Below are 69,199 nucleotides of genomic sequence, written 5' to 3' on the forward strand. Positions count from 1 at the left end.
TGTGAGTCGAGGTGGGTGGTGGTGGCGGCTGGACCGGGGTGATGCACCCTGTTTCTCTGCAGGCCCCTGGAAGTGTTTTGTTTGTTTATTTCTTTGGTTGTTTTTGAGACACAGGGTCTCGGCCCAGCACAGTGGCTTGCTCCTGTAATGCCAGCACTTTGGGAGGCAGAGGCATGTGGATCACCTAAGGTCAGAAGTTCGAGACTAGCCCAGCCAAAATGTCGAAATCCGGTCTTTACAAAAAAAAAAAAAAAATAGCTGGGTGTGGTGGTGTGCGTCTGTGGTCCCAGCTACTGGGGAGGCTGAGATGAGAGGATTGCTTGAGCCCAGGAGATGGAGGTTGCAGTGAGCTGAGATTGCGCCACTGGGCGATACAGCCAGACCTTGTCTTAGAGAGACAGAGAGACAGAGACAGACAGAGACAGAGAGAGAGAGAGAGAAGGTCTCACTGGGTCACCCAGGCTGGAGTGCAGTGGTGCAATCACAGCTCACTAAAGCCTCGAACTCCTGGGCTCAAAAGATCCTCCTGCCACAGCCTCCTGAGTAGGTGCATACCACCTCGCCTGGCTAATTTTTATTGTTTTATTTTTATTTTTGTAGAGACAGGGGTCTCACTGGCCTATAGCAGTCCTCCCGCATCAGCCTCCCAAAGTGGTGGGATTACAGGCATGAGCCATGGCAATGGGCCCCCTGGGGTTGTGTGTGGGTGGGAAACTGATATCTGGGGTCTCAGAGGGATGGACCATCCCCTTTCCTAGCTCTGGAACTACTCCCTCCACGTGTGAAATAAAGCACTATAGGAAAACAGCTGTTTTTTAAAAAAATAATAATAATTTGGCCGGGCAGGGTGGCTCACGCCTGTAATCCCAGCACTTTGGGAGGCTGAGGCAGGCGGATCACGAGGTCAGGAGATCAAGACCATCCTGGCTAACACGGTGAAACCCCGTCTCTACTAAAAATACAAAAAAATTAGCCGGGCATGGTGGCGGGCGCCTGTAGTCCCAGCTACTCAGGAGGCTGAGGCAGGAGAATGGCGTGAACCCGGGAGGCGGAGCTTGCAGTGAGCCGAGATCCCACCACTGCACTCCAGCCTGGACGACAGAGTGAGACTCCATCTCAAAAAAAAAAAAAAAAAAAATAGAAAATAAATAAATAAATAAATTTTTTTTGAGATGGAGTCTCGCTCTGTTGCCCAGGCTATAGTGCAGTGGCACAATCTTGGCTCACTGCAACCTCCTCCTCCTGGGTTCAAGCCATTCTCCTGCCTCAGCCTCCCAAGTAGCTGGAATTACAGGCATGTGCCACCATGCCTGGCTAATTTTTTTGTATTTTTGGTAGAGACAGGGTTTCACCATATTGCCCAGGCTGGTCTTGAACTCCTGGGCTCAAGCGATCCACCCTCCTCGGCCTCCCAAAGTGTTGGGATTTCAAGTGTGAGCCACTGCGCCCGGCCTAAATGGCTGTTTCTTAACATCCTTGGATCACAAAACTCTCAGAGAGACTCTCCTGAAAGACCCCTCCTGATTACTCACAAGGACTCGCCCACAATTTCCACGGGCTCCAGGACTCAGTTCTGGAAGTCTGACTGCCTGCAGGCAGAGCAGAAGAACAGCAGTGACTAACCTTTACTAAACAGGGAACCACGTGGGTTAGCGTATTTGGTCCTCACAGCAGCCCCAGCATGGGAACTAATAGGCCCAGCTTGCGGGTGAGGAAACTGAGGCCCCAAAGATGTAGTACATGGCAGACTGGGCTGTGAGCCAACCTGCCTCAATGCATTCATTAGAGAGAGCTGGCTGTGGGGCCAGTGAGCGATGAGTGCTGGGTGCGGTGGCTGATGCCTGTAATCCTGGCACTTTGGGAGGCCAAGGCGGGTGAATTGCCTGAGCTCAGGAGTTCGAGACTAGCCTGGGCAACATGGTGAAACCTATTCTCTACTAAAAAATACAAAAAATTAGCCAGGCCTGGTGGTGGGCACCTTTGGTCCCTGCTACTGGGGAGGCTGAGGCATGAGAATCGCTTGAACCTGGGAGGCAGAGGTTGCAGGGAGCTGAGATCGCACCACTACACTCCAGCCTAGGAAAGAGTGTGAGACTCTGTTTCCAAAAAAAAAGAAAACAGAAAAAAAAATCCACAACTGCAAACCGATGAACGCATCAGTGATTCCTCTGGGTGGCAGGGACCCAGGTCCTGCTGATGACACTGTGCTTTGCTGCTAACATTTGTGGTTGACAGAAACTCTGAATTTCAGTGAAAACTCCAGCTGTCTTTTTTCCCCCCGCATCTAAGTTCACAGATCCTCCGGAATTTTTTTTTTTTTTTTTTTTTTTTTGAGATGGAGTCTCGCTCTGTCACCCAGGCTGGAGTGCAGTGGCGCGATCTCGGCTCACTGCCAGCTCCGCCTCCTGGGTTCACGCCATTCTCCTGCCTCAGCCTCCCAAGTAGCTGGGACTATAGGCACCTGCCACCAGGCCCGGCTAATTTTTTTGTATTTTTAGTAGAGACGGGGTTTCACCGTGTTGCCAGGATGGTCTCGATCTCCTGACCTTGTGATCCGCCCACCTCGGCCTCCCAAAGTGCTGGGATTACTGGTGTGAGCCACTGCGCCCAGCCGATCCTCCAGAATGTTTTACAACAGGTTGAGAAGCCCTGGGGTAGAAGCAAAACAAGACTTTCCCATCAGACAACTCTGGCTCAACTCCGAGTTCTTCCACACCTTGGCAGGCCAAACTCTCCTTTTTTTTTTTTTTCTTTTGAGACAGGGTCTTCTTCTGTCACCCAAGCTGGAATGCAGTGGCGCGATCATAGCTCACTGCAGCCTCGGCCTCCTAGGCTCCAGTAATCCTCCCACCTCAGCCTCCCAAGTAGCTGGGACCACAGGTATGCACCACCACACTTGGCGAATTTTTAGATTTTTTTATCTTGCAGAGATGAGGTCTCACTATGTTGCCCAGGCTGGTCTTGAACTCCTAGCCTCAAGCAATCCCCTGCCCCAGCCTCCCAAAGTGCTGGGATTACAGACATGAGCCACTGCACCCAGCTCTGAGTCTCCACTTCCTTGTACTTCAACTTTCCCATCTGAGACATAGCAATAATAATAATAATAACAATAATAACAGGACTTGCCCTCCTGGGGGAAGGGAGATGATTTAGGTGATGTTTTTGGAACAGGGCCTGTCTCCTAGCAGTAACAACATTAACGTAAGTTATCATTGAGCTCCAGACCTTTTATATATTATATATATAATAGTAATATTATAGTAATATGTTATTGGTTGGGCCTGCTGGTGCATGCCTGTAATCCCAGGTACTCGGGAGGCTGAGGCACGAGAATCGCTTGAGCCTGGGAGGCAGAGGTTGCAGTGAGCCGAGATCACACCATGGCACTCCAGCCTGGGTGACAGAGCAAGAGTCTACCTCCAAAAAAAATAGAAAAAAATAGATAAAAATAAATAATATGTTATAACTATATTATAATAATATAATATATAATATCAGTTTTATTGAGATATAATTCAGAAGCCATGCAATTCACCCATTTAAAGCATACAATTCGGTTGGGCATGGTGGCTCATGCCTATAATCCCAGCACTTTGGGAAGCTGAGGTGGGTAAATCACTTGATGTCAGAAGTTCAAGACCAGCCAGGCCAACATGGTGAAACCGCATGTCTGCTAAAAATACAAAATTAGGCCAGGCCCAGTGGCTCACGCCTATAATCCCAGCACTTTGGGAGGCCGAGGTGGGCAGATCACGAGGTCAGGAGATCGAGACCATCTTGACTAACACGGTGAAACCCTGTCTGTACTAAAAATACAAAAAATTAGCCTGGCATGGTGGTGGGCGCCTGTAATCCCAGCTACTCGGGAGGCTGGGGCAGGAGAATGGCGTGAACCTGGGAGGTGGAGCTTGCAGTGAGCCGAGATCGCGCCACTGCACTCCAGCCTGTGCGACAGAGCGAGACTCTGACTCAAAAAAAAAAAAAAAAAAAAAAAAATTAGCCAAGTGTGGTGGCATGCACCTGTAATCCCAGCTACTTGGGAGATTGAGGTAGGAGAACAGTTTGAACCCTGGAAGCGGAGGTTGCAGTGAGCTGAGATCGTGCCACTGCACTCCAGCCTGGGCGATAGAGTGAGACTGTCTCAAAAACAAATCAAAAACAAAAACCCCAAAACTCCTGTTTCTTGGAGATATGATGAGGGTTCGATGAGCTAATACATGCATGCAAAGAGCTCAGAGTGGCACCTGCACATAGGAATGGCTCAGTCAACATTAGGGATTGTTTCTACAAATGTTTACTGAGCACCTGCAGGGAGTTGGGCATTGTGCAAAGCCCTCACGGGGCTCATGTTCTCAGGGCAAAGACAGTCCCTTGGGCAGAGAAATGTGGAATATGCAGAGTGGTTGGAAGGGCTGTAGAGAAAAATAGGGCAGTGATAAGAGGTAGAGAGCGGGTTCTACCTCAGGCAGGGCGATCCTGGAGGACTTCTCTGAGGAGGTGACATTTGAGCAGGGACCTGAAGGAGGGGAGAGAGTGAGGCATTCAGATCCCTATGGGGAAAGTACTCCATGGAGAGGAGTCAGCAAGTGCAAAGGCTGTGAACTTGGAGGGTTGTGGGTGTGTCTGAGGAACGGTGAGGAGGCCACGGTGGCTGGAGCTGCCTGAGGAACGGGGACAGGGGAGATGTAGGTGGATCATGCTAGGCTTTGTGGGCCTTGGTGTGGACTTTGGCTTTTACTCTGAGAGAGAGGAGAGCCGGGAGGGTTGTCAGCCAAGAAGTTTCATGAACTCCGTTAAGTTTTAATATTAATATTATTTTTATTTATTTATTTGCGATGGAGTCTCACTCTGTCGCCCAGGCTGGAGTGCAGTGGCGTGATCTTGGCTCACTGCAACCTCTGCCTCCTGGGTTCCAGTGATTCTCCTGCCTCAGCCTCCCAAGTAGCTAGGACTACAGGCACGTGCCTGCACCCAGCTAATTTTTGTTTATTTATTTATTTTTGAGACAGAGTCTCTCTCTGTCCCCAGGCTGGAGTGCAGTGGCGTGATCTTGGCTCACTGCAAGCTCCGCCTCCCCTGTGTTTAAGTGATTCTCCTGCCTCAGCCTCCCAAGTAGCTGGGACTATAGGCGCCCGCCACCACGCCCAGCTAATTTTTTGTATTTTTAGTAGGGACAGAGTTTCACCGTGTTAGCCAGAATGGTCTCGATCTCCCGACCTCGTAATCCGCCCGCCTCGGCCTTCCACGTATTTTTAGTAGAGATGGTTTTGCACCATGCTGGCCAGGCTGGTCTTGAACTCCTGACCTCAAGTGATCCACCCACCTCAGCCTCCCAAAATGCTGGGATTACAGGCGTGAGCCACCACGCCCGGTCCTATTATTATTATTTTTTTTACAGGTGAGGTCTCGCTCTGTCACCCAGGCTGGAGTGCAGTGGCACAATCATAGATCACTGCAGCCTCCACCTCCTGGGTTCAAGCGATCCTCCCACCTCAGCCTTCCAAGTTGCTGGGATTACAGGTGTGCACCCCTGTGCCTGGCTAAATTATTTTATTATTTTTTATTTTTTTTAATAGACATGAGGTCTCGCTATGTTGCTTAGGCTGGTCTTGGACTCCCGGCCTCAAGCAATCTTCCCAAAGTGTTAGGGTCTTTGGCCTTCCAAAGTGTTAGGGTTACAGGCGTGAGCCAGGGCGCCCGACCTAAGTTATTGTTACTATTATTGCTGCTGCTCTTGTGATTCCCGTGTTAAGAAGAGAGACAGACTGGGGAGCAGCCCAACGCCGGAGGCGGAGGTGGAATTCGAACCCCAGGCTGGACGCTGGAGCTCTCGCCCGCCGTGCTAAGGCGTCTTCCCCACTCCCCACAAGGGGGCGCCAGAGGCCGGGCGCCCGGTTTTGAGGGGGGGCGCCTCGTCCCGCCCCTCCCTCCTGTGCTCCCTGCCGTCCTCCCTGCTCCGGGCCCCACCCGGCTCAGACGGCTCCGGACGGGACCGCGAGCACAGGCCGCTCCGCGGGCGCTTCGGATCCTCGCGGGACCCCACCCCCGCCCAGCCTACCCAGCCCGCTGCAGCCGCCAGCGCGCCCCGTCGGTGAGTGCTCCCAGCACCGCAGCTGTCGCCTCCCGACCCCCGCCCAAGCCTGCCCGGTTCCTCATGTCTGACCCCTGCTCCCCGCCACCCTGTCCCCAGTCTGTAACGGTCTCCCCAGGTGTCCCCCAGTCACCCCCAGTCTTCACCAGTCCCCCCAGTCTGTAAACATGTCCCCCACTTTTCCCACTCTTCCCACTCTTCCTCCAGTCTTTCGAAGCCTCTCCCACTCCCCCAATCTCCTCCATCCTCCCCCAACACGCCTCCCTATCCCCTGGCTAGAGGAGATCCTCTCTGCAGGGTCTCCCTCCACGCCCTCATCCATATCGGCTACCTTGGTCCCTCCAGCCACTCAAGAGCCCCTCTCCTGCCTCACCAGCTCCATCGGCCACCGCTGATGGCATTCTTCCCAGCTCTCTCTCAGGGCCCTCCCTGCCTGGGACACCGCCCAGAGCCCTCTCCCTCTGCCCACATCCCAGATCCTGCCTCTCTTTTCCGTTCCTGCCACTCCTTTACGAACTCCTTTTCCTTTTATCTCCCCTACCCCCGGCCATCCCTTTTAAAAGTCTCATGATTTTATGGATTTTAGCATATTTGATTTGCAGTTATTTTGATGCTCAAATTGCCCCATTTTTGGCCACTGGGCGCCCCTGCAAGCTGGGTCCTCTGTCCCTGTAACATGCCCTATCGGCCTTTGAGCACTTCCTCACCGTCTGACCCAGGCTCACTTGTTCTTCCCTGCCCCAGCCCTGGAATCCACCATTTCTCTAAGGAGTCCCAGGTTCTTTTAGTGGGGAATGGTATTTAGAGACTCCCATCTCACCAAAAGTTGATTCTTTGAAAACATCAGTAAAATCATAAGCATCAACGGGGACCAATCGTTTTTGTTTTTCTTTTTTAAAAAAAGCAAAGACCCACACATATGGCTGATATCGGGAATGAAAGAGGGGACATCACTACAGATCCTACGGTGAATAAAAGGATAGTAAGGGAAGATAGAGAACACAGTCTGGGTGCTGGAGGTGCTCATTGCTCCTGGGTTGGTCATGGTTAACCTCCCTAACTCAGATCTTTAGACCTATAATAGGATTGCAGCCTCTGAGGTCAGGGTTGCCTGCGTTTGAGTCCCAGCTTGAGCATTTTCTAGCTAAGTGATCTTGGGTAATTTGTTGCTGTCTTCCTGAGCCTCCTTTGCCTTGTTAAAAAAGCAGAGATGAGCCAGCATGGCGGCGCACACCTGTAATCCCAACAATTTGGGAGGCTGAGGTGGGTGGATCGCCTGAGCTCAGGAGTTCGAGACCACCCAGGGCAACATGGTGAAACCCGTCTCTACTAAAAATACACACACACAAAAAAATTAACTGGGTGTGGTGGCACATGCCTCTAGTCCCAACTACTTGGGAGGCTGAGGCAGGAGAATCCCTTGAGCCCCAGAGGTGAAGGTTGCAGTGAGCTGAGATTGTATCACTGCACTACAGCTTGGGCTACAGTGTGAGACTCCATCTCCAAAAAAAAAAAAAAGAAAAGAAAAGAAAAGAAAAGCAGGGATGATAATAGACCTACTTTACAGGGTTATAAAGGTTAAGTTAGTACAGTACCTGGCATGCAGTGATCATAAATGTTGCATTATTTTTCTTGTTAACATCCAGCAGCCCTCATGACCTGGGTGCACCCAGGCAACCTTCTCAGCTCCATTTCTCACCCCTCCTCTTTGTGCCCCTGGGTCTGGCCACCTACCTAGATGTTTCATGGCTCCCAACACACCAGGAACTTTCACACCCCCAGACCTTTGCGTGCACCGTCCTCTGCCTAAATCCCCTTGTCTTGCCTGCTCTTCATGGAGCAGCTCAAAAGTCAACCCTGCCCTGAGTCTTACTGGTGCTGTGGTCTGTTTCTCATGCCCTCCTCTGGATGTCTGGCATATGTCTGGGTCCTTACTGGGGGCTGTGGGTGGGTAGGGGATGATCTCTGGCTCATTTCTGGGTCCACAGTGCCTGAAGCATGGAGTGAGTGATTTCAGTGAAAATGTGTCAAATGATGGAAGGGAGAAGTGAGGAAGAAATAAATGAAGCAATTAAGGAATCCGTTTCTTCCAAGCAGCTTCTGCATGCTTTGCCTTGTCCATCTCTTGGTCTTCCACTATCACCATCAATCCCCCTTCTTCAACCATGTTACCATTAATCTTTCTCCTTCAGCTGGTTCGCTATGCTCTCCCTATTTTTTTTCTTTTTTTTTGAGATGGAGTCTCGCTCTGTCGAGTGCAGTGGTGGGATCTCGGCTCACTGCAACCTCTGCCTCTCGGGTTCAAGTGATTCTGTCTCAGCCTCCCGAGTCGCTGGGACTACAGGTGGCCACCACCACGCCTGGCTAATTTTTTGTATGTTTAGTAGAGACAGTTTCACCATATTGGTTAGGCTGGTCTCAAACTCCTGACCTCAGGTGGTCCACCTGCCTCAGCCTCCCAAAGTGCTGGGATTACAGGCATGAGCCACTGCACCTGGCCTTTTTTTTTTTTTTTTTTTTTTTTTTTTGAGATGGGGTCTTGCTCTGTAGCCCAGGCTGGAGTGCAGTGCAGCGGCATGATCATAGCTCACTGCAGCCTTGAACTCCTGAGCTCAAGCAATCCTCCTGCCTCAGCCTGCCAAAGTGCTAGGACTACAGGCATCCACCACCATGCCCAGTTAATTATTTTTTTTGTAGAGATGGGGGTCTCACTATTTTACCTGGGCTGGTCTTCAACTACTGACCTCAAGCAATCCTCCTGCCTCAGCCTCCCAAAATACTAGGATTACAGGTGTGAGCCATCGCACCTGGCCCAATCTTCCTCCTGCCACCCACTATCCATGCTCTGTGACCACACATATCTGTGCTCCTCCTCCTCCTCCACCCATCCTGTCACCCAGACAGTCTGCACTCAGACCCCTTTCGTCCTCCTCGGCCAGGCCACCCGTGCTCATGCCCTCTCTCCCTCCCACAGGCAGCTCTCCATCTGCACGTCTCTCCGTAAACCCAGTGAGCCGTGTGCAGCTACCATGTTCAGCTGGCTGAAGCGGGGCGGGGCACGGGGCCAGCAGCCCGAGGCCATCCGCACGGTGACCTCGGCCCTCAAGGAGCTGTACCGCACGAAGCTGCTGCCACTGGAGGAGCACTACCGCTTTGGGGCCTTCCACTCGCCAGCCCTGGAGGATGCAGACTTCGACGGCAAGCCCATGGTGCTGGTGGCCGGCCAGTACAGCACGGGCAAGACCAGCTTCATCCAGTACCTGCTGGAGCAGGAGGTGCCCGGCTCCCGCGTGGGGCCCGAGCCCACCACCGACTGTTTTGTGGCCGTCATGCACGGGGACACTGAGGGCACCGTGCCCGGCAACGCCCTCGTCGTGGACCCGGACAAGCCCTTCCGCAAACTCAACCCCTTCGGAAACACCTTCCTCAACAGGTGTGCCAGCCGCGAGCCCAGGGCGCATCTTTCTTTTTCTTTTTGTTAAGACGGAGTTTCCTTTCTTTTCGCCCAGGCTAGAGTGCAGTGGTGCGATCTCGGCTCACGGCAACCTCCACCTCCTGGGTTCAAGCGATTCTCCTGCCTCAGCCACCTGAGGAGCTGGGATTACAGACACCCACCACCACCCCCAGCGAGTTTTTGTATTATTAGGTACAGATGGGGTTTCACCATGTTGGTCAGGCTGGTCTTGAACTCCTGGCCTCAAGTGATCCACCTGCCTCAGCCTCCCAAAGTGTTGGGATTACACGCGTGAGCCAACGCGCCCGGCCCTGGGGACGCATCTTTCTGTCCCGGGGGTGCATCTTGTTGTCCCCCTTCTCTGTCCCCTCCCTGACTGTGTTTCCCTCCTTCTCAGCCCCAATTCCCTTCTCTCTACCCAGTTCTTCCCTGCCTGTCTCTGCTCTCTTATCCAGGGGAGCACCTAGGCTAGTGAAGTCAGCATGCCTGGTTCAAATCCCGGCCAGCTGGGTGGCCTCAGGCAAATGACTTGACCTCTCTGCCCTTCTTGTAGCCTCATCTGCAAAATGTGGATCAATCACCTTGGGCTAGGCCCGGTGACTCACGCCTGTAATCCCAGCGCTTTGGGAGGCCGAGGCAGGCGGATCGCTTGAGGCCAGGAGTTGGAGACCAGCCTGGCCAACATGGTGAAACCCCGTCTCTATCAAAAACACAAAAAATTAGCTGGGCGTGGTGGTTCGCGCCTGTAATCCCAGCTACTCGGGAGGCCGAGGCAGAAGAATTGTTTAACCTGGGAGGCGGAAGTTGCAGTAAGCCGAGACCGTGCCACTGCATTCCAGCCTGGGCAACAGAGCGAGACTCTGTCTATTAAAAAAAAAAAAAAAAAAAAAGGGATCAGGATCACCATGGTCTCTGTGCCATGGTTGCTGTGAGGACTTGGAATAGCACCTGGCGGCCAGGTGTGGTGGCTCACACCTGTAATCCCAGCACTTTGGGAGGCTGAGGCGGGCAGATCACTTGAGGCCAGAAGTTTGAGACCAGCGTGGCCAACGTGGTGAAACCCCGTCTCTACTAAAAATACAAAAATTAGCTGGGTGTGGTGGTGCCCACCTGTAATCCCAGCTGCTCAGGAGGCTTAGGCAGGAGAATCACTTGAACTCGGGAGGCGGAGGTTGCAGTGAGCTGAGATAGTGCCATTGCACTCCAGCCTGGGCGACAACAGCAAAACTCTGTCTCAAAAAAAAAAAAAAAAAAGAACAGTACTTGGCACAAATTAAATGCTCACTGAACATGAGCTGTGGCTGGTTATAGCTCTGAGATGGTCCTGGTCGCCCTTTTTCTGTCCGGTGTCTTTCTTTGCCCATACAGGATGCTTTGCCATGTGGTCCTGAGTCCCTCTTCATGTTTTCTTCATGTTTTCCCTCCTTCTGTCCTTCCCTGTTGACCCCTGACCCTCCTTCTGCCCCCAGGTTCATGTGTGCCCAGCTCCCTAATCAGGTCCTGGAGAGCATCAGCATAATCGACACCCCGGGTATCCTGTCGGGTGCCAAGCAGAGAGTGAGCCGCGGTAAGTGGGGCCAGACCCTGGGGTCTGAGCGAGGAGGGGCTGGGGCCTGGACTTCTGGGTCTGAGGGAGGAAGGGCTGGGGGCCTGGACTCCTGGGTCTGAGGGAGGAGGGGCTGGGGCCTGGACTCCTGGGTCTGAGGGAGGAAGGGCTGGGGCCTGGACTCCTGGGTCTGAGGGAGGAGGGGCTGGGGGCCTGGACTCCTGGGTCTGAGGGAGGAGGGGCTGGGGGCCTGGACTCCTGGGTCTGAGGGAGGAGGGGCTGGAACCTGGACTCCTGGGTCTGAGGGAGGAGGAGCTGGGGTCTGGACTCCTGGGTCTGAGGGAGGAGGGGCTGGGGCCTGGACTCCTGGGTCTGAGGGAGAGGGGCTGGGCCTGGACTCCTGGGTCTGAGGGAGGAGGGGCTGGGACCTGGACTCCTGGGTCTGAGGGAGGAGGAGCTGGGGTCTAGACTCCTGGGTCTGAGGGAGGAAGGGCTGGGGCCTGGACTCCTGGGTCTGAGGGAGGAGGAACTGGGGCCTGGACTCCTGGGTCTGAGGGAGGAGGGGCTGGGGCCTGGACTCCTGGGTCTGAGGGAGGAGGAGCTGGGGTCTGGACTCCTGGGTCTGAGGGAGGAGGGGCTGGGGCCTGGACTCCTGGGTCTGAGGGAGGAGGAGCTGGGGTCTGGACTCCTGGGTCTGAGGGAGGAGGGGCTGGGGGCCTGGACTCCTGGGTCTGAGGGAGGAGGGGCTGGGGGCCTGGACTCCTGGGTCTGAGGGAGGAGGAGCTGGGGTCTGGACTCCTGGGTCTGAGGGAGGAGGGGCTGGGGCCTGGACTCCTGGGTCTGAGGGAGAGGGGCTGGGGGTCTGGACTCCTGGGTCTGAGGGAGGAGGGGCTGGGGGTCTGGACTCCTGGGTCTGAGGGAGGAGGGGCTGGGGCCTGGACTCCTGGGTCTGAGGGAGGAGGGGCTGGGGGCCTGGACTCCTGGGTCTGAGGGAGGAGGGGCTGGAACCTGGACTCCTGGGTCTGAGGGAGGAGGAGCTGGGGTCTGGACTCCTGGGTCTGAGGGAGGAGGGGCTGGGGCCTGGACTCCTGGGTCTGAGGGAGAGGGGCTGGGCCTGGACTCCTGGGTCTGAGGGAGGAGGGGCTGGGACCTGGACTCCTGGGTCTGAGGGAGGAGGAGCTGGGGTCTAGACTCCTGGGTCTGAGGGAGGAAGGGCTGGGGCCTGGACTCCTGGGTCTGAGGGAGGAGGAACTGGGGCCTGGACTCCTGGGTCTGAGGGAGGAGGGGCTGGGGCCTGGACTCCTGGGTCTGAGGGAGGAGGAGCTGGGGTCTGGACTCCTGGGTCTGAGGGAGGAGGGGCTGGGGCCTGGACTCCTGGGTCTGAGGGAGAGGGGCTGGGCCTGGACTCCTGGGTCTGAGGGAGGAGGGGCTGGGACCTGGACTCCTGGGTCTGAGGGAGGAGGAGCTGGGGTCTGGACTCCTGGGTCTGAGGGAGGAGGGGCTGGGGCCTGGACTCCTGGGTCTGAGGGAGGAGGGGCTGGGGGTCTGGACTCCTGGGTCTGAGGGAGGAGGGGCTGGGCCTGTACTCCTGGGTCTGAGGTAGGAGGGCCTGGGGTCTGGACTCCTGGGTCTAGAGGAGGAGGGGCAGTGTCTCCGCTGGGACCTGGGCCTGTGTCCTCTGGCCCTGGCTGGCGAGGCAGCTGCAGGGAGCTAGTGGAAGCCATGACTGCTCCATGCTGGCTCGCATTGATGGGTGGGGGAGGTGTGTGGGTGACCACGTGGTGGGAGTGGGCAGGAGCTGCACGTCTGGGCAGGCAGGAAGGATGGGAAGGGAGAGATGAAGAGGGACAGGGATTCCGAGGCAGTGAGACAGCGATGCAGGGAGACACAAGGCCCGGAGATGAGGCAGAGCCCGGGCAGGGGAGGCTGGGCCCTGCGAGCTCCTAGCTCTGCGTCTGGGCCACAGATGGGGCCGAGAAGGGGATGGGAAGGGAATTTGGGTGGGGGCCAAGGCCAGGCCTGGAATTTATAAACAGCTGTGCAAGGAGAGCGGCAGGGGGTGGATTCCAGCTGGGGCCTCTGGGTGTGCTGAGCCCCCACCACCCCTGCTCAGCCCAGCTCAGCATCTGTGATCCTCCAGCCCCACAGATCTGTGTCCCCCACCCCCCATGGCCTTGGAGGCCTGGAACTGGGGCAAAGGAGGCTGCTATGTGGGGCAGAGGGGATGGGAGGCCCTGGCGAGAAGGCTGGGCCTGGGGTGGGGCGGGGACGCCGGGGGTGACCATGTCCCTGGCCGCCGTCCAGAGGCCCCACGGGAGAAAGGCAGGAGGCAGCTGCAGAAACGATTGGGAGGACGCGCTGCCAGCTGAGGGGGAGGAATTCCTGGGGCTCCCACCCCAGGGCCTGGGCCTGGGACAGCGGGAGGGAGCGGCTCTCTCAGCCAGGGCAGGGGTGCCGGCAGGGGGGTCCAAAGGCCGTGGGTGGTGGGGGAGTGGGGAACGGGGTCTGCCTCCCTGGCCTTGAGGATAGAGGAAGAGGAAGAGAGAGTGCCCAGCTGTTGGTGTGTATGTGTGTGTGTGTGTGACTTTGTGTATATCTTGGGAAAGTGTGTCATTATGAGTGTACTCCTGGGTGTGGTGGTTCCACGCATTTGTGTATAGCAGTGGACGTGCCTCATTGTGGCCATGGCTCTGAGGTTGTGTGACTTTGAATTGTGTACATGCCTCTGTGTGTGTGTGTGTGTGTGCATGTGCCTATAATTGTGGCTGTATGACTTTGTTTTGTTTGTTTTCGAGACAGAGTCTCACTCTGTCGCCCAGGCTGGAGTGGAGTGGCGCGATCTCGGCTCACTGCAACCTTTGCCTCCCGAGTTCAAGTGACTCTTCTGCCTCAGCCTCCTGAGTAGCCAGGACTACAGGCACCCGCTGCACCCATGTCCGGCTAATTTTTGTATTTTTTTTTTTAGTAGAGACGGGATTTCACCATGTTGGCCAGGCTGGTCTCGAACTCCTGACCTCAGGTGATCCTCCTGCCTTGACCTCCCAAAGTGCTGGGCTTACAGGTGTGAGCCACCATGCCTGGCCTGCTGGATGACTTTGGGTGACTCTGAAGGGCTGTGTAGGGCTATGAGAAACTTTGTGGGGTAGTGTGCAACTGATTCTGTCCCTATATACTGTTATATTGTGATGTGTGTGTGAGAGAGACAGACATAAAGGGCATCTTTTGTCTATGTGTCATGTGGATTTAGTGTGTATCATTGTAGGTGTGAGTCTGACATTGTGTGCCTGTGTGTGAGATGGTCTAAGCGTATATGTGTATCTGGGCTGTGGGCTGTGCGTGACTTTGTGTGGCTGCATCGGGCAGTCAGGGCTGCGGGGATTTTGTGGGGCTGTGTGTGACTACCTGTGATTGTATCTCCAGATACAGTTGTGTGCTTCTGTTTGGTGTTGTGTATGTGAGAATGTGTGTGTGCAGGAGTGCATCTTTTGTGTAACTGTGTGTGATTACGTCTGTGTGTGTGCCTTTGGGTTTGGGAGGGTATGGGAGGTTATGTGTGTGCGATTGTGTCTGTGTGGGTGTGCATGTGTGCCTCTGTACCTGTGTGTTCGTGCAGGTCTCTGTGTCTATGATGTGTGTGCATCTCACATTATCTTTGTGATTGTGTGACCACAAACACCTGTGCAGATCCCAGATTGTGAACACGGGTGTGTCCGGGAGCCTGCATCTTGTAGTAAATGGCTATGTTTGTGTCTGGATGTACTACTGGGTGTGTGTGTGTGTGTACGCGAGCTCATGTGTTTGGCTGCCTCTGCATGTAAGATGTGTGAACACACGTATGTGTGATTGTAGCATAGTAAAGTCCTCAAATCTGGGCTCTGCTACTTTTATTTATTTATGTTATGCTACTTTTTTTTTTTTTTTAGATGGAGTCTTACTCTGTCTTCCAGGCTGGAGTGCAGTGGTGCGACCTCGGCTCGCTGCAACCTCCACCTCCTGGGTTCAAGCAATTCTCTGCCCCAGCCTCCCGAGTAGCTGGGATTACAGGCGCCCGCCACCGTGCCCGGCTAATTTTTTTGTATTTTTAGTAGAGACAGGGTTTCACCGTCTTAGCCAGGAAGGTCTTGAACTCCTGACCTCGTGATCCACCCACCTCGGCCTCCCAAAGTGCTGGGATTACAGGCGTGAGCCACCGCGCCCAGCCTATTTTCTGCTGCTTTTAAACTGTGGGACCTTAGGCAAGCCACTTAACCTCTCTTTGCCTCAATTTTCTTACCTGCAAAATGGGAATAATGGGCTGGGTGCAGTGGCTCATGCCTGTAATCCCAGCAATTTGAGAGGCCAAGGTGAGCAGATTACCTGAGGTCGGGAGTTCGAGACCAGCCTGGGCAACATGGTGAAACCCTGTCTATACTAAAAATACAAAAATTAGCTGGGTGTGGTGGTGCTTGCCTGTAATCCCAGCTACTTGGGAGGCTGAGGCAGGAGAATTGCTTGAACCCAGGAGGCAGAGGTTGCAGCGAGCCGAGCTCATGACACTGCACTCCAGCCTGGGCAATAGAGTGAGGCTTCGTCTCAAAAACAAACAAACAAACAGAAAAACAACACACACACACACACACACACACACACACACACACACACACACACACACACACACACAGTGGGAATAATAATACTAGCGGCCTCATAGTTGTCCTAAAGGTTAAATTAGTTAAAACATACAAAGTACTTAGAAGGTGCACACTTGTGTGTGCACACAGTAGGTGCTATGGAAGTGCCAACAATGCCTGTTTTTGCTGGGTGAGTGCCGTTGTGGGCCCAAGGTTCCTTTTTGCCACGTCTCCCATCCCACACTGACTCAACCTCTCTCCCTCCTTCCCTCCCCGCCCCATGAGACACACTTTCTGAATCTGGGCCAGTATGTGTGTTTGTGGAGACACCGGGAGGGAGGGGGGCTCCAGCTGCTGTCCCTCCAGTGACTTGGCCCTTCCTCCCCCAAAACAATGCCCCCCAACCCCATCCCGGTCCCTGCGTTGCCCGCAAGGAGGCTGCTTCCTCCCAGGCAGGATGGGCGCAAGCACCAGCTCCCCGGAGGAGCATAGGGGCCCATGGGACTCCTCTTTTGTCGCCTCTTACCTGTGTGTCTTGAGTAAGTCCCCTAACTTCTCTCTCTCTGTTTTTTTTTTTTTGAGATGGAGTTTCGCTCTTGTTGCCCAGGCTGGAGTGCAGTGGCAGCAACCTCCGCCTCCTGGGTTCAAGTGATTCTCCTGCCTCAGCCTCCCAAGTAGCTGGGATTACAGGTGCCCACCACCACACCCAGCTAATTTTTTTGTATTTTTAATGGAGACGGGGTTTCACTATGTTGGTCAGGCTGGTCTCGAACTCCTGACCTCAGGCGATCCACCCGCCTCAGCCTCCCAAAGTGCTGGGATTACAGGCGTGAGCCACCACGCCTGGCTAGTCCCCTAACTTCTCTGTGCCTCAGTTTCCTCATCTGGAAAATGGGGTCAGAACAGCGCCCACCTCCTGGGGTTGTTGTGAAGAGTCACTGAGTGAGCTCTAGCTGGAGGGTGTGAAGTCAGTAAATCAGGGCTAGCTCCTTGTTCTGCCAGTTAACTTTTTGTCCTCTGGGTTCCCACTTTGCCTTCCCTCCTCCTGGAAGTCCTCCCTGACCCCCAGGCTGGGGGTTGGGTCAGGCACTGGCCCTGGGCTCCCACAGCTCCCTGGATCCCCCTGCCCACCCTGGGCTGACCACTCAGGGGCCAGGTCTGTGTCCCCAGTGGGCTGAGAGATGTAAGGACAGAGCTGAGACTGCCTCAGCCTCCACACACACAGCAGGGACCACAGAGGGTGCTTCCCAGTGGGTGACATCACCATGACTTGCTGAGTGCTTACCATACATCCAGCACTGCTTTTAAAAAAACAGTTGCATTGAGGATTAACTTACATGCCATAAAAGCTCAACCATTATGGCCGGGCTCGGGGGCTCATGCCTGTAATCTCAGCACTTTGGGAGGCTGAGGTGGGCGGATAATGAGGTCAAGAGATGGAGACCATCCTGGCCAACATGGTGAAAACTCATCTCTACTAGAAATACAGAAATTAGCTGGGTGTGGTGGCACCTGTAATCCCAGCTACTCGGGAGGCTGAGGCAGGAGAATTGCTTGAACTCGAGAGGCAGAGGTTGCAGTGACCTGAGATCGCACCACTGCACTCCAGCGTGGTGACAGAGCTAGACTCCGTCTCAAAAAAAAAAAAAAAAAAAGCTCAACCATTTTTTTTTTAAAGAGACAAGGTCTTGCTCTGTCTGCAGGCTGGAGTGCAATGACGCAATCATGGCTCACTGCAGCCTCCAACTGCTGGGCTCAAGTGATCCTCTTGCTTCTTCCTCCTGAGTAGCTGAGACTATAGATGCATGCCACCACGTGTGGATAATTTTTTATTTTATTTTTTTCTGTAGAGACAGGGTCTTGTCATCTTGCCCAGGCTGGTCTCAAACTCCCAGGCTCAAGCGATCCTTGTGCCTCAACCTCCCAAAGTGCTGGAATTACAGGTGTGAGCCACTCTGTCTGGCCACCTCCATCATTTTTAAATGTACAGCTCAATGCCAGGCATTATTTTAAGCTCTTTATATATATTAGCTCATTTATATTCTTTTAATCTTCACAACAGTCTTTTTTTTTTTTTGAGACAGAGTCTCACTCTGTCGCCCAAACTGAAGTGCAGTGACGCTATCTCGGCTCACTGCAACTCTGTCTCCCAGGCTCAAGCGATTCTCGTGCCTCAGCCTCCCAAATATCTGGGACCATAGGCATGAGCCACCAACACCAGGCTAATTTTTTTGTATTTTTAGTAGAGATGGGTTTTCGCCGTGTTGGCTAGGCTGGTCTCAAACTCCTGGCCTCAAGTGATCTGCCCACTTCAGCCTCCCAAAGTGCTGGGATTACAGGTTTGAGCCATCACACCTGGCTTCACAACAGTCCTATGATTTGCATTTTACAGAAAAGAAAACACAAGTTCAGAGAGGTTAAGCTACTTGCCTAAGGTCACACAGCGGATGGGGGCAGAGGAGGGACTCAACTCCAGGTCTTCTAGACAGCTAAGTCAGGGGGTCTCAATCGCTCCTCTCTGCTCTCCTCAGCATTGCTTGTCGGTGAATAAATGAGTGAACAAGCAAAGGTGAGAATGGGTGGATGAAGGAGTGAATGAGGAAATGAATGGTGAAAGGAATGAATGAATGAGCATGGGAACCCATGGCTGGGACGGGTGCTTCATAAGAGCAAGAATCTTGTCTGTGTGTTCTCTGCGGTATCCCAGGCTCCCAGGACAGGGCTTGGCACACATGAGACTCTCAGTAAATATTGCTAAATCAATGCAAAATATTTAACATCTCAGTCTGGCCAACATGGTGAAACCCCGTCTCTACTAAAAATACAGAAATTAGCCAGGGTGGTGGTGCATGCCTGTAATCCTAGCTACTCGGGAGGCTGAGGCAGGAGAATTGCTTGAACCTGGGAGGTGGAGGTGGAGGTTGCAGTTAGCCGCATTCATGCCACTGCACTCCAGCCTGGGCGACAGAGTGAGACTCTGTCTCAAAAAAAAAAAAAATTATCATCTGCTATGGCAAGAGCACAGCTATCCAGCATGAACTCTAGTTGCTGGATCGTGGGGAGATACAACAGGTCCTGGGGAGGAGCTGGGGTGATAGAGGCATGTGGTGGGCTTGGGGGTTCCATAGAAGCACAGGGGGATCTCTTAGCAAACATGTCAGTATTTTTAACAACCTACATATACATACCGACGCACACCCCTAATAACTGCTTAATGAATGAGCAAATGAAAAAATGGAGGCCGGGAGGCTAGGCGTGGTGGCTCACACTTGTAATCCCAACATTTTGCGAGGCTGAGGCAGGAGGATCGATTGAGCTCAGGAGTTCAAGACCAGCCCGGGTAACATAGTAAGACCCTGTCTCTACTCCAAAAAAAAGAAAAAAGAAAATTAGCCAGGTGTGGTGACATACACCTGCAGTCCCAGCTACTAGGGAGGCTGAGGTGGGAGGATCGCCTGAGCTGGGGGAAGTGGAGGTTGCAGGGAGGCGTGATCCCGCCATTGCACTCCAGCAAAGGGAAAGGGGGATGATTGCCCCCTGTAGCCAGATGGCTTGAGGGGCTGGGGCCAGAGTGAGGGGGGAAATTCTGGTCACTGGGGAGCCAGAGCAGTGATACCCACTGAGGGCCTTGGCTATTTTGCCCAGACAGGATTTGGACAGCCAACAACGTGAACATCTTTACAGTCCAATATGCAAGAGAATGGATGCTGCTGAGAATGGCTGGAGGGTGGGGGTCTGACTTCTGCCCCTTGCGCCCCTGTCTTTCCACTCCCACTCCAGGCTACGACTTCCCGGCAGTGCTGCGCTGGTTCGCGGAGCGCGTGGACCTCATCATCCTGCTCTTTGATGCGCACAAGCTGGAGATCTCGGACGAGTTCTCGGAGGCCATCGGCGCGTTGCGGGGCCATGAGGACAAGATTCGCGTGGTGCTCAACAAGGCCGACATGGTGGAGACGCAGCAGCTGATGCGCGTCTACGGCGCGCTCATGTGGGCGCTGGGCAAGGTGGTGGGCACGCCCGAGGTGCTGCGCGTCTACATCGGCTCCTTCTGGTCCCAGCCTCTCCTCGTGCCGGACAACCGGCGCCTCTTCGAGCTGGAGGAGCAGGACCTCTTCCGCGACATCCAGGGCCTGCCCCGGCACGCCGCCTTGCGCAAGCTCAACGACCTGGTGAAGAGGGCCCGGCTGGTGCGGGTGAGTAGTCCTGGGGGCTGGGCGCGCATTCTTGGAGGAGGGCGCAGGGGGAGCCCCTGCCTTTCCTCGGTCCTCTCCTACCAGGGCTGTGAGTCCCTGACTTATCAGTGCCCAGGTTAGTTAGTTCTCTTGAAGTTGGGTCATTCTGGCACAGAGTGGAGCGGGGAGGAAGAACTGTATGGAGACTCATTCCTCTGCCTTTGGATTTCTGTGTCAACTCCCTGTCACCCTGGCTTCTCTGTCCTGGTATTTCTATTTCTTCTTCCTCTTCCTCCTCTTCTTCTTCTTCTTCTTCTTCCTCTTCTTCTTTCTTCTCTCTTTCCTCCTCCTCCTCCTCTTCTTCTCCCTCCTCCTCCTTCCTTTCTTCCTCTCCTTCCTTCCTTCCTTCCTCCCTTCCTTCCTCTGTTCCTCTCTCTCTTCCTCCCTCCTCCCTTCCTCCTTCCTTACATCCTCTTTCGTTCCCTCTTCTTCCTTCTTTTTTAAGAGATGAAGTCTCGCACTCTTGCCCTGGCTGTAGTGCAATGATGCAATCACAGCTCACCACAGCCTTGAACTCCTGGGCTCAAGTGATCCTCCCTCCCTAGCCTGCCCCAAGTAGCTGAGACCACAGGCACATGTCACCACGCCCAGCTAATTTTTTATTTTTGTAGAGTTGGGGTCTTACTGTGTTGCGCAGGCTGGTCTTAAACTCCTGCCCTCAAGTGATCCTCCCCTTTTGGCCTCCCAAAGTGCTGGGATTACAGGCATGAGCTATATTGAATTTTTGAGCTTCCTATAAAATATAGACAGACCAATACTCATTATTCTACCGTCTTTGTTTATTTTTTGATAATTTATAAGATTGTGGTTCAAAGGTTTCCGAGTTCATTGGTTTATTCCACAAATATTTCTTTTTCTTTTTCTTTTCTTTTTTTGAGATGGAGTTTTGCTCTTATTGCCCAGGCTGGAGTGCAATGGCGCAATCTCTGCTCACCACAACCTCTGCCTCCCGGATTCAAGCGATTCTCCTGCCTCAGCCTCCCGAGTAGCTGGGATTACAGGCATGAGCCACCATGCCTGGCTAATTGTGTATTTTTAGTAGAGACGGGATTTCTCCATGTTGGTGAGGCTGGTCTTGAACTCTCGACCTCAGGTGATCCACCCGCCTTGGCCTCCCAAAGTGCTGGGATTACAGGCGTGAGCCACCGCGCCTGGCCCACAAGTATTTCTGGAATGCTTTCTGTACACATGGTGCTGGCGCTGGGGATGGAGGGAACAGACAAGGTTCCAGCCCTCCTGGGGCTCATCTTTTTAAAAATTTAATTAATTAATTTATTTATAAGCTAGTCAAATTTAGCAGTGGGGGTGGGGGGATGCATGCCAACTTTAGTGACACTAATAAGTTCTGGTAACCAAGGCCAGGTGCGGTGGCTCACGCCTGTAATCCCAACACTTTGGGAGGATCGCTTGAGCCCAGGCATTGAAGACCAGCCTGGGCAACATAGTGAGACACCATTTCTATTAAAAAAACAAACAAACAAAAGTTCTGATAACCCACTACCATTGGACCAGCCCTGGGGCTCATCTTTTGATGGAATGAGACAGAATAAGTAAACAGACATAAAATAACGATGAAGTCTGGGCGCGGTGGCTCACGTCTGTAATCCCAACACTTTGGGAGGCCAAGGCGGGGGGGGGGGGGGGCAGATCACTTGAGGTCAGGAGATCGAGACCAGCCTGGTCAAGATGGTGAAACTGCGTCTCTACTAAAAATACAAAAATTAGCCAGGTGTGGTGGCGGGCACCTGTGATCCCAGTTACTCGGGAGGCTGAGGCACGAGAATCGCTTGAACCGGGGAAGCAGAGGTTGCAGTGAGTCGAGATTGTACCACTGCACTCCAGCTTGGGCGACAGAACGAGACTCCATCTCAAAAAAAAAAAAAAAAAAAAAAAAAAAAAAAAAAAAAAAAGGCCGGGTGCAGTGGCTCACGCCTGTAATCCCAGCACTTTGGGATTCTGAGGTGGGTGGATCACGAGGTCAGGAGTTTGAGACCAGCCTAACCAACATGGTGAAAACCCATCTCTACTAAAAATACAAAAATTAGCCGGGCATGGTGGTGCATGCCTGTAATCCCAGCTACTCAGGAGGCTGAGGCAGGAGAATTGCTTGAACCCGGGAGGCAGAGGTTGCAGTGAGCCGAGATTGCACCACTGCACTCCAGCCCGGGCGGCAGAATGAGACTCTGTCTCAAAAAAAAAAAAAAAAAAAAAGATGAATTTATTACATCTTAGGTGCTTCACAGCACCGGTCTCCCATGATTCCTGTTTGATTATGGCCACAGATTGTCCCCTTCCCTCACCCCTTTCAAGACTCTGCTCAAATGCTCCCTTCTCAGGAAGGCTGTCCCTGCCCTCCTTTGAATGAATATAACTTCCCCCACATGGGTCCTTCTTTACTCTAACCCTGTTGTCCTTTCCTTTCTTCTCTTCTCCTCTCCTTTCTCTCTTTCTCTGTTTCTCTTTATGTCTTTCTTTCTCTTTCTCTTTCTTTTTTCTTTCTTTTTTTTTTTTTTTTTTTGAGACAGGGTCTCCCTCTGTTGCCCAGGCTGGAGTGCAGTGGTGCGATCTCAGCTCACTGCAACCTCTGCCTCCTGGGTTCAAGTGATTCTCCTGCCTCAGCCTCCTGAGTAGCTGGGGTTACAGGCGTGCACCACCACACCCAGCTAATTTTTTGTATTTTTAGTGGAGACGGAGTTTCACCATATTGGTCAGGCTGGTCTCGAACTCCTGACCTCAGGTGATCCGCCCGCCTCGGCCTCCCAAAGTGCTGGGATTACAGGCGTGAGCCACTGCGCCCAGCCAATCAGGGCTCTTTGAATTCCTTCACTGATTTATCCCCAGCGCCCGGAACAGAATTGGTGCTCTGTAAATATTTATTGAATGAATGACATTGAACAAACAGTTGCATTGAACAAAATCTCCTCTATGCCTGGCCTGGTGTTGGGTGGTGCAGGAGACACAGCAGTGACCACGGTGGTTCCATTCCTGTCCTGCTGAGGCTCCCAGTCCTAAATAATGAAGGCAGTTCCAGGGCTCAGTCCTCACTGGGGCTCCTGAAGAGGAGATAGACCCATCCCCAGGCACCGATGACCCAGGGTGGTCAGAGCTGGGGTGGGGTAGCTGGGGCAGGCAGAGAGGGCTTCTTTGGAGGAGAGGGCATCTGAGGGGAAATGTCAGTGTTGAACCCAGTGTAGACAGTGTGCATAACTCAATTAGAGGCTGAGGATGTGGCTGAGATCAGAGGTGGTGTGGGCTGTGTCTGGGAATCTGTGCTTTGTCCCTAGGGCACTGGGGAGCCATGGAAAAGTTCGGAACAGGGAAAGGAGATAATTAGACTCAAGCTACCTTTTGGAGGGTGGATTCAGGGCAGCAAAAGGCTTGGAGGTTCCTGGATCAGGACAGGCCTTGGGGAGGGAGAGGAGAAAGGAGAGCGCGGGTTTCAGAGCGATTTTGGATGTCAAATGGAACATTCTCAGGGGAGGCTGCCAGGGTGGAGGCGGGGCAGGAAGCTGGGCAGGCAGGGAGGCCAAGAAGGTTCTAGGGGGTGGAGGAGCCTGAGGTGTTGGTTTAAGGAGCAGCGAAGAGTGGGTGAGTCAGAGCCCCCACCCCCACCCCAGGAATCCTCCTTCGGAGGGAGCGGCCCACTGTGGACGGGGCTGCCACTCCTGGAACCTTCGGAATTCACCTTGCGCTCCTCTGCCCAGGTGACTCTGCAGTATGTGTCTCTCTCTTTTTCTGTCTCGATATCAGTCTCCTTTCTACCTCTCTCTCAATCTCTTTCTTCTCCATTTTTACTTTTTCTTTTATTCTAATTCCCTTTCCTTTTCTTTCTCCCTCTCTCTGTCTTCTCCTGTCTCTCCATCTCTCCCTCGCTCCGCCGCCGCCCTGTCTCTGTCTTCCTCCTGGTCTTGCTTAGACTCCCCCAGGTTCGTTCCCGCGGGTCCCTTGGCGGGAGCTGGAGCACAAGGCCCAGGGACAGAGGGGTGGGGCCGGGCCAGACACCTGGTGCCCCCGCCGGGCTGGGGACGGCTCCGGAAAACCAGACAAACCCCGGAGTCAAGGACCCAGCCCCGGCCCAGCCCGCCCTCCCACCTTATCTCTTCCTGGCACCTTCCCCTGCTTCCTCTCTGGAAAAGCCATCAGCGCCCTCCCGCCTCCCCTCCTTTGGTCCCTGTGGAGCCGCCCTTCGGCCCTGCCCCCTGGCTTCATTGGCCCGCTCTCACAGGCCCCGCCCCCAGCCCGGCCACACCCCTGTCCTGATTGGTCCTTCAGACCCTTAGGCACTCCCTCCCCTTCTTCCTGCAGGTTCATCCATGGCTCCCCAGTGCCGTTCAGGACGCAGGAGCATGAGATTCAGGGTCCGCAGTGACCAAGGCTCACTGCCCCTCCTTTGCTCCGTGTCGCACCCCCACCCCTGCTCCTCACATATGAGTCTGCCACACTTGGTCGTCACCAACAATAGCCATACTGTTAACCTCCCCTCATGCTCTCCTGGACTCTGTGCCTCAGTTTCCCATCTGAACGATGGAGGGTGTGGACGAATCCTCTGGCTCTAGGTCCTTTGGCTGAAGTGATAGCTGCTAGAAGGGGCGATTTTATGATGCTGTGATACGTAAGGCCAAGATCTTGGGAGGGTCTGATTCTAAAGACGCCAAGATGCCCTGAACTTTCAGACCACATTCTCTGCAGTGGCCCAGTGACATTCATTCAGCAGTTGCCGAGCGCATGTGGCACTCTTCTAGGCTCTGGGGATAGAGCAGGGAACAAAGATAAATTCCTTTTCTCATAGAATTACTTTTTAGTGGGGAAGCAAACATTAGACAAATCAATGGTTATGAAGAAAAATGAAGCGGAGGAAAAGAGGGGCTGGCGAGGGACTATTTTAGAGCGGTCTGAAGGAGAGGAAGGGGTGAGCCGAGTGGCGATTGGGTGGAAGAGCAGTCCATGCGGTAAGAACAGCATGTGCAAAGGCCCTGGGGCAGCCATGTACTTGATGTATTTGAACTGAGAGCCTAACGGGGCTGGAGACAGGGTGGTGGTGGAGGGTGGAAGAGATGAAGATTTAGAACCAGTCAGGGACCACCAATGTTCTCAGCATTCTAAATCTGCGATTCTTTAAAATATATATATATATATGTGTATATATATGTGTGTATATATGTGTATATATGTGTGTATATATGTGTATATATATGTGTATATATGTATATATGTGTATATATATATGTGTGTGTATATATATATATATATGTATTTTTTTTTTTTTTTTTCAGATGGAGTCTGTCTCTGTCACCCAGGCTGGAGAGCAGTGGCATGATCTTGGCTCACTGCAACCTCTGCCTCCCAGGTTAAAGTGATTCTTGTGCCTCAGCTTTCTGAGTAGCTGGGACTACAGGCAGATGCCACCACACCCTGCTAATTTTTGTATTTTTGGTAGAGATGGGGGTCTCACCATGTTGGCCAGGCTGGTCTCGAACTCCTGACCTCAGGTGATCCACTGGCCTCGGCCTCCCAAAGTGTTGGGATTATAGGCGTGAGCCACTGCACCTGGCCTAAAAGAATTTTTTAACAAGTCTTTTTTATTGAACATTTAAGACCATCTCATGGAAAGGCATTCATACTTTATCAGACATGATTCTCCCACACGTCACCCCACCAGCTCGCAGGGCCTCTTTCCTAGAGGCAACCCCCATAAGTAGTTTCTTGTGTCTCTTTCAAGATATACTGCATTTTATAAAAGCATTTATTTATTCTTTTTTTTTTTTTTTTTTTTTTGAGACTGAGTCTCACTCTGTTGCCCAGGCTGGTGCAATGGCACGATCTCAGCTCACTGCAACCTCCACCTCCCAGGTTCAAGTGATCCTCCTGCCTCAGCCTCCCATGTAGCTTGGATTATAGGTGTGCACCATCATGCCCTGCTAATTTTTGTATTTTTAGTAGAGACGGCGTTTCACCATGTTGTCCAGGCTGGTCTCTAACTCCTGACCTCAGGTGATTGGCCCACTTCGGCCTCCCAAAGTGCTGGGATTACAGGCATGAGCCACCGCGCCTGGCCTATTCATTCATTTTTTTAGAGACAAAGGCTCGCTCTGTCACCCAGGCTGGAGTGCAGTGGCGACATCATAGCTCACTGCAGTCTCAAACCTCTGGACTCAAGTGATCCTCCCTCCTCAGCCCCCGCAATTCGCTGAGACTGTAGGCGCGCACGAATTGCCTATAGTTTTAAAAATTTTTGTAGAGGCCAAGTCGTGCTATGTTGCCCAAGCTGGTCTCGAACTCCTTTCTTCAAGTGATCCTCCCCACTTGGCCTCCCAAAGTGCTGGGATTATAGGCATGAGCAATATTTAATTTTTGAGCTTCCTATAAAATATAGACGTACCAATATTCATTATTCTGCTCTCCTTGTTTATTTTTCGATAATTTATAAGATTGTGGACTGGACGTGGTGGATCACGCCTGTAATCCCAGCACTTTGGGAGGCTGAGGCGGGCGGATCATCTGAGATCGGGAGTTCGAGACCAGCCTGACCAACATGGAGAAACCCCATCTCTACTAAAAATATAAAATTAGCTGGGAATGGTGGTACATGCCTGTAATCCCAGCTACTCAGGAGGCTGAGGCAGGAGAATCGCTTGAACCCAGGAGGCAGAGGTTGCAGTGAGACAAGACTGCGCCATTGCACTCCAGCCTGGGCAATAAGAGTAAAACTCCATCTCAAAAAACAAAACAAAACAAAACAAAAGATGGTGTTTCAAAGGTTCTCAAGTTTGTTGGTTTATTCCACAAATATTTCCTGAGTGCTTTCTGTACACATTGTACTGGTGCTGGAGATGGAGGGAACAGAGAAGTTTCCAGCCCTTCTGGGGCGCTTTTTTTTTTTTCTTTCTTTCTCTCCTTTTTTTTGAGACAGTGTCTTGCTCTGTCACCCAGGCTGGAGTGCAGTGGAGTGATCGTGGCTTACTGTAGCCTTGACGTCCCCGGCTCCAGTGATCCTTCCATCTCAGCCTCTTGAGAAGGTTAATAAATCAAGTCATTAGGCCGGGCGCGGTGGTTCACACCTGTAATCTCAGCATTTTGGAAGGCTGAAGTGGGTGGATCACGAGGTCAAAAGATCAAGACCATCCTGACCAACATGGTGGAACCCAGTCTCTACTAAAAATACAAAAATTAGCGTGGTGGTGGGCGCCTGTAGTCCCAGCCACTTGGGAGGCTGAGGCAGGAGAATGGCGTGAACCTGGGAGGCGGAGGTTGCAATGAGCCGAGACTGAGCCACTGCACTCCAGCCTGGGGGACAGAGCAAGACTCTGTCTCAAAAAATAAAAAATAACAAATAAATAAACAAATAAATCAAGTCATTATTTGTACCACTGCACTCCAGCCTGGGTGACAGAGCAAGACTCTGTCTCAAAAAAAAAAAAAAAAAAAAAAAAAAAAAATCCACTGTCCATTTGGGAGAAAATAAGAGTGAAGAAAGCAAAAAGTGAATAACATCTTAGTATTGTTATTAAAATAATTTTGACCATAGGAACACCCGAAAGCATCCTGAGGACCCCTGGGTTTCCCTGGACCACACTTTGTGAATTGCTGCTGTAGGGCCTTGTTGGCTTCGGTAGAAATTTTGAACTTGAATAAGCAAATCGAGAGTTATGAGCAGCATCCCCTGGACTCATGTTCCTTCCTGAAAAATGCCCTCTCGGGCCACTGCTGCATGGAGGAAGGGTTACTGGGGCAGCGTGGGGAGCTGGGAGACCTGTCCGTCCACTTGGGTATCTCCCCAGGCAAGAGAGGATGACTCTTGAATGGACATGGTGGCCACTGAGGTGGAGAGAAATGAGAAGTAGGGGAGAGGCTGGGCGTGGTGGCGGGTGCCTGTAGTCCCAGCTACTCAGGAGGCTGAGGTGGGAGGATGGATTGAGCTGGGAAGGTGGAGGTTGCACTGAGCCGAGATTGTGCCACTGCACTCCAGCCTGGGGGACACAGCCAGACCCTGTCTGAAAAAAAAAAAAAAGAAAAGAAAAGAAAAGTAGGGGAGAGAGGGAGAGACATAGGAGGAGGCAAAAAGGACTCATTGATAGGTTGGATGTGGCTACTAAACAGGAAGAAGAATCAAATATCAAATCAATAATGATTTCAAGAGTTGGGTACCGTGGCTTCCGCCTGTAATCCAGCACTTTGGGAGGCTGAGGCAGGCAGATCATTTGAGGTCAGGAGTTTGAGACCAGCCTGGCCAACATGGTGAAAACCCCTCTCTACTAAAAATACAAAAATTAGTGGTGGTGGGCACCTGTAATCCCAGCTACTTGGGAGGCAGAGGCAGGAGGATCGCTTGAACCCAGGAAGTGGAGGTTGCAGTGAGCCAAGATCATGCCATTGCACTCCACCCTGAGCAACAGAGTGAGACTCCATCTCAAAAAGAAAAAAAAAGTGATTTCTAGAGCCGGACAGGGTGGCTCCCGCCTGTCATCCCAGCACTTTGGGAGGCTGAGGCGGATGGATCACTTGAGGTCAGGGGTTCGAGACCAGTCTGGCCAACATGGTGAGACCCAGTCTCTACTAAACATAAAAAATTGGCCAGGCATGGTGGCACGTGCCTGTAATCCCAGCTACTCGGGAGGCCAAGGCAGGAGGATTGCTTGAACCCGGAGGTGGAGGTTGCAGTGAGCCGAGGTTGCGCCACTGTACTCCAGCCTGGGTGACAGAGTGAGTGAGACTCCATCTCAAAAAAATAAATAAATAAAAATAATTTCTAGATTTCTGGCCTCAGCTGGGAAGGCAGGGCTGGGGATGCCCTTTCCAGAGATGGGCACAGCTGAGGGCGACACAGCTCTGGGGGCTAGGCTCAAATTCCACTTAGGGCATCCTGGGATGGAGCTGTCCAGGAATGTTGACAAGGCAATTAGCTCTGAGTCCTGAGCTGGAGGGAGAGGCTTAGGCTGGTATGCAGATTTGGGAGTGGACCTCTTGGAGGGATGTTTAAAACTGGGAGGGACTGAGCTCACTTAGTTAGCAGAGAGGAGGAGCCCAGGGTGAGCCTCAGCAGGAGGAGGCCATGGGACTCACAGTGTGGCGCCTCCACCTGCAGCACCTGTAACTCGTCAGAAATGCAAATTCTCATCTGGACAGTGGCTCTTGCCTGTAATCCCAGCTACTTGAGAGGCTGAGGTGGGAGGATCCCTTGAGCCCAGGAATTTGAGGCTGCAGTAAGTTATGATCGCACCACTGCACTCCTGGCTGGGTGATAGAGCGAGACGCCTGTCTCCAAAAAAAAAGAAAAAAAAAAAAAGCAGGCCGGGTGCGGTGGCCCATGCTTGTAATCCCAGCACTTTGGGAGGCCACGGCGGGTGGATCACCTGAGATTAGGAGTTCAAGACCAGCCTGGCCAACATGGAGAAACCCCGTTTCTATTAAAAATACAAAAAAATTATCTGGGTGTAGTGGCGCACACCTGTTAATCCCAGCTACTTGGGAGGCTGAGGCAGAAGAATTGCTTGAACCCAGGAGCTGGAGGTTGCAGTGAGCTGATTGCACCACTGCACTCCAGCCTGGGCAACAGAGCGAGACTCTGTCTTGAAAAAAAAAAAAAAAAAAAAGACTGGGCACGGTGGCTCACACCTGTAATCCCAGCACTTTGGGAGGCCAAGGTGGGCGGATCACGAGGTCAGGAGTTTGAGACCAGCCTGACCAGCATGGTGAAACCCCATCTTTACTAAAAATACAAAAATTAGCTGGGCATAGTGGCGCATGCCTGTAATCCCAGCTACTCAGGAGCCTGAGACAGGAGAATTGCTTGAAGCCGGGAGGCGGAGGTTGCAGTGAGCCAAGATCGTGCCACTGCACTCCAGCCTCGGTGACAGAGCGAGACTCCATCTCAAAGAAAAAAAAAAAAAAAAAGAGAGAGAGAGAGGAAAGAAATAAAAGAAATGCAAATTCTCATGCCCCAGCCCAGACCAAGTGAATCACAATCTCGGAGTGGGGCCGGCAGCCTGTGTTTTAACAAGCCCCCTGGTGGACACTGATGCACGCTGAGGTGAGAACCCTTCCCACAGGTTCACGCTTACATCATCAGCTACCTGAAGAAGGAGATGCCCTCTGTGTTTGGGAAGGAGAACAAGAAGAAGCAGCTGATCCTCAAACTGCCCGTCATCTTTGCGAAGATTCAGCTGGAACATCACATCTCCCCTGGGGACTTTCCTGATTGCCAGAAAATGCAGGTGAGAAGCTGCCCAGGAGGGAGTGTTGGGGGTGGATGATGGGAAGGTTGGTTTCTGGAAGCTCTGAGATGGGACCTCAAAAGCCGGAGGGATGGATGGCAGGTTCTGGAAAGCGCCTCCCTCAAATAGTTCTGTGGGAGCATGGTTTTATGAGTCAGGCCAGAGGAGTGAAGAGAAAACCCAAAATAACAGTGGCTAAATTAAGATAGAGAGTTTTTCTTTCTTTCCTCCATAAAAAGTCCCAGAAAGTGGTCCAGGACTGGTTTGGTGCTTTACAGAGCCAGGGATCTAGTCCCCCTCTGTCTTATTTCTCTTCCATGCCTGGCCTCCAGGCCCAAGAAACTTCATGGTACAAAAGGGCTGTGAAGGGTCCAGCCATTGTGTCTGTGTTCCAGCCAGCAAGAGGTTGGGAAGGGGAAGAAAAGTGTAGTCTCTTTAAGAATGCTGTTTATTTTATTTTCATTTATTTATTTATTTGAGACTTAAATGTTTATATTTGTAAAATATAAATATTTAAAATATACACAGCTGGGTGCAGTGGCTCACGCCTGTAATCCCAGCACTGTGGGAAGCCGAGGCGGGTGGATCACCTGAGGTCAGGAGTTCGAGACCAGCCTGGCCAACATGGTGAAACCCCGTCTGTACTAAAAATACAAAAATTAGCTGGGCATGGTGTTGTGCACCTGTAGTCCCAGCTACTGGGCAGGCTGAGGCAGGAGAATCCCTTGAACCCGGGAGGCAGAGATTGCAGTGAGCTGAGATTGTACCACTGCAATCCAGCCTGTGTGACCGAGTGAGATTCTGTCTCAATAAATAATAATAAATAAATAAATAAAATAAAATATATACGTTTAAAAATTTATTTATATATTTTTTAGAGATTTATTTATATATTTTTCAGAGACTCTGTTGTCCAGGCTGGAAGTGCAATGGGGTGATCATAGCTCACTGTGTACTTGAACTCCTGGGCTCAAAGGTCCTTCTGCCTAGCCTCTAGAGTAGCTGGGACTATAGGCACATGCCACCATGCCTGGCTAACTTTTTTTTTTTTTTTTTTTTTTGAGACAGAGTCTCACTCTGTCACCCAGACTGAAGTGCAGAGGCGCGATCTTGGCTCACTGCAACCTCTGCCTCCCGGGTTCAAGCAGTTATCTCGCCTCAGGGCCTGCAGGCATGTGCCACCAATGTACAGATAATTTTTCATACTTTTAGTAGAGATGGGGTTTTGTCATATTGGCCAGGCTGGTCTCGAACTCCTGACCTCAAATGATCCTCCTGCCTTGGCCTCCCAAAGTGCTGGGATTACAGGCAGGAGCCACCATGCCTGGCCAAGAACACTTTCTAGAACAGAGCTATCCAGCAGTACGTTCTACAATGATGGAAATGTTTCATTCTGCACTGTCCGGTATGGTGGCCACTAGCCACATTAAAATGGAATGTTAAAGTGTATTTCTTTTTTCTTTTTTTTGAGATGGAGTCTTGCTCTGTTGCCCAGGCTGGAGTGCAGTGGAAAGATCTTGACTCACTGCAACCTCTGTCTCCTGGGTTCAAGCAATTCTCCTACCTCAGCCTCCCAAGTAGCTGAGATTACAGGCGTCCGCCACCACGCCCAGCTAATTTTGTATTTTTAGTAGAGATGGGGTTTCACCATGTTGTCCAGGCTGGTCTCGAACTCCTGACTTCAGGTGATCCTCCCGCCTCGGCCTCCCAGAGTGCTGGGATTATAGGTGTGAGCCACTGCGCCCGGCCTGTATTTCATTTTAATTAATGTAAATAAGCACATGTGGCTAGTGGCTGCCATACTGGACAGGCTAACAGCAGAAGCTGCACATGCAACCTGTGCTTGCCTCAGTGACCTGAACTTAGTCATACCCTGGCTGCCAGGGAATCCAGGTTGCAACCTAGGATCCCCAACCCTTCAGAGTCGTGATCAGCTGGCCTCTCTGCCTTGGCTCAGGAAATTCACATAGGGTTGTGAAAGGAATCCAGTTTCGCAGAGACTGTCCTGGTGTAGTCTGGGCCACTTAGAGTTGCCCGTGTGAGAAGCAGCGTGACGCCAAGCCCCCCCCCCACACCCCAAAGTGACTTCTTCGGTGGGGAGGGGGCGGTCCCAGGAACCCCTGATGATCTGATCATCTCAAATCTCACCTCCAAATTTGGCAGCCAGCCACTCAGTCCTTTCTGTGTGGTGTGGTAGCACTGTGACAGGAATTGAGCTTTCTTAACTTTCTTTTTTCTCTCCCCTCTGCACGCTTTTTTGTTTTGAGACAGGGTCTTGCTCTGTCACCCAGGCTGGTGTATAGTGTGGTGCCATCTTGGCTCACTGCAACCTCCGTCTCCTGGGGTTCAAGAGATTCTCCTGTCTCAGCCTCCCAAAGTAGTTCGGACTGCAGGCATGCACCACCACACCTGGCTAATTTTTAATTTTTTTTTTTTTTTTAGAAATGGGGTTTTGAGGCCAGGTGCAGTGGCTCATGCCTGTAATCCCAGCACTTTGGGAGGCCGAGGTGGGCAGGTTGCCTGAGGTCAGTTCAAGACCAGCCTGGCCAACATGGCGAAACCCCATCTCTACTAAAAATAGGAAAATCAGCTGGGCGTGGTGGTGGGCGCCTGCAATCCCAGCTACTTGGGAGTCTGAGCCAGGAGAATTGCTTGAACCCATGAGACAGAGGTTGCAGTGAGCCGAGATCGCGCCATTGCACTCCAGCCTGGGTGACAGAGCGAAACTCGTCAAAAAAAAAAAAAAAAAAAAAGAAAGAAAGAAAAGAAATAGGGTTTTGCCATGTTGTCCAGGCTGGTCTTGCACTCCTGGGCTCAAGTGATTCTCCCACCTCAGCCTCCCAAAGTGCTGGGATTACAGGTGTGAGCCACCCAAGCCTGCTGAGTTTTTTTTTAACTTTCAATGTTGTGCGTGCTGGCTGGGCAACTGGAGTTGGGTAGAGGGCAGTTAGAGTTCTAGGCCAGTGTGGATGCTCTGAGAAAGCTATCCTTGATGCGAACATATTGAAATCCTTCTCTGCTAGCTGGCAAAGGACCACTGCTCTCACCCATCAGAGCGGCCCCAGCCTCCCCACCCTCCAGTAATTCTGGGGCACAGGAGAAAGCCTCTGGGACCTTGTTGTCCAAGTATCTTCTCAGTGGTGGGTGCCTGAGCAGAACAGGTTGTTCAGATGTTCAAATACTTCTGCATGTGTCAGTAAAGAGCTGCCACCCTGGCTGGATGCAGTGGCTCACACCACCTGCAATCCCAGCACTTTGGGAGGTTGCGGTGGGAGGATGGCTTGAGCCCAGGAGTTCGAGACCAGCCTGGGGAACATAGCAAGACTTGGTCTCTACAAAAAATTTTTAAAACTAGTTGGGCGTAGTGGCGTGTGCCTGTAGTCCCAGTGAATTGCGGGGGCTGAGGAGGGAGGATCACAAACAAAAATTTAGCTGGGTGTGGTGGTGTATGTGCCTGTGGTCCCAGCTACTTGGGAGACTGAGGCCAGAGGATCGTTTGAGGCTGGGAGTTGGAAGCTGCAGTGAGCTATGTTGGCGCCACTGCACTCTAGCCTAAGTGAAAGAGCGAGACCCTGTCAAAAAAACAAAACAAAACAAAACAAAACAAAAACGGCCAGGCGCAGTGGCTCATGCCTGTAATCCCAGCACTGGGAGGCTGAGGCGGGCGAATCATGAGGTCAGGAGTTCGAGACCAGCCTGGCCAACATGGTGAAACGCTGTCTCTACTAAAAATATAAAAATTAGCTGGGCATGGTGGCGCATGCCTGTAATCCCAGCTACTTGGGAGGCCGAGGCAGGAGAATCGCTTGAAACCGGAAGGCGGACGTTGCAGTGAGCTGAGATTGTGCCATTTGCACTCCAGCCTAGGCAACAAGAGCAAGACTCTGTCTCAAAACAAACAACAACAAAAAACCCCACAACAGCTGTTCCCCTGAGCTTCTCCAGTGTCCTGGCACCACCTTGCAGCCTGAGGGCCTCAGGGATGGCGCCGCTTGAATTCTGGGTGCCCCTGTCCCCCACCACAGGAGCTGCTGATGGCTCATGACTTCACCAAGTTTCACTCGCTGAAGCCGAAGCTGCTGGAGGCGCTGGACGAGATGCTGACTCACGACATCGCCAAGCTCATGCCCCTGCTGCGGCAGGAGGAGCTGGAGAGCACCGAGGTGGGCGTGCAGGGGGGCGCTTTTGAGGGCACCCACATGGGCCCGTTTGTGGAGCGGGGACCTGATGAGGCCATGGAGGACGGTGAGGAGGGCTCGGATGACGAGGCCGAGTGGGTGGTGACCAAGGACAAGTCCAAATACGACGAGATCTTCTACAACCTGGCGCCTGCCGACGGCAAGCTGAGCGGCTCCAAGGCCAAGACCTGGATGGTGGGGACCAAGCTCCCCAACTCGGTGCTGGGGCGCATCTGGAAGCTCAGCGACGTGGACCGCGATGGCATGCTGGATGATGAGGAGTTCGCGCTGGCCAGCCACCTCATCGAGGCCAAGCTGGAGGGCCATGGGCTGCCCACCAACCTGCCCCGTCGCCTGGTGCCACCCTCCAAGCGACGCCACAAGGGCTCTGCCGAGTGAGCCGGCCCCCCCCCCATGGCCCTGCTGTAGCTCCCCAGCTCCAGTCAGCTGCACGCACACCCCTGCCCCGGCTCACACACGCCCTGCCTGCCCTCCCTGCCCAGCTGTAAGGACCGGGGGTCTCCCTCCCCACTACCGCCAGACACCCAGGTAGAAGCACTTAGAGGGGACCACGGGAGGGAGAAGGCTTCTCTGTCCGCCCTTCACACCTCTAGCCTCACGTTCACTTAGGCACATCACACAGACACTGGCACTCGCAGGCATCCATCCATCCGTCATTCATTCAAATATTTATTGAGCACCTACTATATGCCCAGCCCTGTTCCAGGCACCGGGCATTACCATAGAGAACAAAATAGACAAATACATCTGCCCTCATGGAAGGTGACATTCCCAGGAGAGGGCACCTACACAGTCACGCAAACACACACTAATTCCTGGCAGGACCCCAGCCCCTCCCCTGGGTGAGCAGCCCTGTGGTTGAAATGACTAACAGAGAAACAGAGCCCCTTCTGCTCCGCTTCCTCCTGCCCAGCCCGGCAACACCCTCAACCCACTCCATCACATCCTCAGGTCTCGGGACCATGGGGGGCTCAGAGGGGAGACACGCCTACTGCTTCCTCAGATGGGCCCCTATGCAGCCCCTCCCCTTGCTCGGGGAAAGCCCCCAGTTCTGCCCATACGCATTTATTTCCTTCCTTCCTTCCTTCTTTCCTTCCTTCCTTCTTTCCTTCCTTCCTTCTTTCCTTCCTTCTTTCCTTCCTTCCTTCCTTCTTTCCTTCCTTCCTTCCTTCCTTCCTTCTTTCCTTCCTTCCTTCTTTCCTTCCTTTCTTCCTTCCTTCTTTCCTTCCTTCCTTCTTTCCTTACTTCCTTCCTTCTTTCCTTCCTTCCTTCTTTCCTTCCTTCCTTCCTTCTTCCCTTCCTTCTTTCCTTCCTTCCTTCTTTCCTTCCTTCCTTCCTTTTTTTTGTTTTTGCCCCCAATTCTGTCCACACCCATTTCCTTCCTTCCTTTCTTTTCTTTTCTTTCTTTCTTTTTTTTTTTTTTTTTTTATGGAATCTTGCTCTGTCGCCCAGGCTGGAGTGCAGCGGTGAGATCTCAGCTCACTGCAACCTCCACCTCCTGGGTTGAAGTGATTCTCATGCCTCAGCCTCCTGAGTAGCTGGGACTGCAGGCACGCGCCACCACGCCCAGCTAATTTTTGTATTTGAGTAGAGACGGGGTTTCACCATGTTGGCCAGGCTGGTCTGGAACTCCTCATCTCAGGTGATCTGCTCGCCTCGGCCTCCCAAAGTGCTGGGATTACAGGCATGAGCCATCGTGCCCGGCTTCACACCCATTTCTTTAAAAAGGATCCCGTAGCAGGCAGAAAAGCCCCTTCCATCCTGCTCTTCCGAGACTGTACCCCCTTGGAGGTATTTCCGTCCTCCACCCACGCGTCTGTGGCTGGAAATGCCCAGCCTGCTCCTGGCCCCCTGGAAGCCTCCCCACAGCTGGTGATCTGGACTTAAGGATTGCTGGGCCACCGCCTCTCTGCCCACCACCATTCCATATTTAAGTGGGGCCCCTACGTAGAAAGGCCCCGGGGCTTTATTTTAGTCTCCTTTTCAGGGATGTCGTGGGCGGGGGAGGGGGGTTCTTGGTGCTACAGCCCTCTCCCCACCCCTAAAGGGCCCCGACGCTGTTTGCTGCCTTCACCACGTATGAGTGCTTGACCCTGGCAGGGGACCCCATGGAAAAGATGGGGAAGAGCAAAATACATGGAGACGACGCACCCTCCAGGATGCTCGCTGGGATTCCCACGCCCACCATTGTCCCCCACCCCGTGGCTGGGAGGGGCCTCTGAACGGAACAGTGTCCCCACAGAGCGAATAAAGCCAAGGCTTCTTCCCATGTGGCAGTCAGGCTGGCTTGGGACAGGGATCGTCCGCCCTCCCCCAGGGAAGGAGAGACCTGGGCAGGATTTGGGGTGGGGGGAGGCCCCCTTCCGTGCTCTCAGGGGCGGGGTGGAGTCCGTGACTCAATGCAGAGAGGCCTGGTGACTCAGGCCTGGGCTGGGGGCCAGAACGGCATATTTTCCGAAGAAAAGTGACTCTGGGGCCCTCCCCCCGGGACATCCCTCCCTCCCACCTCCCGCGGCGGGGGCCTGGGAACCAAGCCCTGGGGCGCGCGCGGGGGGTGTGTGTGTGTGTGTGTGTATGTGTGTATGTGTGTATTCGGGCACCAAGTGCTCTCCCAGCTCCCGCCCTGCCCGGCATGTGCCCTTGCACAAACTGGGCACATAACTCCCGACGCTTAACACCAGGAACACACTGGTTTCTGGTTGAGGAGGTGGTGACCTTGCCCACACGGGCTGCCAGGAGTGTGCGCACGCTCACGACCCGGGGACTCTTGGCCAGAGCTAGGCAGCGCACCGTGAGCGCCGAGTCCCGCGCACTCACACCCAGGCCACACCCACGGCGTCCCGGGACACGCTGGCCGCGCACTCATCCCGCCCACGCGGGCCCAGTTTCGCGGCTCGCGGCGCCCCCTGGCGGACGCTCGGGAAACAGACAGGCTGTGGTCGCCAAAATCCCTGCCCACGTGATCCGGCGCTCAGGTCTCGGGGCTGCGATCCAGGGCCTGTCACCTTTCCAACGCTCTGCGCAAGGATCCAGTTGAGTTTCGCTGTGTGACCATGCGTGTGTCGCCTGACCTCTCTGTGCCTTTTTCCTTTATGAGTCCAGAGTGGCTTTTATAAGGCCTGGATTCCTTTGATTTGATTGTTTTGTTTTTGAGACAGGGTCTTGCTCTGTCACCCAGGCTGGAGTGCAATGGTGCAATCACGGCTCACCGCACCCTCCAACTCCCAGGCTCAAGCGATCCTCCCACCTCAGCCTCCCGAGTACCTGGGACTACAGGCGCACACCATCACGCCTGGCTAATTTTTAAATTTTTGGCAGACACAGGCTCTCACTATGTTGCCCAGGCTGGTCTTGAATTCCTGGGCTCAAGCGATCCTCCTGCATCGGCCTCCCAAAGTGCTGGGATTGCAGGCGTGAATCACCACGCCCTGCCATGGATCCTTTTGAATGGCTGCCAGGGCCCAAGAGCCTCTGAGCTTCCTTCCTTATTTGTAAATAGCAAAGATGAGTTGATTCTAAGATGAAGCCTCAGAGGGCAAGGCAGTAACAATAGCTAACACTCAGATGCCAGACGCAGCCTTAAGCGCTTTACATATGTTTAATCTTCTGCATGATTTGAGGCAGATGTACCATTATCATCTTTGTTTTACAGATGAGGAAACTGAGGCACAGCGAAGTAGCATGCTCAAGATGAATGATTCTGAGTCTGCACTTCTAGGGTCCTAAAAGTGTATGTTTCTAACATTCGTCTAATGTTCTGTGCTTCCAACTTTGATATTCCGAAAGTTACTTGATTTCTAAGATCCTAGGATTGGAACATTTGAGAGGACAAAACTTCTGAGATTGGAATGTGTGTTGTGCAGAATCTGCCACTGACGGTTCTGACTTTCTAAGAAAACGAGATTAAAAAATAATCAGGCCGAGCATGGTGGCTCACATCTGTGATCCTAGCACTTTCGGAGGCTGAGGAGGGGAGAATCACTCGAGCCCAGGGGTTCAAGACCAGCCTGGACAACATAGTGAGACCTTTGTCTCTTAAAAAAAAAAAAACATCAGTTTGGACCGGGAGTGGTGGTGTGAGCCCGTAATTCCAGCGCTTTGGGAGGCGTAGGAAGGAGGATCACTTCAAACCAGATGTTTGAGACCAGCCTGGGCAACATGGGGAGGCTCCATTTCTACAAAAAATAAAAATAAAAAATTAGCCACGTGTGGTTGCACGCTTCTGTGGTCGCAGCTACTCGAGAGGCTGAGGTAGGAGGATCCCTGAGCTTAGGAGTTGGAGGCTAGAGTGAGCCATTACCCTTCCACTGCACTCCAGCCTGGGGGCAACAAAGTGAGACCTTATCTATTAAAGAAAAAAATCGGTTTGAGCAAAGACCCCAGGCGGCCGGGAAAGGTGTTCGCTTAAGGGCGAAAGCTAAGAACCAGCAACCTTCCCGTTTCTCTCCTACCACCCGCCGCCGTTAGGAATCTTCGGATCCCACTGCAAAGAATGGAGGAAGGAAGAGCCATTTATCCTTTACCAAGATGGCAGCCTCCTGGCAACTCCAGTTACTTTACAAATATGGCTGCCACAGGAAGTACGTCACGGGGGGGGTGGGAAATCTGCGCGCGCACGCTGCAAAGGGGCTTTTTGGGACGCCGGCGGCTGAATTTTTCTTTTGACAAGATGGCGGGAGGAGACAGTGGCGTTGGTGGGAAGCGCAGCTCGAAAAGCGATGCTGATTCTGGTTTCCTGGGGCTGCGGCCCACTTCGGTGGACCCAGCGCTGAGGCGGCGGCGGCGAGGCCCAAGAAATAAGAAGCGGGGCTGGCGGCGGCTTGCTCAGGAGCCGCTGGGGCTGGAGGTTGACCAGTTCCTGGAAGACGTGCGGCTACAGGAACGCACGAGCGGGTACGGGGGGCGGGAATTCCGGGAGCTGGGGGTTCCTGCGCCCAGGTGCAAGGCCAGGCGTGCTTGCGTGGACCGCTCGGGGGTCGGGGGCTGGGGGTCGGGGGCCGGGGGCCGGGGGTTGGGGATTGAGGAGCTCCTGTCCCGGAGACCGCCGAGGAAATGGAGAGCATGGGCAGGGGACTCAGCGTGGGAAGCTGGAGAGCTTGATAGAGTTACCAGATTTAGCAGATAAATACACAGGACGCTCAATTAAATTTGGATTTTAGGTAAACAATGAATAGTTTTTAGCATAAATACGTTCCATGCATCCACCTTAGCTTGCTGTTTCCTAAATATGTATGTGTGTGTATGTGTGTATGTGTGTATATATATGTTTTTCAGACGGAGTCTCGCTCTATCGCCCAGGCTGGAGTAGGCGCGATCTCAGCTCACCGCAACCTCCGCCTCCCAGGCTCAAGCGATTCTCCTGCCTCAGCCTCCTGAGTAGTTGAGATTTCAGGCGGGCGCCACCACGCCCGGCTATTTTTCTTTTCTTTTCTTTTTTTTTTGAGATGGAGTCTCTCTCTGTAGTCCAGGGTGAAGTGCAATGGCACGATCTCGGCTCACTGCACCCTCTGCCTCCTGGGTTCAAGTGATTCTTCTGCTTCAGCCTCCCAAGTAGCTGGGATTACAGGCATGCACCACAACGTCCGGCTAATTTTTGTATTTTTAGTAGAGACAGGGTTTTGCCATGTTGGCCAGGCTGGTCTTGAACTCCTGACCTTAGGTGATCCACCCGCCCTGGCCTCCTAAAGCGCTAAGATTACAGGTGTGAGCCACCGCACCCGGCCTAATTTTTGTATTTTTAGTAGAGACAGGGTTTCACCATGTTGGCCAGGCTGGTCTTGAACTCCTGACCTCAGGTGAGCCACCCGCCTGGGCCTCCCAAAGTGCTGGGATTACAGGTGTGAGCCACCGCGCCTGGCAGTCCTTCCTAAATATTAAGTTCTGTAAACTGCTGGGCGAGGCGTTAGCCTGGAAGAGTCCGGTGGCGGGACTTGACTAAGCGGAAGACGAAGGCTGGACCTGCCAGGTTAAATCTCTTTCCTCTCCGACATCTCTGGCTGATGGTCTGCATTTCTGTCCCCCAGTGGCTTGCTGTCAGAGGCCCCAAATGAAAAACTCTTCTTCGTGGACACTGGCTCCAAGGAAAAAGGTGAGGAGAGGCTTTTGTGGTGTGGAATGGCCGTTATTCGTTGTTAGTCAGCTTACCGTAGCCTCTCAGATCTGTGTTAATGATGTAGCTTGGGAGGCAAATATCTGCGGAAACAGGTCAACCTTAATATAGACAAGGGGACCTCAAATGGGCAGAAAGCAAGCTGGAGACTAACTTGGAGAAGGCAGGTTTTTCTTTTGAGATGTCAGTGATCTCCATGCACAGATAAGCTGCTGGGAGTCTGCCTTGATGAACAGGTTAGAAACACATTAAAGGATCTCTTTTTAGCTTGCAGAAAAGCAAGTCAAGGACCTGCTTAAACATATCAGTCCTGCCGGTCGCAGTGAGTCACGCCTGTATTCCCAGCACTTTGGGAGGCTCAGGCAGGCAGATCATTTGAGGTCAGGAGTTCGAGACCAGCCTGGCCAATATGGTGAAACCCTGTCTCTGCTAAAAATACAAAAATGAGCCAGTTGTGGTGGCGGGCACCTGTAATCCCAGCTACTTGGGAGGCTGAGGCAGGAGAATCACTTGAACCTGGGAGGTGGAGGTTGCAGTGAGCCGAGATCGTGCCGCTGAACTCCAGCCTGGGATTACTATTATTTTTTTGAGACAGTTTTGCTCTGTCATCCAGGCTGGAATACAGTGGTGCGATTCTCCTTCCTCAGCCTCTCAAGTAGCTGGGACTGCAGGCTGCACCATCAAGCCTGGCTAATTTCTTTTCTTTTCTCTTTTTTTTTTTGAGATGGAGTTTCGAGCCCAGGCTGGAGTGCAATGGCGTGATCTCAGCTCACCGCAACCTCCACCTCCCGGGTTCAAGCGATTCTCCTGCCTCAGCCTCCTGAGTAGCTGGGGTTATAGGCAGGCGCCACCATGCCTGGCTAATTTTGTATTTTTAGTAGAGACGGGGTTTCTCTATGTTGGTCAGGTTGGTCTCGAACTCCTGACCTCAGGTGATCCGCCCGCCTCGGCCTCCCAAAGTGCTGGGATTACAGGCATGAGCCACCACGCCTGGTCAAGCCTGGCTAATTTCTGTATTTTTAGTAGAGATGGGGCTTCATCATGTCAGCTAGGCTGGTCTCAAACTCCTGACCTCAGGTGATCCACCTGCCTTGGCCTTCCAAAGTGCTGGGATTATAGGCGTGAGCCGCTGCGCCCGGCCAAGATGAGCTTTAATAGGAACAAGAGGACCTGCTTTAGTGAGCAGGTAACACACGTCTTAACTTGCTTGCCTGAAGTTGCTAGAATGCAGGGTGGGGATCTGCTGAAACAAGATGAGGAGGGAGGGATTGCTCTGATGAGTAATAGTGTTTACTTCAATATGTAGAAAAACAAACTAAGAACAGATGATCTGCTCTAATGAACGGCCTGGAAGCAAGTGAAGGGATCTGCTTTAATGAGCAAGAGAGTGAGCTTGTGTGAGATCAGTCAAAGGGTCTGTTTTAATGAAAATGAGAGGACCTGGTTCAGTGACCAGATAGAGTGGAAGGAGCTGCCCTGAGGTACAGGAGACTTCCAATAGGCAGGTAAAAAGTGGTTATTAGAGTCTGGGTGCAGTGGCCTACAGCTGTAAGCCCAGCACTTTGGGAGGCCTAGGTGGGGTGGATCACTTGAGGTCAGGGGTTGGAGACCAGCCTGGGCAGCATGGCAAAACCCCGTCCCTACTAAAAATACAAAAACTAGCCGGACGTCATGGTACACGCATGTAATCCCAGCTACTGAGAAGCGCTTGAACCCAGGAGGCAGAGGTTGCAGTGAGCCAAGATCATACCACTGCACTTCAGCCTGGGCGACAGAGCAAGACTCTGTCTCAAGCTGGGCGTGGTGGCTCACGCCTGTAATCCCAGCACTTTGGGAGGCTGACGCGGGTGGATCACCTGAGGTCGGGAGTTTGAGACCAGCCTGACCAACATGGAGAAACCCCGTCTTTACTAAGATTACAAAATTAGCCGAGCGTGGTGGCACATGCCTGTAATCCCAGCTTCTCGGGAGGCTGAGACAAGATTGTTGCTTGAACCTGGGAGGCAGAGGTTGCAGTGAGCCAAGATCGCATCATTGCATTCCACTCCAGCCTGGGCAACAAGACTCTGTCTCAAAAAAAAAAAAAAAAAAAGGGGGGGTGGTTATTAGAGAAGTCAGCCTTGACCGAAGTGAGTTATCTGGTGTGTGAGTGTAAAGGGTAAGTCAGTGACCTGCCTGTAATGAACAGATGGGAAAGTAGTTATCGGCGTGCTTTGGTGAGTGGGAAGCCTCTTTGGGGGGCAGGAGAGAGGCAGTTTATGGGTTCCACTTTAGTAAGGAAACATGGACGAAGATCACAGTGGTTGTAAGCAGTCAACCAGGTCAACCCCTGTGCTTTGTGGGCCTTAAATGATTACATCTTCACAACAGCCTAGTGAGGGAGGTATCTACATCCTCATTTTGGGGGCACGGAGGAGCTAAGCCTCTTGTGTGAAGTCCCACAGTCCGTGCAAGGGCATTATTCCATTCTAGGGTGTTTTGCTGTAGAGTTACTGCTTTTAACTGTTAGGCTTTTGAAGTAAAAACCATAGGTATCTTTGCGGGAGGAAAAAGACAGTAAAAACCAGAGAACTAGAAGTTATGCTGAGAAGTGGCTGTCTTGGGTCCCAAGTCCAGTTCCGTGGCCCTCCCTGGGCTTCGGTGTCAACTGATCACTTGCTTTCTTCCCTTTTTTTTTATTTCTCCCTGAGACGAGATCCCACTATGTTGCTCAGGCTGGCCTTAAACTCCTGGGCTCAAGCGATCCTCCCACCTCAGCCTCCCAGAGTGCTGGGATTACAGGCGTGAGCCACCATGCCTGGTCCTCTTCCCTCTTTGTTTGGGAGACCCTCCTATGTGGCTGTGGGCGTGACTCCTCGTGTCCCCAGCATGGGGCCTGCCTCCTGCTGTCCCAGTACTTGGTTGTGGAGGGTCAGGGCTTGGGCACCTTGGGCCCCACCCTTAGGGGCCTCTACCTCCAGGTAGGAGCCTGGGGACCTCTAAGTCTCCTGGGGTGACTTAGGATTCAGGTCTGATGGCTCCCATGGAGGTGAATAGGGTGGGTGGTCTTTGGCAGTGGGTAGGGCTGAGGCCTTGACTCGTTCTCTTTCCCACTCTTAGGGCTGACAAAGAAGAGAACCAAAGTCCAAAAGAAGTCACTGCTTCTCAAGAAACCCCTTCGGGTTGACCTCATCCTCGAGAACACATCCAAAGTCCCTGCTCCCAAAGAGTGAGTGTCCCAGCATCCCCGGGCCCTTCTTTCCCGCAAGACTCTGGTCCTAAAGGGTTTCCGGGGCTGGGGGGTGGTAGGTGAGGGGCATTTGGAGGGTAGGGCGGGGTCAGGTTTGGGCTTTGGAGTGCAGATTGGAGGGAGGGAGTCTGGGTGCCCTGGTGCTGGGCCGAGGCAGGTGAGGAGGGGCCTGGACCCAGCTGGGGGCTTTGGGGTTGGAGAGGAGGGGCTGAGTGGGAGGCGTGTTCAGGAGGCACATCAGGTGGGTCTTGGGGCATGAGCGGGTGAGAGGGTGGACAGCTGGCCTTCCCCTGAGATGGGGATGTGGAGGAGGAGTGGGATTTCGGGTGATGCTGAGGTTGGTTTTGACGTGGTGGTGTGAGGTGCCTGGGGTACGTCCAGGATGGGGCTGTTGCTTCGTTGAGTCTGGGGCTCAGAGGGGAGGCCTAGGCTGGAGACAGACGTGGGGAGAGGAGTTCTTTGAAGAGGGGGCGGAGCGCCACCTTTTGGAGAGGGGGTGCTGGAGCTGCCTTAATGGTGGAGGAAGCCTGACAGGGAGGAGGCTCGGCTGCCATTCAGGCTGCCACCTCACCTGCGGCGCTTGTGCCGCCTCTCCCCGACCAGCGTCCTCGCCCACCAGGTCCCCAACGCCAAGAAGCTCAGGCGGAAGGAGCAGCTATGGGAGAAGCTGGCCAAGCAGGGCGAGCTGCCCCGGGAGGTGCGCAGGGCCCAGGCCCGGCTCCTCAACCCTCCAGCGGCCAGGGCCAAGCCCGGGCCCCAGGACACCGTGGAACGGCCCTTCTACGACCTCTGGGCCTCAGACAGTGAGTGACCCTGCTGTCACCTATGAACGGGGACAGGACTGCCATGTGCAGTTGCGTGTGTTGTGCACTGCACGAGAGTACAGTGTGAAAGGGAGTGCTCTGTGGGTGCTTTGGTGACCTCCCCTCAGAGTTGCGCATCCTGAAGGGGCGGCCGTTTCCCACTCGTGCTTTTCCTTTCCTGAGTTGTGAGGCTCCTGCCTTCAGCTTTGGTCTCCTCCACTTTCTGAACCTGTCCAGACACAGTTTTGTCCTAGTGATCAAGGCCCTTGGGGTCTAGAATCAGTCCTTCCCTTGCCTGAGCTTCAGAGTCACCTTTTTGAAATGTGGAGGGATGAGGGGGAGCCTTTGGTGCCTCTTCCATGCTGGGACTGTCCCAGCAGCTCCCCTCGCTGTATCCACAGACCCCCTGGACAGGCCGTTGGTTGGCCAGGATGAGTTTTTCCTGGAGCAGACCAAGAAGAAAGGAGTGAAGGTGAGACGTGTGGGAAGAGCATCCTGGGTGATGGGAGGGTGAGGAGGGCCGGGAGCTGCTCTGTGTTCCTGCAGTACAGTCTCAGTCTCAGAGCCCTTCCATCCCAGTGGCCGAGAACGCTATGCTGGAGCCAGGTGGTTGGGATTCCTGTCCCAGCTCCAGTGCTGACTGATCCTGGGAAGGTGGTCTAACCTTTGTGCGACCTGTATCTTCCTCTAAAATGCAGATGAGGGCCAGGCATGGTGGCTCACGCCTGTAATCCCGGCACTTCGGGAGGCTGAGACAGTTGGATCACCTGAGGTTGGGGGTTTGAGACCAGCCTGACCAATGTGGTGAAACCCTGTCTCTACTAAAAATGCAAAAAAAATTGGCCGGGCGGGTGGCACATGCCTGTAGTCCCAGCTACTAGGGAGGCTGAGGCAGGAGAATCGCTTGAACCAGGGAGGTGGAGGTTGCAGTGAGCCGAGATCACGCCACTGCACTCCAGCCTGGGCAACAAGAGCGAAACTCCGTCTCAAAAAAAAATAAAATAAAATACAGATGAAATTGTACTTACATCATGGGCCAGTGGAGAGAATTTAAAAGAGGTAGCGCATGAGAAGGTGGAGCCCGTGCTGGCAAGTGGCAGAAATGTCACGGGTTTGAGTTTGGATTTGCAGCCTCCTCCCTCTTGAGCTGCTGGACCCCTAGTGTTAGAGCCCAGGTGCTTACAATCTCCGGGGCTCAGCCTCCTGGGTAGCAGAGGATAGGCTACTATCCTTTTTCTGAGACAGAGTCTTGCTCTGAAGTCACCTGAATGCCCCTCGAGCTCTTCCCACACCCAGCCGCTGGCAAGGCCTGGAGCGTCTGCCCCATGACTGTCCTGGGTCACCCGCAGCCCCAGCACACGGCCTTACCCTGCTTCGGCCTTTTCTCCACAGCGGCCACAACGCCTGCACACCAAGCCGTCCCAGGCACCCGCCGTGGAGGTGGCGCCTGCTGGAGCTTCCTACAACCCATCCTTTGAAGACCACCAGGTACACCGCCCCGTCCAGGCCTCCCTCCTCAGCGGGCTCTGCCTCTCTGTCAGGCCTTCAATAGCTTCCTCCCTGTGCTGGGTGGTGCTGGGAACTCCAGTGACCCAGACAGCCCTGGGCCTGTCCTCACGGGGCTCATGGTCCAGTGCAAGAGACCTGTTCCCAGACAGTGATGGGTAGAGTGGTTGGGGCTGGGAGCCCCAGCCTGGGGGGTCAGGAAGGGCTCCCTGGAGGAGGGGACACCTGAGCCGAGGCAGAGGCTGAGGGAGGGGTTTGCAATGGAAGGAGGGGAGTGGGTTTTCCAGGTGGCGGGAACAGCACTGCAAAGGCAGAGTTGAGTGAGACCGTGGCGCCTTCCAGGAAGCCTGTGGGACAGATGCAAAAGGCTGTGGTGACATGGTGGCACACTCGCAGTCAAGTGACAGTTACTCACGGGTGAGGCTAGCTCAGCGATGGGAAAGTCTGGCTGGAGCCACTGTGCATTTGGCAGGCATCTGTTGGGCACAGATGCTGTGGACAAAGGGGACAAAAACCCCTCCCTTGGTCGGGTGCAGTGCCTCACACCTGTAATCCCAGCACTTTGGGAGGCTGAGGCAGACGGATCATTTGAGGTCAGGAGTTGGAGACCAGCCTGACCAACATGGTGAAACCCTGTCTCTACTAAATAAAGAAAATTAGCAGGGTGTGGCAGCACGCGCCTGTGGTCCCAACTGCTCGGGAGGCTGAGGTGGGAGGATTGCTTGAACCCAGGAGGTCCAGGCTGCAGTTAGCTATGATCGCACCATGGCACTCCAGCCTGTGTAACAGAGCGAGACTCTCAAAAAACAACCACAACCCTCCCTCGAGGAACACTCCTCATGGGGTCACGTGACTGGAGAGATGCTGAGATGTTTGCGGTAGATGCAGAATGCTTGTCCGAATCGTGTTCAGCATTCATAAGCAGGAGATAGCTAGCCAGGAACAGAGGCAGCTTCCTCATCTGGTAGAGAAAAGTCTGTGGAAAAAAGCAACAGTGTGCTCACTGTTGAAGAGATGAGAGTGCCGCTCACTGCCATCTGTTCCTGGACCAGATGTGGGAGGGGGTTTGGACATCAGATAGTTACTTCTAGATTTGTACAGAACTACTTCGAAGAGATAAAATTCACTTACCATACGGTCAGCCTAGTTAGAGGATGTGATTCAGTGGCTTTTAGTGACCATTGTGTAACCATCCCCGCAGTCAAGTTTAGAACATTTTCACTGTCCGTAAAGGAAACCTCACACATGTCAGCCGTCACCTCCCAATTCCCTATCTCGTGTGGTCTTAGGCAGATGCCAGGCTTCCTGTCTCAGGGACTGGCCCACCCTGACCAATTCACATAAATGAAACCGTGGGCCGGGTGTGGTGGCTCACACCTGTAATCCCAGCACTTTGTGAGGCCTAGGTGGGTGGACCACCTGAGGCCAGGAGTTCAAGACCAGCCTGACCAACATGGAGAAACCCCATCTCTACTACAATTACAGAATTAGCCGGGTATGGTGGCGCATGCCTGTAATAGTAGCTACTTGGGAGGCTGAGGCAGGAGAATCGTTTGAACCCAGGAGGCGGGGGTTGTGGTGAGCTGAGATCACACCATTGCACTCCAGTCTGGGCAACAAGAGTGAAACTCTATCTCAAAAAAAAAAAGTGAAGCGTACAGGTCAGACTGCCTTCACAGACGCGCAGAGCAGGTGTGAGGGCGAGGGTTTGAGGTGCCCCCGGCTCTGTGCGGGGTGGCTGTGCTGGTAGACAGGGCGTGGGGAGGAAAGCCTGGGCCGGGGCGGGATCCGTGGGCACTGGATGAGGGACAGATGGGAGGTAAGAGGGTCTAGTCTCAGTGTCTCAGGAGGGGTTCAGGGACCCATCCTCACTCCCGCCCCTCACAGACCCTGCTCTCAGCGGCCCACGAGGTGGAGTTGCAGCGGCAGAAGGAGGCGGAGAAGCTGGAGCGGCAGCTGGCCCTGCCTGCAACAGAGCAGGCCGCCACCCAGGTGAGCCCCGCACCTGCCCACTCCCTCCCCTCCCCGGGCCTCCTACCCACCCCTGACACTGCACCCCGCCTCCCCAGGAGTCCACGTTCCAGGAGCTGTGCGAGGGGCTGCTGGAGGAGTCGGATGGTGAGGGGGAGCCAGGCCAGGGCGAGGGGCCGGAGGCTGGGGATGCCGAGGTCGGTCCCATGCCCGCCCGCCTGGCCACCACAGAGAAGAAGACGGAGCAGCAGCGGCGGCGGGAGAAGGTTGCGCGCAGGCTGGTGAGCGCCTGGGCCGGTGGGGACTGTCTCTGATGCCTCGCCCCCTTCCTTCCTTCCTCCCACCCATGGGCTGCCCTGGGTGCTGCGGGCAGCCTGCCCACCCCAGGCCCCGCGTGTGGCCTGTGGTTTGGGCGGTTTGGGATCCTCACAGCTGAGACTCATTTCCCAGCCTCTTCCAGGCAGGGCTCTGGGCTGGGGTGGGGCAGGGTCCCTGGCACTTCTGTTTGAGGGCCGGGGTCGGGGGAGGTTTCTGCACCGCAGAGCAGGGGAGATGGATGACAAAGGGGCTTCAGCAAACAGCTGCTGAGAAGGCACTGGAGGGGCTGCTGATGGGATGTGGTCAGGAAGGGCCTATGGGGACAGGCAGGTTTGCGCAGGGAAGGTTCCCTGTGTACGGAGAAGGCCTCCGTGGGTGGGCAGCACTCGCCTGGGCCCTGACCCTCCCCTGTCTCCACAGCGGGTACAGCAGGCCGCGTTGCTGGCCGCCCGGCTCCGGCACCAGGAGCTGTTCCGGCTGCGCGGGATCAAGGCCCAGGTGGCCCTGAGGCTGGCGGAGCTGGCGCGGCGGCGGAGGCAGCGGCAGGCGCGGCAGGAGGCCGAGGCTGACAAGCCCCGAAGGCTGGGGCGGCTCAAGTGAGAATCAGGCAGGGGGTTCTGGGAGAGGCTGGGGAGGGGGCCAGGTCCCAGGTCCTGACACCTTTCTGCCTTTGTTCAGGAACTGCCCATCCCCCACCAGGAGACCACCTCTTCCCCCACAAAACCCCACATTCTCAGAGGCCCCTTCTTTTCCAGGATGGGGCTTTGGACTGGGTGTCTTGGGCCCCGCGCGGGTGATATTTCTGAACACCCACCCTGTTCTGCAGGTACCAGGCACCTGACATTGACGTGCAGCTGAGCTCGGAGCTGACGGACTCGCTCAGGACCCTGAAGGTGCCCATTGTGTGCTGCCGTGGAGCCCCGTGCCCAGTGATGACACCATCCTTGCTCCCCGTGCCCCCCAGGGGCTATGGGCGACACCATGGCTGCCCCTGGGCTGGGCCAGTGGGGCCAATGCCCGGGGGCTGAGGGCACGGGATGCTGGGATGGAATCCCAGGGTGAGGGGCCAGGCTAGGGTTTGAGTCTGGGACCCTAAGAAGGCCTTTCCTTCCAGCTGGTCCCTGTTGCAGTCCTGGTCACCTTTAGGACTAGAGGGACCTTCCTGAAGCTCAGAACCAACCCTGTCCCTCCCCTGCTCAGAACCTGTTGTGGCTCCCCAGTGCCCCTGAGGAAGCCCAGCTCCTCTGTCAGCCACACACCTAGGCCGACCCAGCCGTGAAGCTCCAGCCAGCTGTGTTCATGAGTGGACTGCACCTTCTCCCTCTGATCCAGCATTTGCCCTTGCTGTCCCCTTTTCTGTGTCGTCACCAGCCCACTTCCCGTGACTCCTCCAAGCCCAGCTTAGAGATGGCCGTGGGTTGGTGGCTGTCATCCCAATGCTGAGCCCCAGCAGCTGAGGGCCAGGCTGAGTCCCTGGTGCCCACAGGCTGCCCTGGGGAGACTGCATGGGGCTGAGCCCTGCCAGGACCCAGAGGAGAGATCCAGGCCCTTGGGCTTCTGCCAGGCCCTACTGAGGCCTCCCTCTCTGTCCTGCAGCCCGAGGGCAACATCCTTCGAGACCGGTTCAAGAGCTTCCAGAGGAGGAATATGATCGAGCCTCGAGAGAGAGCCAAGTAAGGGGCGGCCGGGGCTGCTGTGGGGGGAGGGCATCTGGGATTGGCGCCAGGCACTGATTGCTGCATTGTCCCTGCTCCAGGTTCAAACGCAAGTACAAGGTGAAGCTGGTGGAGAAGCGGGCGTTCCGCGAGATCAAGTGAGTCCACCCGGCTTCGGCGCAAGGAAGGGAGCCCTTCTCCCACCCCATGGTGCCCACCGAGTCCCAGGGCTCCTCCCAGAGTGTGGCCAGTGGCTGAGCTACACCCCCTTGGCTGTGCCCAGAAGAGGCCCTGAAACCAGAGCGGGGTTGGGAGGGCCCCCAAAGGGAAACTGAAAGGCAGGGGGTGTCAGGTCGGCAGGGGTTATGGGGCACCCTCTCACCCACCCTCAGCCCCTCTCCTCTGTCCCCAGGTTGTAGCTGCCATCAGATGCTGGAGCCTCGCCCTTCAATAAAAAGTCCCTTCTGGCTAATCAGTGGGCTCCACGTGTGGCTTGTGTGCCTCCTGCGGGCAGCTGCTCCCGGGTGCAGACTCTGTGTGTCCCCCCATGGCGCACAAGCATGTAGGTGCCAGAACTCACCGCCAGAGCCTGGTGAGGGCCTAGGGTGTGTCCGAAGAGGTTGTCAGCCGCCTGGATCGTGGTCTGTCCAATAGCTGTGAAGTTGGCAGCCCTTCCAAGCCTGGGCAGATCCTAAAAAGCCAGCAGGCAGAGGGCGCAGGGCTTATGGCCTGGCCGGAGGTGGGAGGTGAAGCAGAGGTGAGGAGGAGGTTCCCCCACTGGATTCTGACATGGAGAATAGCCCAGGTCCCTCTGCTGCGGGTGACATAGCAGCTCTCGCCACACTGATAGAAGGAGTGGCGGCAGCTGATCTCTGCCGATAGAACACCTGCTATCAGATTTAAGCAGGTGGATTCACTCACTGAACTCACAGCGGCCCAATCAATGAGGGCTGTACTTACTCCCATTTTAAAGGTGAGGAAACAGGGCTGGGCACAGTGGTTCACTCCTGTAATCCCATCACTTTGGGAGGCTGAGGCGGGCAGATCACTTGAGCCCAGGAGTTTGAGACCAGCCTGGGCAACATAGCCAGACCCTATCTCTACCAAAAATTAGCTGGGTGTGGTGGGATGCAGCTATGGTCGCAGCTACTGAGGAGGCTGAGGTGGGAGGATCACCTGAGCCTGGGAGGTGGAGGCTGCAGTGAGCCATAATCACACCATTGTACTGTAGCCTGGGTGACAGAGGGAGACCTGTATCAAAAACTTAAGTGACAAAGGTGAGGAAACTGAGGCACATAAAATGACGTAATTTTCCTGCTTTCTATGCCTATTTTGAAAACATGTTTTTAAAATCTTTACAAGAAATGAAGAACTTATTCTCACTGTAAATCATTGTCAAAACGTGTCTGTCACTGTTGACCTTTGCCCTCCAGTCACATCCACGCCCCTTTTCTGGAGCTGCCTGTCAAGTAGTCACTGCAGTGTGGTGTGAGTGATTATGCTCCCTGTGTGATTCTATTAAATTACGTAATCGATTAGCCGGGCATGATGGTGTGCACCTGTAGTCCCAGCTCCTGGGGAGGCTGAGGTAGGAGAATCCCTTGAGCCTGGGAGGTGGAGGCTACAGTGAGCTCAGATTGCACCACTGCACTCTATCCTGGATGACAAAGAGCACCCTGTCTCAACCTCCCACCCCCCAAAAAACTAACATAAATTTCACACATGTATTTGTGAGGCTAGAACTGTTTTTTTCAGTGTCTTAGGATCACAGTGTGCGTGATTCTGCAGCTTGCTGTCCGTGCATCTTGGAGGTCATTCTGTGTCTGTACAGAGCTGCTTCCTCCTGTTTTGTGGCTGTGTGGAATCGCGTTACTTGGGTGTGCCTTGTGTTTCTTAACCAGGCCAGTGTGGCTCCTCCTAAGGAAACTGAAACCATGTCTTTGTCCACGTGCCTTTTTACTTGCATCTGTAGTTAAGTACCTGGAAGTGAATCTGGGCTGAAGGATACATGTATCTGTAACACGTCATTTGATAGGTTCAATCCAATTGTTCTCCCAACAGGCTGTGCTGATTTTTACTCTGGTAGCGTAGGAGGAGCCTGCCTGTTGCCATGTAGCTTTGCTACGGTGTGATCCCACTATTTTTATTTGATTGTGCCTGGTTATCAGTGAGGTTGAACATCTTTTTTTTTTTGAAGTAGGGTTCCCCAGGCGGGAGTGCAATGGTGCAATCCCAGCTTCTTGGCTCACTGCAGCCTTGACCTCCTGGGCTCGTGATCCTCCCACCTCAGCCCCCCCCCCCCCCCGCCCCCCCCCCCCCCGCCCCAAGTAGCTGGGATTACAGGCACATGCCGCCATGCCTGGCTACTTTTATATTTTTATTAAAGACGGGGATTCGCCATGCTGCCCAGGCTGGCCTCAAACTCCTGACCTCAAATGATCCACCCACCTTGGCCTCCCAAAGTGCTGGGACTACAGGCATGAGCCACTGTGCCTGTCTTAAACATCTCCTTGTATGATTACTGACCATTCATAGTCCCCTTCTGTGCTGGTACAAACCTTTTGACCATTTTCCTCCTGCGTCAGTTGTCATTTTCTTGTTTATTTGTAGTAGCTCTTTATTTATTGTGGATCCACAGTCTGTCATACATGTCAAACATTTCCCCTAGGCTGCTTTTGACTTTTGACTTTGTATGTGGTGTCTTTTGTCAGGAAGAAGTGTTCAGTGTTACGTTTTCTGTTGGTCTTTCTCCATTTTATACTATGGCCTTTGAGAAGGTTTCTCTATGACAAAATGTTTATAAAAATAGAGCAGGCAGTTTATAAAAGAAATGAATGAGGCCGGGCATGGTGGCTCATGCCTGTAATCCCAGCACTTTGGGAGGCCGAGGCGGGTGGATCACCTGAGGTCAGGAGTTCAAGACCAGCCTGACCAACATGGAGAAACCCCATCTCTACTAAAAGTACTAAAAAAGTAGCTGAGTGTGGTGGCGTGTGCTGGTAGTCCCAGCTACTTGGGAGGCTGAGGCAGGAGAATTGTTTGAACTCGGGAGGGAGAGGGTGGCAGTGAGCCGAGATCGTGCCATTGTACTCCAGCCTGGGCGACAGAGTGAGACTCCATCTCAAAAAATAATAAAATAAAATTAAAGAAATAGAAGGGAGAGACTTACATCAGAACTTCCCACCTCCCCACCATATGCCATAGAACAAGGCTTTAAGGAGCTATTTCTGCTGTTCTTCCCCCTCCCGTATTAAATAAAAAGAGGTGTTCTGCAGATAGGAAAACAGCTGTGTGTGTGTTGGGAGTGGTGGGGGGTCAATGTGTGGACGACAGAGCAGTAGGGAGAGGTAAAAATGAGTCTGGGCACAGTGGCTCAACACCTGTAATCCCAGCGCTTTGGGAGGTGGAGGTGGGTAGATCACCTGAGGTCAGGAGTTCGAGACCAGCCTGACCAACATGGCGAAACCCCGTCTCTACTAAAAAATACAAAAATTAGCTGGGCGTGGTGGCACGCGCCCGTATGTAGTCCCAGCTACTCGGGAGGCTAAGGCAGGAGAATCACTTGAACCTGAGAGGTGGAGGTTGCAGTGAGCTGAGATTGCACCATTGCACTCTAGCCTGGGCAACAAGAGTGAAACTCCGTCTCAGGAAAAAGAGAAACGCCACCTGCCAAGGCGGCCAGCCTCTGGCCCAGTGACTCTGCTCTCGGGTGACTGAAGGAAACTGCTGGAAATGGGGAGGAAGCTCTTAATGCCTGGAGACAGCCACTGGGGCGTCGGGCACACTCCTGGATACCCAGGGGTGAGGGTGTTCACAGCCATTCAAGGACAAACTCGGTAGCCTGGACATTCAGTGTCCTCAGGAAGTCCTTGGTATTTAATTGCCTGGGGAAATGCATCTGTTCCCATGTGCGAAATGGGGAATCCACAGAAAAAGCGTTTGTGTGCCTCACTGCACAGAAACTGCATTTCACGTCTGAATTTTACCTCAAGAGAAAAGTTTAAAAGTACAGAACTCAGGTGTGATGGCTCACACCTGTAATCCCAGCACTTTGGGAGGCCGAGGTAGGCGGATCACAAGGTCAGGAGTTCGAGACCAGCCTGGCCAACATGGTGAAACCTTGTCTCTACTAAAAATACAAAAAAATTAGCTGGGCGTGGTGGCGCGTGCCTGTAGTCCCAGCTACTCGGGAGGCTGAGGCAGGAGAATTGCTTGAACCCGGGAGGTGGAGGTTGCAGTGAGCCAAGATCATGCCATGGCATTCCAGCCTAGGCAACAGAGTGAGACTCCATCTCAAAAAAAAAAAGAAAAAAAAAAAAATGCTTCAGGCACCACAAAATCTGGATCTGCCTCTGATTGTGATAGAAAAATATTGGAAGGACTACCCAGCAGTTGGAGAACAGCTGAACAAATGATACCTCTATACATCTATGCTGTGGCATGGGTATGACTTTGCTTTTTAAAAGGATGGAGACCAGATGAGTGTGGCGGCTCACTGTCATCCCAGCCCTTCAGGAGGCTGAGATGGGAGGATTGCTTGAGGCCAGGAGTGAGACCAGCCTGGGCAACATAGCAAGACCCCATCTCTAAAAGAAAAAAATTAGCTGGGCATAATGGCATGTGCCCATAGTCCCAGCTACTCAGGAGGCTGAGGTGGGAGGATCTCTTGAGCCCAGGACTTCAAGGAGGCTGCAGTAAACTATGATTGTTCCACTGTACTCCAGCCTGGGCAACAGAGTGAGACCCTGTCTATTTTTTTTTCTTTTTGAAGTGGAGTCTTGCTCTGTCACCCAGGCTGGAGTGCAATGGTGCACAATCCCGGCTCACTGCAACCTCTGCCACCCTCTTTTTTTTTTTTTTTTTTTTTTTTGAGATGGAGTCTCTGGAGTCTTGCTCTGTCACCCAGGCTGGAGTGCAGTGGCGCGATAGCTTACTGCAAGCTCCGTCTCCCGGGTTCACGCCATCCTCCTGCCTCAGCCTGCCAAGTAGCTGGGACTACAGGCGCCCACCACCACACCTGGCTAACTTTTGTATTTTTAGTGGGAGGGTCTCTTGAGCCCAAGAGTTGGAGGCTGCAGTAAACTCTGATCGTGCCACTGCACGGAGTCAGCCTGGGCAACAGAGTGAGACCCTGTTTCTTTTTTTTTTTTCTTTTTGAGGTGGAGTCTCGCTCTGTCACCCAGGCTAGTGTGCAGTGGTGCAATCTCGGCTCACTGCAACCTCTGCCACCCTGTCTCTTTAAAAAAAAGACCATTTGTAGGCAGCAGTATGGAGTTGTGAAGAGCATGATGGAGTCCGTGTCCTGATTTCAGACCCACTGTGTTACATATAGGCTGTGTGATGTTGTGCAGGTTACTCAACCTTTCTGTGCCTCAGTGTCGTGTCTGTAAAAGGGACATAACAGTAGTACTTATCTTGTTGTGGATTATTATAAGTAAGTGAGTCTGCCTGTGAAAGTGATCAGAACAGGCCCTGGCACAGGGGAAGCTCTAGGTGAGCATTTGCTGTTATAACAATGTTAGGGTGGGGGAAGATGATTTTAAAAAGATGCAGAAACTTGCAATTTGTGCCAGAGGCTCCTCCCAAATGCTCTGACCCTTTGACGCAGTGATTGCACGCTTGGGAACGTGGCCTACAGAAACAGCCGGAAGTTGGGGAAGAGCATTTTGCACAGGCTGGTCCTTGAGAGCGTTCTGCAGAATGGGAGGAAGTGTGGTCATGGACACAGGGGCGGGCCCTGGCCACGCGGGCGCCACCTCTGTGGCCATTAACCGACGACGGGTCGACGGGTCGCAAGTGCCTGCAGCCACTGGGAGGTGTTTGCGTTTGAATGCTTTGTGGGAAAAAACAAACAGGATCTGCTGCCGTCCATGCTGGCGTTCATCAGACAAACCCCCATGCCATGTCTCCTGAGTGGGAGGATTTCAGAGACTCCTTGTCCTTATTCTTTTTTCCAGCATTTCCTTTTTTTTTTTTTTTGATGAGAAAGGGTCTCATTCTGTTGCCCAGGCTGGAGCACAGTGGCTGTGTCTCAGCTCACTGTAGCCTCAACCTCCTGGGCTCAAGTGATCCCCTGAACTCAGCCGCCTGAGTCGCTGAGACTTACAGGCCCACGCCACCATACCTGGCTAATTTTTTTCTTTTTGTATTTTTAGTAGAGACAGGGTTCTGCCATGTGGCTCAGGCTGGTCTCAAACTCCTGACCTCAAGTGATCCACCCACCTCGGCTTCCCAAAGTGCTGGGATTACAGGTGTGAGCCACTGAGCCAGGCCCCAAGTTATCTGTTATGGAGCAAACTTTAAAAAAGAAAAAAAAGGAATCCAAAGGTTTCTTCCTTTGTTTTTCTTTTTGAGATGGAGTCTTGCTCTGTCGTCCAGGCTGGAATGCAGTGGCACGATCTTGGCTCACTGCAACCTCTGCCTCCCGGGTTCAAGCGATTCTCCTGCGTCAGCCCCCCAAGTAGCTGGGATTATAGGCACGTGTCACCACGCCCGGCTAATTTTTGTATTTTTGGTAGAGACTGGGTTTTGCCATGTTGGCCAGGCTGGTCTCAAACTCCTGACCTCAGGTGATCTACCCGCCTCGGCCTCCCAGAGTGCTGGGATTACAGGTGTGAGCCACCGCGCCCTGCCTGGGAGATTTTTATTTTCTTCCTTAGATCCGCTTTTCTGTGTGTCCTCTCCACATGCTCCCACGCTCTTCGTGGTGGTGGGTGCTGGGTGGGCGGGGTGACCTCCCTCCATCCTCTCATCAGAGGTTAGAAGCAACATCTGTATTTCCCAGACACCCCAGCAGCTGGGATTCTGGATGAGAATTCAGTGCCAACAATTAGAGACACCCTGTGAGGTGTGGACGGCAGGAGTGATCCCAGAATCGCAGCTGGGCCTGGCGTCCTTGAACCGAGCAGTTGCAGCAGCGTAACCAGAGGCAGCAGTGCCCCTGGTGGGTCAGTTCAGTGGAGGCAGAGGTTGCAGTGAGCCGAGATCCCACCACTGCCCTCCAGCCTGGGGGACAGAGCGAGACTCTGTCCTGGGTGTCATTTCTGAGGGCTTGGCCTAGAGCTGCTGCTTCTGCTTCCCATGATTTTTTTTTTTTTTTTTGAGACGGAGTCTGGCTCTGTCGCCCAGGCTGGAGTGCAGTGACACGATCTTGGCTCACTGCATCACTGCAAGCTCCACCTCCCTGGTTCACGCCATTCTGCCTCAGCCTCCCGAGTAGCTGGGACCACAGATGCGTGCCACCGCGCCCGGCTAATTTTTTCTATTTTTTTAAAGTAGAGACAGAGTTTCACCGTGTTAGCCAGGATGGTCTCGATTTCCTGACCTCGTGATCCGCCCGCCTCAGCCTCCCAAAGTGCTGGGATTACAGGCGTGAGCTACCGCGCCTGGCCAGCTTCCCATGATTTTGTAAGCACCGAATTCCCTGTAAGACACATGAAGTGGTTTCCATTTAGACGCTAGAGACAATCATGCATTGCAGTTTTTGTTGTTTTTTTTTTTGGAGACAGGGTCTTGCTCTGTCGCCCAGGCTGGAGTGCAGTGGTGCGATCATGGTTCACTGCAAGCACCACCTCCCCAGGCTCCGGTGATCCCCCCACCTCAGCCTCCCAAGTAGCTGGAACCACAGGTGCATGCCATCATGCCTGGCTAATTTTTGTATTTTTTGTGGAGATGGGGTCTTGCCGTGTTGCCCAGGCTGGTCTCCAACTCCTAGACTCAAGTGATCCTCCTGCCTCAGCCTCCCAAGTACCAGATTAAAGGCGTGAGCTATCACACCCAGACTCCTGTCTCTATTTAAAAACAAAAAAAAAACCAAAAAAAAAAAACTGGGCGTGGTGGCTCACGCCTGTAATCCCAGCGCTTTGGGAGGCTGAGGGGGGCGGATCACTTGAGGTCAGAGGACTCCTCCTTATTCTTTTTTCTGTTTAGGCGCTATGTTCGAGACTACCTGGCCAACATGGTGAAACCCCGTCTCTACTAAAAATACAAAAAATTAGCTGGGCATCGTGGCGGGTGCCTGTAGTCCCAGCTACTCTGGAGGCTGAGGCAGGAGAATGGCGTGAACCGGGAGGTGGAGCTTGCAGTGAGCTGAGATCGCGCCACTGCACTCCCGACTGGGAGACAGAGCGAGACTCCGTCTCAAAAAAAAAAAAAAAAAAAAAAAACAAAAATTAGCTGGGCGTGGTGGTGGGCGCCTGTAATCCCAGCTGCTCAGAAGGCTGAGGCAGGAGAATCACTTGAACCCGGGAGGCAGAGGTTGCAGTGAGCCGAGATCCCACCACTGCACTCCAGCCTGGGGGACAGAGCGAGACTCCATCTCAAAAAAGAAAAGAAAAAAATCGATGTTAACGGGTAGACACGACTCAAGTGAGAGTAGGTTTTGGGGCAGAGAAATTCAGATTAGGCTTTGACTGGATTAGGCCTGAGCCTCCTGTTTGGCTTGTGAATGGCGATGTCACTGAGCTGGCGGACACAGGAGCCAGAGCTCAGGGGACCTGGCAGGGAGAGATGTGTGGTCAGCGTGTGGGTTTGTGGCATTTGAGGCAGTGGGACTGGGTAGGAGTTGCACGTAGACCAAAGGTGACAGGTGAAAGGCAGGGAGGTCTGGGGGAAGGAGAAAAAGGGGGGTGGGGACCAGCACAGGGCACTGAGCAGAGGTGGCGGGGAGGGTGTGGGAGAGCGGATGAGCTACTCCCCAGCCTGCCCACACAAGGCTGGAAGGTACCCCAGGAGGGTCAGCCAGGAGGCCGGGGCAGGGTATCCATTGCTGAGAACTGCCCGGGGAGGGGGTGTTCAGGGCTGGGAGCAACCTCATAGCACTGCTGTGGTCTTGCGTGATCACTGATGCCCCCACTCCCTGATTCTGTGTGACCATCGAATGCAGGGTTGCCCAAGTTCAAGGAGAATCTGGACGTGGGAGACAGTGGCCGCCAGGAGGCGCCTTGAGCCTGTGCCAGGAACCAGACAGTTTGGGAGGTCCCAAGCAGCCCTAACTCTCCTGTCACTCCTGCTCAGGAGCCCTCAAGGGGTTACACTGCAGCAGGCGGGGTGACAGCTAGACCCTGGGAGGGCCAGCGGGGTAATGCTGCTTTCTGAATGGGCGGGAGCAGGTCCGTGGAGACCGCTTCCTAGGTCTGTCCAGGGGGCCTTCTGGAGGTCTGGGGGCTGTGGCTTGGGGGTCAGTTGATGAGACTTGAGAGGCTCACACTGGTTACAAAGGCCTCCATACTGGCCCTGATCAGGACCGCAGCCCACTGGAGTTGGGGAGTGGAAGCCAGCAGGGGTTCCTGACCTGGAAAGTGGGAGACGGGGGATTAAAGGTAGAGGGTGAGTGGGAGGGAGGGGTGTGGATTCTGGCAGTGGGCCTGGAGATGGACAGGGGTCCCTGGCCATTAGGGCCATGTGTCTGCCATGGTGGGGGCAGGATGAGAAGTTGCTGGGACAGATCTGTCAAACCCTTGTTGCTTTTCAGAGAGCAAGGGTGTCAGGCTTCACCCCTGACAACCACCCACCTGTCTTTTCTCCCATTGCCAGTCTGTGACCTTACCTAGAACCCCTAGGGGCTAGCAGGAATCTTTCCTCCTCCAGGGACAGAATCTCAGGGTGTCACATATCCCAATGCTGTGATGGTCTAGGATTCCACATAGAGGTTCTGGGCTTCCAGTCCTGTGAGCCACCACGGGTAGTAGGGAACCTAAGGAAGGAGAGACAGGAGATAGAGGGAGACAGACTCAGGAAGATGACATCAGAACACCTGGATCCAGCTGTGCCTGAAGCCCTCCCTCAGGCTTTTCAATCACAGGAGCCAAGTGCTTAAGCCAGTCACAACTTGGCTTCAGACACTTATGACCAGAACTTACCTGGAACATGCCCTGATGCCCCCTCCCCATCTCATCTGCTTTCCCCAGGCTTCGCTTCTGCCCCTGTCACTGGTGGGAATCCATCCAAACCTTGAGTCTAACCTTCAAGTCTGGCCACCTCACCACTCCTCTTCCTGGCACATCAGCCTTGGGCCCCTCTCCCTGGCCCACTGGATTCCTGCCCCTTTGTCCTCAAGCCCCTCTACTCCAGGAAGTCAGCCTGAATTGCACTCTTCTCACCACCTCACCCACATGAAGTAGAATCAGGAGCAATACTGGGCTCCCTACCTAAGAGCTGGGGGGTTGGTTTCAAGTCTTCTCAGTCCAGTTCTTCCCATCTGAACTCTATGAACAGGTAACTACAGCTTCCCTCTGACATCCTAAACATCCTTAACTATTAGATAGGGGTAACGTGAACCTTGTATGCAGAAGGTGCTTAATCAACACCTGCTGATGCAGGTGATACAGGGCATTGGTTAGTAGCATGGACTCTGGAGCCAAGCTCCTGGAATCACATCTTGGCTCCACCCCTTACCAGCTGTGTGTCTTTGAGGAAGTTAACCTCTCGAGCCTCAAGAGATAATACTAGTGTCTATCGTTAAATAAGGTAATACCTATTACTTTATTTATGCTGTAAATGCTGACAGCAGTGCCCAGCACATTGCCAAGTGCTGTGTGATTGTATACTATATAAGGAGCTCAGAAGAAAAAGAAAAAGGACCACAATCAATTCCTTTTCTTTTTTTTTTTTTTTTTTTTTGAGATGGAGTCTTGCTCTGTTGCCCAGGCTGGAGTGCAGTGGTGTGATCTCGGCTCACTGCAGTCTCCGCCTCCCAGGTTCAAGTGATTCTCCTGCCTCAGCCTCTGGAGTACCTGGGATTACGGATGCGTGCCACCGTGCCTGGCTAATTTTTGTATTTTTAGTAGAGACAGGGTTTCACCCTGTTGGCCAGGCTGGTCCCAAACTCTTGGCCTCAAGTGATCCACCTGTCTCAGTCTCCCAAAGTGCTGGGATTACAGGTGTGAACCATGGCGCCTGGCCAGTAGAGTCTAGATTTAACTCCCAGTTTATAGAATATACTAGGGACAGAGGAGCATGTTAGATGACACCACAGAGTAAAACCAGTCAAATCCAGACAGTAGGAAACCCAATCAACTTGCTTTCTTCAACAAATGAATGTCATTTAAAAAACTGAGTGATTGGCTGGGCACGGAGGCTCACGCCTGTAATCCCAGCACTTTGAGAAGCCAAGGCGGGCGGATCATGAGGTCAGGAGTTCGAGACCAGCCTGGCCAATGTGGTAAAACTCTGTCTGTACTAAAAATACAAAAATTAGCCAGGTGTGGTGGCATGTGCCTGTAGTCCCAGCTATTTGGGAGGCTGAGGCAGAAGAATCACTTGAACCCGGGCAGCAGAGAGGTTGCAGTGAGCCAAGATCATGCCACTGCACTCCAGCCTGGGTGACAGAGTGAGACTCTGTCTCCAAAAAAAAAAAAAAAAAAAAAAAAAAAACACCCAAAAACAAAAAACTGAGTGATTATCTCCACGTCAAGATACAGATATTGAGGAGGGTGGAAGGCACTGCTGTGACTAGACTGGAATCCAGGCCATCCAAAGCCCCAGGTGGACAGAGATGCTCTGGTTACCTGGACATCCTGAATTCCAGAATTCCAGCAGGTGTCTACTTAGGGCTGCCACCTCCTTGCAGTTGATTTTTGGAGCCTCTTGTTGCCTCTGGCTTGAGGGCCTAGCTGTCTTTCTAGGTATTTTTCCAGTGGGCATGGAGCTGCAGCGTGGCTGCTGGGAGCAGCACCATGTCTCCCTGCCCGCTAGCTGGAGCTCCAGCTAGATGTGAACCACCAGGCAGGCGCAGTTGCTGCTGGTATCCAGGGAGCATTGAACAGCAGGAGGGACTGAGGGTAGTAGGAGAGAGGAGAAAGAAGGTGGGTGTGAAGGACAGGATGTCATATCAGTGGTTTTCCTTCTTGGAGGAAACCTCACCTGGCTAGACTCCTGCCCACTCACCGACTTGCCCATCAACCCATTTATCCACCCAGCTGCCCATCCATCTGTCCACTCTTCTATCCATCCACTTATTTATCCAGCCCCTCATAATCCACTATTCATCTACTCCTCCATTCATTGATCCACTCATCCATCCATCCATTTATTCATCCATCCATCCATCCGCTTATTCATCCAGCCACTCATAATCCACTCATAATCCACTCATCCATTCACTAATCCATTCATCCATCCATCCATCCATCCATCCATTTATTCATTCATCCATCCATCCACTCATCCATCCATCCATGGGCAACCATCATCAATGGCTGCTAAAACCATTTGGTTTAGGCTGGGCATGGTGGCTCACGCTTGTAATCCCAGCACTTTGGGAGGCTGAGGCGGGCAGATCACTTGAGGTCAGGAGAGACCAGCCTAACATGGTGAAACCCCATCTCTACTAAAAATACAAAAATTAGCCGGGCGTAGTGGCGGGCACCTGTAATCCCAGCTACTCGGGAGGCTGAGACAGGAGAATCGCTTGAACCCGGGGGGTGGAGGTTGCAGTGAGCTGAGATCACGCCATTGCACTCCAGCCTGGGCGACAGAGCGAGACTCTGTCTCAAAAAAAAAAAAAAAAAATTAGGTTTAGCATCCACTCATCCATCCATTCATCCATCCATCCATCCATCCATCCATCCATCATCCATTCATCCATCCATCCATCCATCCACCCACTCATCCATCCAATTATGCACTCATCCACTTGTCTATCCATTGATCCATCCATCAATCATCCATCCATCCATCCATCCATCCATCCATCCATCATCCATCCATCCATCCACTCATCCATCCATCCATCATCCATCCATCCATCCACTCATCCATCCATCCATCCATCCATCCATCCATCCATCAATCATCCATCCATCCATCCATCCATCCATCCATCATCCATCCATCCATCCACCCGCCACAGACATAATGTGAAGGGAAAGAATCCAGACATAAAGAGTACACAGTATGTGATTACGTTTATATGAAGTTTGAAAACAGGCCAAACTGATTTATGGTGAAATAAGTCAGGCCAGTGGTGACCCTTATGAGGGAATTAATTGGGAGGATGCGTGAGAAAACTTGGGGAACTGGAAATGATCCGTATCTTGATCTGGGGTGGTTAAATGGTATTACACATATGGAAAATTCACTGACCTGTACATCTGAAGATTTATGTAAAAAATATATTTTTCAAAGCAAAAAGACCTCACTGAGAAGGTGGCATTTGAGGAAGTACCCATGTCACTTGCACCGCAGAACGCTCCCAGACACCTGCAGATACCGTATACCTCTGTGTAGCCAGCACAACTTGGGATGGCTCCTTTGAATACCGTATTGACCAGAAAAAATTATACCGGATTCCTGCCTCGCACCACATGCGTTTGTATTGTGGTACCCTATGTTCCTCGCAAACTGAAGAGGCCTGACGGGAACTCAGTGGGTCTTTGGAAAATTCTGCACCCAGTGGAAGAAGAGCCTATAAGCCCTACTTAAAAAAAAAAAAATTTAAATCTGAAATATGCCTTTTCCCTTTAAGGATGTACAAAGGATTATTTGAGCAGGAAATTAAACAGACACCCCCTCCCCCCACAACATGCCTGAATTCCAAGCGCCTGGTGCTGGCCCAGAGAGGATAAGAGTTATCGCAGGGAGAGAGAGATAAGAATTTCCTTGGTTGGTGCTAACAAATGACCGAGTTTGCTTTCCTGTTTCACATACGGTTTTTACATGATTTAATTGTTTTAAATGTTTGTGAACGTTCAGATAAATGCCATGTGTTTTTTTTTGTTGTTGTTGTTGAGACAGAATCTCGCTCTGTCACCCAGGCTGGAGTGCACTGGCGCGATCTCGACTCACTGAAACTTCCGCCTCCCCGGTTCAAGCGATTCTTTTGCCTCAGCCTTGCCTTGTGGTTTTATAGATGGTTTTTGTGAAAATGAATAATGTTCGAAATTGTATTCATTAATATAAGCCACTCAACAGTAAGGTTTTTTTGTTTTTGTTTTGTTTTGTTTTGTTTTGTTTTGTTTTGAGACAGAGTCTTGCTGTTGTCACCCAGGCTGGAGTGCAGTGGCACAATCTCAGTTCACTGCAACCTCCGCCTTCGGGTTCAAGCCATTCTCGTGCCTCAGCTTCCCTAGTAGCTGGGATTACAGGCATGCGCCACCACGCCTAGCTAATTTTTGTATTTTTAGTAGAAACAGGGTTTCACCATGTTGGCCAGGCTGGTCTCGAACTCCTGACCTCAGGTGATCCACCCACCTCAGTCTCCCAAAGTGCTGGGATTACAGGCCTGAACCACTGCACTCAGCCAACAGTAAACTTACTAAATATTTTCCTAAAGATGCATTTATCTGACAAGGATTTGAGGGCCTGCCATGTGCCACTCACTGTTTAGTTTCTGGGCACATACCAGGAAAGAGAACCAAAAGGAAAAACTTGAGGTGCACATTCCAGTAGGGAGAGATGGATACAGAACATGAAAAAATTATGCTTAGGCTGGGCATGGTGGCTCATACCTGTGATCCCAGCAGTTTGGGAGGCCGAGGCCAGTGGATCACATGAGCCCAGGAATTTTGATGCTGGCCTGGGCAACATAGGGAGACTCCATCTCTATGAAAAAAATACAAAAATTAGCCGGGCCTGGTGACGTGCACCTATAGTCTGAGCTACCTGGGAGGCTGAGTTGGAAGGATCACCTGAGCTCAGGAGGTCGAGGCTGCAGTGAGCCATGATCATGCCACTGCACTCCAGTCTGGGCAACAGAGCAAGACTCTGTCTCAAAAAAAAAAACAAAAAAACCAAAATCATTATTGGTAAGGTACATAGAATGTCAGAGGAGTGCCATGAGGAAGGGGGGTACAGAATGCTGCAGGAGGGGTTGCAGTTTTAAATAGGATGTCAGGGGAGGTCACAATGAAAAGTGACATTTTGGCGGGGCATGGTGGCTCACGCCTGTAATCCCAGCACTTGGTGGGAGGCCGAAGCGGGCAGATCACCTGAGGTCAGGAGTTCAAGACCAGCCTGGCCAACATGGTGAAACCCCATCTCTACTTTTATAAAAGTTAGCCAAGTGTGGTGGTAGGCACCTGTAATCCCAGCTACTCAGGAGGCTGAGGCAGGAGAATCGCTTGAACCCGGGAGGTGGAGGTTGCAGTGAGCTGAGATTGCGCCACTGCACTCCAGCCTTGTTGTCCAGCACTCCAGGCAACAAGAGCAAAACTCCATCTCAAAAAAAAAAGAAAAGTGACATTTGAGCAAAGATATGAAGGAAGCAAGGAGAGAACCTTGCAATTATCTGAAGGAAAACTGTTCCAGGCAGAGGGCACAGTAAGTGCAAAAACTGTGAGGTGGATATGTGCTACAATGTGTGTGAACCTCAAAAACGTTATGCTAGGCTGGATGCAGTGGCCCACACCCGTAATCCCAGCACTTTGGGAGGCTGAGGCAGGTGGATCACTTGAGGTCAGGAGTTCGAGACCAGCCTGGCCATCATGGTGAAACCCCGTCTCTACTAAAAATACAAAAATTAGCCAGGCGTGGTGGTGGGCACCTGTAATCCCAGCTACTTGGGAGGCGGAGGCAGGAGAATTGCTTGAACCCAGGAGGCGGAGGTTGCAGTGAGCCGAGATTGCACCACTGCACTCCAGCCTGGGCAACAGAGTGAGACTCTGTCTCAAAACAACAACAACAAAAAACCCAAAAACATTATGCTGTCAGATACAAAAGGTCACCTGTTGTATGAGTCCATTTATGTGAAATATCCAAAACAGGCAAATCCTTTAAGGCAAAAAGCAGATTCACAGAGCCAGGGACGCCTGGGGAGATGAGAAGTGGAAAGGGGCTGCTTGATGAATACGGGGCAACGTCTAGGGTGAAGAAGATGTCTTGGAGCTAGACAGGAGTGATGGCTGCACAACAGTGTCAATGCACAAAATATCCCTAATGGTACATTTTAGCTTATATGTATCATTTGTATCATTTATTTATTTATTTATTTATTTTGAGATGGAGTGTCGCTCTGTTACCCAGGCTGGAGTGCAGTGGCATGACCTTGGCTCACTGCAACCTCTGCCTCCCAGGTTCAAGCGATTCTCCTGCCTTAGCCTTCTGAGTAGCTGGGACTACAGGCACCCGCCACCATGCCCAGCTAATTTTTATATTTTTAGTAGAGATGGGGTTTCACCATATTGGCCAGGCTGGTCTCGAACTCCTGACCTCAGGTGATCTGCCCGTCTCGGCCTCCCAAAGTGTTGGAATTACAGGTGTGAGTCACACCGTGCCCAGCCTAGGAACATACTTTGAAAGTAGATCCACCATAACTGGCGGAGGTACAAGGCGAATAAAAAAGAGCCAAAGGTGACTCCAACTAGAGTTGCCATTGCCTGAGAAGGGGAAGACTGAGGAAGGAGGGGCTCAGAGCTGGGGCAGGTGCAGGGGAGAAAGGGGAACTCAGGATTGAGACGCCTATCAGACGCCCAAGTATAGACGTGAACTAGGCAGTTGGAGGTAAAAATTTGGAATTCAGAGAAAATTCCTGGGCTGGAAATATGCATTTGGAATTTACATATATTCACAACCTTTAAAACGTGGGAGTGTGCCTTGTGCCTTAAACCTGTGAAAACTGCCCATTCTCTCCCTACCTAATGTAGTAGAAATTTTGTTTGTTTGTTTTTTATTTTTGAGACGGAGTCTCACTCTATTGCCTAGGTTAGAGTGCAGTGATGCAATCTTGGCTCACTGCAACCTCCGCCTCCCGGGTTTAAGTGATTGTCCTGCCTCAGCCTCCCGAGTAGCTGCGATTACAGGCGCCTGCTACCACACCCGTCTAGTTTGTATTTTTAGTAGAGATGGGGTTTCACCGTGTTGGCCAGGGTGGTCTCGAATGCCTGCCTGCCCTCAAGTGATCCGCCCATCTCGGCCTCCCAAAGTGCTGGGATTATAGGCATGAGCCACTGTGCTTGGCCAGGGCTGTCATATATTGAGAGCAAGGTGTGCTTTTGTATAGCTGTGTGGCTGAATAAAGGTGTGTTTGATGTGTTGTGTCTCTGGCTGGACTGGGTTTGTCTGGATGTGCAATTGTGTGCATAGGTGAGGGTGATCACTTGTGTGTTACCATTTGTCATGTGTGTGAAAGACAGAGAAGGACAGAGAGAGAAGGAGAGAGAAGGAGAGAGAGAGAGAGAAAGAGAGAGAGAGAGGTGGCCTCCCAGCCCAGGAGTCATTACTAATTCCTCCAGCATCCCCCATTTCTGGGCAACAGAGGCCCCTTTGTTCACAGTGGCAGAAGCAGTGATGTCCCTTCTCTCTCGAGGCCCCTGGCAACTTCTCAGCCCTGAGCCTGGCCAACAAAAGGTCCTGTGAGCTTTTGCATTGAGCCCGGCCACTTGCAGAGTGTGCTGAAGACATCAGTGAGGGCACGGGACCTGTGACAATCACAGTGGCTTGGCCAGTGATGGAGGAGCCAGGGGCTTAGGGGCTTAGAGAGGACCTTCTTGAGGATAATGTTGTTACAAGATAATTATGGGAGAAAAGGGAAAACCATGACTGTCCTACAGATCTAAAAATGAACACATGGGGCGGACATGATGGCTCGTGCCTGTAACCAGCATTCTGGGAGGCCGAGGTAGGAGGGTTGCATGAGCCCAAGAGTTTGAGACCAGCCTGGGCAACATAGTGAGACCTCATCTCTATTTTTATTTTTATTTATATTTATTTTTAGTTTTCATTTTTTCTTGAGATGGAGTCTCCTTCTGTCACCCAGGCTGGAGTGCAGTGGCATGATCTCGGCTCACTGCAGCCTCTGCCTCCTGGGTTCAAGCGATTCTCGAGCCTCAGCCTCCTGAGTAGCTGGGACAACAGACATGCACCACTAGGTCCGGCTAATTTTTTTTTTTTTTTGTATTTTTAGTAGAGATGGGGTTTTGCCATGTTACCAGGCTGGTCTCGAACTCCTGGTCTCGAGTGATTCGCCTGCCTTGGCCTTCCAAAGTGCTGGGATTACAGGCCTGAGACACCACGCCCAGCCCCATCTCTATTTTTAAAAAAAGATTTTAAAGGCCGGGCATGGTGGCTCACACCTGTAATCCCAGCACTTTGGGGGGCCAAGGTGGGCAGATCACCTGAGGTTGGGAGTTCGAGACCAGCCTGACCAACATGGAGAAACCCCGTCTCTACTAAAAATGCAAAATTAGCCAGGTATAGTGGCACATGCCTGTAATCCCAGCTATTCGGGAGGCTGAGGCAGGAGAATCACTTGAACCCGGAAGGTAGAGACTGCAGTGAGCCGAGATTGCACCATTGCACTCCAGCCTGGGCAACAAGAGCAAAACTCCGTCTCAAAAAAAAAAAAAAAAAAAAAAAAGAGATGGAGTTTCGCTCTTGTTGCCCAGGCTGGAGTGCAATGGCACCATCTTGGCTCACTGTAACCTCTGCCCCCAGGGTTCAAGCGATTCTCCTGCCTCAGCCTCCCAAGTAGCTGGGACTACAGGCGCCTGCCACCACGCCTGGCTAATTTTTTGTATTTTTAGTAGAGATGGAGTTTCACCATGTTGGCCAGGCTGGTCTCAAACTCCAGACCTCAGGTGATCCACCTGCCTCGGCCTCCCAAGGTGCTGGGATTACAGGCGTGAGCCACCACCACGCCCAGCCCTCCCTCTTAAAAAAAAAAAAAAAAAAAAAAAAAAGAGAAACAAAAAGATTTGACTTAAGTAGTTAATGAGGGAACCGGTGACATGTTGACAGTTCAAAGGAGAATCAAAGAACTAGACGCGTTACAGATGAGGAATATTGAAATGTATGTGGGGGCCCGGCGAGGTGGCTCACACCTGTAATCCCAGCACTTAAGGATTCTGAGGCAGGCAGATCACCTGAGGTCAGGAGTTTGAGACCAGCCTGACCAACATGGTGAAACTCCATTTCTACTACAAATACAAAAATTAGCTGATGTGTTGGTGCACACCTGTAATCCCAGCTACTCGGGAGGGTAAGGCAGGAGAATCGCTTGAACCCAGCAGGCAGCGGTTGCAGTGAGCCGAGATCGCGCCACTGCACTCCAGCCTAGGCAACAGAGTGAGACTCTGTCTCAAAAAAAAAAAAAAAATATATATATATATAATGTATGTATATATTTTGTATATATATATTTTTGTGTATATACATATCTATATATATAATTTGTATTTATAGAGATGGGGGTCTCACTATGTTGCCCAGGCAGAGGTTTGGGTTTTTGCTGAGGGCTCTGGGAGCCACAGAAGATAGCTCTATTTATGGGTCATTCACTTTTTGCCCAGCCCTGTGTTGCTTTATATGCACTTGCTCATTAAATCCTCCCA

At 52.8% G+C, this 69,199-nt stretch overlaps 2 protein-coding genes and 1 non-coding gene across 3 annotated transcripts; all 3 read left to right on the top strand.

Moving 5' to 3' along the window:
- The first annotated feature begins 5,914 nt into the window (after positions 1 to 5,914).
- EHD2 (EH domain containing 2) lies at positions 5,915 to 36,612 on the top strand. The gene is made up of 6 exons (XM_054462980.2): positions 5,915 to 6,091; positions 9,066 to 9,524; positions 11,015 to 11,112; positions 19,482 to 19,894; positions 29,980 to 30,144; positions 34,170 to 36,612. Exons 2-6 carry the CDS (start codon positions 9,121 to 9,123, stop codon positions 34,719 to 34,721), a joined length of 1,632 nt encoding a protein of 543 aa, XP_054318955.1. The 5' UTR covers positions 5,915 to 6,091; positions 9,066 to 9,120; the 3' UTR covers positions 34,722 to 36,612.
- A 2,357-nt stretch (positions 36,613 to 38,969) lies between these two features.
- NOP53 (NOP53 ribosome biogenesis factor) lies at positions 38,970 to 50,406 on the top strand. Its single transcript, XM_054462982.2, has 13 exons — positions 38,970 to 39,236; positions 40,367 to 40,431; positions 43,552 to 43,660; positions 44,285 to 44,484; positions 44,886 to 44,956; positions 45,877 to 45,972; positions 47,878 to 47,982; positions 48,060 to 48,242; positions 48,700 to 48,875; positions 49,106 to 49,172; positions 49,876 to 49,952; positions 50,036 to 50,092; positions 50,347 to 50,406. The coding sequence occupies exons 1-13, from the start codon at positions 39,013 to 39,015 to the stop codon at positions 50,351 to 50,353; spliced, it is 1,437 nt and encodes a 478-aa protein (XP_054318957.2). The 5' UTR covers positions 38,970 to 39,012; the 3' UTR covers positions 50,354 to 50,406.
- LOC129021240 (small nucleolar RNA SNORD23) lies at positions 49,203 to 49,312 on the top strand. The gene has a single exon (XR_008495976.1). It is a non-coding gene; the product is annotated as a small nucleolar RNA SNORD23 (small nucleolar RNA).
- Positions 50,407 to 69,199: the final 18,793 nt, after the last annotated feature.

This window comes from Pongo pygmaeus, chromosome 20 (assembly GCF_028885625.2).
Source record: "Pongo pygmaeus isolate AG05252 chromosome 20, NHGRI_mPonPyg2-v2.0_pri, whole genome shotgun sequence".
NCBI classification, from domain to species: domain Eukaryota; kingdom Metazoa; phylum Chordata; class Mammalia; order Primates; family Hominidae; genus Pongo; species Pongo pygmaeus.

Coding starts and splice junctions, on each gene's coding strand:
- EHD2 (XM_054462980.2), top strand. CDS start 9,121: ATGTTCAGCTGGCTGAAGCGGGGCGGGGCACGGGGCCAGCAGCCCGAG. Junction 9,525..11,014: donor GGAAACACCTTCCTCAACAG/GTGTGCCAGCCG, acceptor TTCTGCCCCCAG/GTTCATGTGTGCCCAGCTCC. Junction 30,145..34,169: donor CTGATTGCCAGAAAATGCAG/GTGAGAAGCTGC, acceptor CCCCCACCACAG/GAGCTGCTGATGGCTCATGA.
- NOP53 (XM_054462982.2), top strand. CDS start 39,013: ATGGCGGGAGGAGACAGTGGCGTTGGTGGGAAGCGCAGCTCGAAAAGC. Junction 47,983..48,059: donor CAGAGCAGGCCGCCACCCAG/GTGAGCCCCGCA, acceptor CCGCCTCCCCAG/GAGTCCACGTTCCAGGAGCT. Junction 48,243..48,699: donor AGAAGGTTGCGCGCAGGCTG/GTGAGCGCCTGG, acceptor CTGTCTCCACAG/CGGGTACAGCAGGCCGCGTT.